At 48.2% G+C, this 70,701-nt stretch overlaps 2 protein-coding genes and 1 long non-coding RNA gene across 6 annotated transcripts in view; 1 reads left to right on the top strand and 2 right to left on the bottom strand.

The window, feature by feature from the left end:
• Nucleotides 1–4,843, top strand: part of ELP4 (elongator acetyltransferase complex subunit 4) — a 155,628-nt gene extending 150,785 nt beyond the window's left edge. For both annotated transcript variants that reach the window (XM_064452816.1, XM_064452817.1), the window contains one exon: nucleotides 4,387–4,843. In XM_064452816.1, the coding sequence (XP_064308886.1) occupies nucleotides 4,387–4,518 (132 nt within the window). In that variant the 3' untranslated portion in view covers nucleotides 4,519–4,843. The remainder of the gene's footprint in view (nucleotides 1–4,386) is intronic.
• Nucleotides 4,844–16,183: 11,340 nt separating this feature from the next.
• PAX6 (paired box 6) lies at nucleotides 16,184–26,104 on the bottom strand. Of its 2 annotated transcripts, none has more exons than XM_064452813.1 (8): nucleotides 26,021–26,104; nucleotides 25,299–25,464; nucleotides 20,758–20,916; nucleotides 19,844–19,926; nucleotides 19,411–19,561; nucleotides 19,173–19,288; nucleotides 16,989–17,139; nucleotides 16,184–16,424 (listed from the first exon to the last, which is right to left on the bottom strand). In XM_064452813.1, the coding sequence occupies exons 2-8, from the start codon at nucleotides 25,411–25,413 to the stop codon at nucleotides 16,339–16,341; spliced, it is 861 nt and encodes a 286-aa protein (XP_064308883.1). In that variant the 5' UTR covers nucleotides 25,414–25,464; nucleotides 26,021–26,104; the 3' UTR covers nucleotides 16,184–16,338. The 2 variants fall into 2 exon arrangements, with proteins under 2 accessions (XP_064308883.1, XP_064308884.1); XM_064452814.1 differs by having other exon boundaries at nucleotides 19,173–19,270.
• A 4,423-nt stretch (nucleotides 26,105–30,527) lies between these two features.
• LOC135313515 (uncharacterized) lies at nucleotides 30,528–41,132 on the bottom strand. Of its 2 annotated transcripts, none has more exons than XR_010373153.1 (4): nucleotides 41,025–41,132; nucleotides 36,753–36,864; nucleotides 34,147–34,289; nucleotides 30,528–30,637 (listed from the first exon to the last, which is right to left on the bottom strand). It is a non-coding gene; the product is annotated as an uncharacterized LOC135313515 (long non-coding RNA). The 2 variants fall into 2 exon arrangements; XR_010373152.1 differs by lacking the exon at nucleotides 30,528–30,637 and adding an exon at nucleotides 31,960–32,091.
• Nucleotides 41,133–70,701: the final 29,569 nt, after the last annotated feature.

Here is a 70,701-nt window from a genome sequence, read left to right as displayed (position 1 = left end):
AGCCTCCTCTTCTCCAGGCTAAACACCCCCAGGTCCGTCAACCTCTATAGGCAGTTTTGTGTTTATCCACACAGTGGAATATTTTAGTGAAAACCTTCAATTATTTAAAAGAACAAATGAAAATATGCAATTTTGTGTCTAGCATTTATGGCAAGGATGTGTTTTTGCTGTCCTCTGAAAATCCACCTGTTTGATCCAGGCACACTCACTACTGTGGATTCAGCTTGACTCTTTTCCAGGGACGTACATGGTTTTTGGACCAGGACGTGAGCCGGTGCCTGTGTCTGCACTCTGGGCAGGGGGCACCAGGGCAGAGGAGAGGGGGAGGAAGGGGGACAGAATGCAGTGCCAGCAGGAGAAAGAAGGACAGATCAAGAACAACAGGTGGGAAGAGGAGGAGGACAAAATAAGGGGTGAGAAAGGCAAGGGGCTGAGGCAAGGGAGGGTGTCCTAGCACTGAATTTGGACCTAGACATGGGAGCAGGGAATGGAATGTGGGCATAAATGGGCAAGAGAAACCCAGGACTGGCAGGAGGAGGAATGAACAGCTTGGAAGCAGAAAGCTGAGACTGGCTGGGGCAGAGGCTGGGGAGTGCAGATAACTGGAGAAGGGGCATTTTTGTGATGAAGACCAGTTGCAGGACGGGAGGCCTGGGCAACGAGGACTGGGATTGCTGATGTGAACAAAATCAGCCTGATTCTTATCAGACTGATAAGAGAAAGAGATTGAAAGGGATGGAGGTCACAGCCTCAGAAATAGCAGAGAAGTCTGTCCACCAGAAAACATTTTGTCCTAAACTGGGACTTTAACTGTGATTGTTTCTCTGTGGTCAGCAAATATCTGTGCAAATGTCTGATCGTTCTGTAATGCTGGTGTTCAGAAAGGATCACAGCCTATTCATGCTATCACTTACTGCCTTAGTTCAAGTGACCGCAATGTCCCTGTTAGTGCCAAAAATAAAGGCCTGTTGTTTAACCTGTGCATGGCTGTATAATGCTGTGCGATGAATTTCCAGTTTGTTTGTGGCTTAAAATTTAGAATATTTTTAATAGTATTAAAATATATAACAGGATTAATATTTGCAGCCCTGGCTATATTTTTAAGCTGCACACAGAAAATATAAGGATTTATATTTTGAAATGCCCATTCAGGCTTTATTCAGAGGTAGCATTTGTGTGTGCTGTGATTCAGATCTTAATGGCAGGATAATATTCAGTTGTTCTCCGAGGACCATAGTGTTGTTTATTGTTCAGAAGACATCTGATCTGAGGATGAATGTGGCATACGCAGTGAAATATGCTTCCTGGAGAACCAGCAATTTGTTGTAGTGTTTGAAAATTGGGATTGTCGAAGGGCAAAGATTGTGGGATGGATGGTCTCATAATTAAGACGATTGAAGGATATCGTGGAAGGTATGATGTGTCTCTGCCTATACCACTGAGCTTCTGTGTGATCATGTTGTTCCAACCCACCATTTTTATTTCCATACTCTTATTTTGTGTGTCTCGCGTTCTGAGTGCCTGACTTGGGGTTCTTGAAGAAATACTAAGGACTCACAGCTGCAAATGAAGTTAGCATTTGATCATGTGAAATGCTGTATACTAAACATTCTGGAAAAGCAAGTCCTAAATGCCTCAGATTATGTTTCTGAAATTAGTAGATACCTTTTGCCATGTGTTTTATGGGCCTCAGTTCCCTATTCCTAAAATGAAGGCAACTTTCCTGCCTTATCTCACAAGAATATTAGAAAAATAGCACAGTTGGTATTTGTGAAGCATTCAAGTGCTATATACTGACATGTGCTATTGAAAAGCCATTCTGTCTTCAGAACAAGGTTTGAATAGTGTACAATAAATACGTTAGAAAAGTTCGGAGTAAACAGTGGCAAGAAAACAAAATACTGAATAGCCAGTCACTAAATGAGCAGTGTGCATCTTCTTCACTGAATAAGATGGGGGAAGAAGATTATATGTGTGTATAATGAAGCACTGTATTATAACAAATACATCTGTAAAAGCCTAATTCAGTCCCGTCATCCAATCCGAGGGTCTTTAATTTTTAATTTTCCTATTTGAGTCTTTGAAAATTTATAAACTTTCTTCTATTTTCTGTTTATAATTTATATTAGTGAACGAGCACCGTGTTGACTAAGAGGCTGTGTAAATACAAAGATTTTTTTTTCATTTGACCACACTTTAAGTCCAGGCCACTGTGGCAGGGTTTACAGTTCTTCCCTATCTGTGATATTAGTTAGTCCCTGCATAAGATGAGTTTGCTGAGTCTTGGTTCTGTTTGCTCTTCATCACCTTGCACTGAATCCCTTTGGCAGACTTGGCAAAAGGGTCAGTAGTTGCAGGAGGAAGACAGCGGTACTACATTTCCCCTAGAGGAAGGCGCCTCTCCCGCTCCCCAGGGTGGGCAGAGAGATGCTAACAGTGAGTGGGAGGTTGAACTAGTTCACTTGTCTTTCCCCTCCCACATACCAGATACCCTGTACCCTGCTGAAAACTGTACAATTTTTTGGAAAGAAAATATGACTGAAATATCCTCCAAGTGCTCCCCTGCACTTCCCAGCTTTTCCTGTCCTTCATTTACCTGTGGTTACAGGCCCCCTCATACAATCCAAGCTGTAGATTGGCTCTTTCCTAGCAAATGTTTTTCTCAGCAGACAAACAAGATAGGCACGTGCCCTAGTTTATATTGTGTTGATGTAGAAATGAGGCAGCATGGACCACAGTTCACATCCACAGCCGTGCTTAACCTTCTTAGGAATAAGGGAGGAACTGTTAGTGAAGGATACCCTACCACATCACTGATTTTAATACAGTGAAATTTAAGAGCTGCAAAATGACTAAGTTGTATATGGGGGGTGGGTTTTGATGCATAAAGTGTGCTTCCCAGGCAAAGTGCTACAAATAAATACACCATTTCTCCTATTTCAACACTGAGGTATGCCATCTCACCCTGGGTGCAGGCCTTCCTACTCCCCATGCGTTACTTTATGCATTTCCTTCCCTTGGAGAGAACAACAACCCAGCACGTGTTCTCCCTGCACTGCCCAGAACCAGGAGTGGCCAGTGGTAGCAAGTGCTTTGAAGCATCTCTCAAGTTACATCTAATTGCACAATGTCAAAGCCATAAATGATTCAAACAGTCGGCCCACTGTAAATACAGATATTTCTTATGCTTTTTAATTGAATTATCTTATCCTACAAAAGTTACAAAGGTATTGAGTAAAAGGCAGCTGTATTTCCGTGTCACCATAAAAGCAAAAACATAGCAAACGCAGAGAATAAGGATAGTCCACAGCCTCCTAATGTAGTTTTGCAGCCATTATTGTTACCCTGTTCCCTTCAGAAGCATGTGCACTTTAAAATAAGAGCCACACAGTTTAGCCTTTGCCTACTAAATCTTTCAAGAAATATGCTCCTTCCATGATACCGGTTTCATAAATTATTGCACTGTGTAGATGCTCAACTGTCTCATCTGAACAGCTTTCAGTACCTCACTGTGTCCAAAAGTGAGCCAGTAATTAACCAAGTAAAGCCTCAGCTTTACCTAATTTTCACCTTAATTTACAAAAGCTAAATGGTAATGTCATGTCATGTCTTTTATATACCTCCAGTGTAAAAGATCCTCAGAGGGAGGGTTGAAATATTTTTGTCATAGTTGAAAACTAAGGTTTATTATGCAAGAACTGTGTTTGTGGACAACTGTGTAACCTGTGTCTCAGTTTCCTCATCTGTAAAATGACTGTAACGTTCCTACAGCTCACAAGGGATGGCAAGGTTTGGTAGCATATGATTGCCTTATACAAATGCAACTACTATCGCTGCATGTTTTTATCAACAGCTATTAGTAGAATATGAAGAAGAAACATTTAGCAGAATAGTGCTGCACCCAGGGTGAACCCCCTTCATCTTTTCACCATCACATCATTTATTTTCAGACTCTGCCACAAAGTACGCATGTTTGGAATAAAACTATACTTATACTGTAATGCCATAGAAATCAAAGGATCTGATGTAGGGGTTGACATATGGGGAAAACACTTGTTTTTAAAGGAAAAATGCCCATAGATATAATTAAATACCTTGAGCAAATTTGGCTTGTGTTTAGAAAAAATTCATGAGGAAAAAATCTATTCCAATTTACAGAATCCAATATATTGAAAACATACAAAACTATTTCCAGGTCAGCCTAAAAGAGTGTCAGGGAAGTGTTTTATTTGTGTGAGAAAACATTGATCAGTCAGGAAGACGACTGCATTTTGAAATATGTTATGGAAAATAAATTCCACTGCAATTATTCTTTTTTTTCCCTCCCTGTTTCTTCCTCTCTCTTTCTTCTCTCTCCCTCTCCCTCCTGAAAATCTCCTGCCACAGCGACTGCATTTGCCTCCAGACTTGTCAGACACAGTGAGCCGCACAAGCAAACAGGATCTGGCAGAATCCGCCAAACTGCTGAGCTCAGGATGTGGTGCTATGGCCATCGGCAAGAAGCACCTGGACTTCTAGTGATTTCTACTTAGCAGTTTCACTCAGTTTTATATGACACTCTAATTATGAGTGTTAATGACTTATATAAATATTTTTCTTAATGATTTGACCCAGCAGTCTATAAAAATACATGTTATCATACGGTGCCCTTTTTTTTTTTTTTGTACTGTTTCTTTGTACTGATTTTGGGCTTGTTTGGATTTTGCTTTTCATTAAAGCTTCTGTTATGTTGGGTCCTGCCATTGTTCTGCTCGACTGGAAACATATAGTATTTTGTTCCTTTCCTTAAAATATGAAAATTAATCTTAGCCTTTCATTTCTATATGGTTTTTTACTACAAAAAGGGATATTTTATCCAGTGGAGTTTTTATATACTTACATTTAATATTTTGTATGAATAATAAGTTAAGTTGGATGGTTTCTTGAAATAAAGGAATGAAAGTAAGCAATTAATTGTCACGTTATTCCAAAAGCAAACTACACAGTTATAGTTTTAAAAACATTAAGTTTAGTAATTGAAATACCATTCTTAAATTTCAGGAAAAAATTACATTAGTTTATTAAATATGTAATAATACATTTAAAATACATAAGATCTTTTTTATTCTGATATGCCAGTAATTAAGAATGGTTGGTTTTTTAATCAGAATATATTATAGATAATTATTTGCCTTATGGGTTACTACATGCATTAAAATGCACTTGGATGGAATTTACTAAGCATACAGAAAAGAATTTATTTCCTTATGTAGTTCAAAACAGTAATCCTAAACAATTGAAGTCAGCACTATGAAATTATGTCAACAGACATAATTCAAGATTGAAATTCAAACCGACAGCTACATTAATGCTAGAAAACCAGAAGAGTGCATTTGAGCTCGGGGAAGGGTGTCACAGCATGCTGGTCTAAAGCAGAGCAGAATATACAAGTAATTCAGGCTTCTGTACCCTCAGATACACAATTTGTGAACTTGTAACTGTTTTGTATGTACCTCTGTGTATATCTCATCAAACAGAAGAGCGGTAAAGCAAAGCTGACCTGTAAATTAAAGTGGTTTGCATTCTTTCTTCTGAGGCTGACTTCCATTTTGAAAGGTAATATCTTCTCCTCCACAGAACTTCTAAGCCACCCGGCTGTAAGATTGCATTACGGTTTCAAAATTTAGTCTTTATAATAGTGTATTACATGGCTGGAGTGAAATTGACTCTTCAAAGGCGGTGTTAATAGGATGCAATAATGGTAACTTATTTTGATGGGTTTGGAACCAAGAGTTGGTTAAGTGGTTTGCTTTTTTTTCTTCTGCAATCCAGGTTCTACTTTATTTTTTTCTTGACAACGCTGTGTAAAACAAAGACATAGCTTTTAAAACTGTCTAACTAATATGATGAATGTCAATCACTTAAAAAACTCCACTGTAGCATAAACACATACTGTATACAGCTTTTATTCTGAATTAGAATAATTGAATCAATGACAGTGATTTGCCAGGATGTCAAATCTATCCATCATATCCTGTCACTACCAGTTTATTTTTTGTGATCAAAATCAAAAAGACTACTATTTTGTCATCAGCTATTTCATTAGTAGTAACAATCAGATTTTCTCTTCTATATTTTTTAGATATGCCTGTTATATTTTTTATTTCTAAAGACACAAATCCTTTTTAACTCTTTTCAAAATAAAGTTTCAGAACTGAACTGTCAGTTTAATAAAGCCAAAAGACATCTACTTTCCTATGCCAATATATTTAAAATATTATCATTGATGTCTCAAACATTTTTTCTCTTTCTGTATTATGTGCAATATTGAATGGAAGTCCTCATTAGGTACTTAAGTGTGCCTTTCAAAAGCATGAAATAATTTAAATACTTAGGATAAAGTGATTTTTAACAAAGATGAAGTTTTACATAGTACGTCTTTTTAATGTAAATAACACAAAACACAGTATTTCTTTGTGAAATATAAAGTCACAAGACATATAAATTGCTGCCAACGTACTTAAATAGGTCATTGACTTAACATACAGGGGAGAAACTATCATTAAAGTCACAGTCAAATTCTAGTTAACATATTAACAGAAAATCGTTAGCGAATAGCATGTGTATTCCAGTATGTACGTGTGTATTTGTGTGTCCTATGCATTTATAAGACTTCAATTTCAAAAACTTTGGTAGGTTAATATTAAAGCAGACATATTTTTAATAATAAAGGGAACTCCTTCTGCAAATCTGGATTAATTTTTCTTCTGAGTCACTAAACATGCTTTGGAAAATAAGTGTTAGAGTATACAGATGTACAGTGTTGTTCACCTAAGGCAAAAACATGGAGCAAAATTTCTCGTCTTTTCTTCCAAAATATCGTATCGGTTACAACAACATATGACAGTGACTTGGCTTATCCAGTAAACTGGTAAGTGAAATAACGCTATGTACGTGCTACCTGATAGTATGTAGGTATATAGTGGTGATTTCATTTGCTGCACCGAAAGCAGTTTTGACTTGGAAAGCAGGACAAATGTTTACATGGTGATTTTCTGTGAATTTTCCCCATAACCACTCTGTGCCTGTCAAGCTCCCGTGTACAAAACATCCTTCGCTTCTTTCTCCTCTTGATTTGAAGACAAATATTTAACTAAGGGGTGCGGCTCAAGTAATCAAAGAATGGGTGCAGCCTTTTTTGACAGGCTGTTGCAATGTGCTACCAGCTTCTTTTTGCATCATCAGAGCCCCCTTGTTGGCTTGGATGGAAAATCTGTGCGATCCTTGTGCTCAGAGGGCTCTTTTCCGCAGAGATGGTGGTACGAGGAGGGAGGGGGTGGGGGGCTGTTGTGATTTTTAAAGCAGAACTTCCTACATTGTCGCAGGCTACAAACTGAAACCACCAAACTCAGCTGGGAAACAATAGATTCATCCCCGTGAAGACATTCCCAATTCAGCACGAGAACCTGATCTTTACAGAATTGTGACACACAGTCAAGAAAGCAGTAATGAAATTTAAAAGGTTGTATCTTTAATATGTCAAATAAGAATGCTTTATATAATTTCTGTTGTGTTGAGGTTTTCAAAATATAAGTATTTGCAACATGAGATGAATATTATGGTAGATTAAGTCTTTTTCAATGTTTGTAAAGAAATTTCAAAAGCAATTTCAAGGATGCAGCTGAATTCAATTTTCTGTAACAGTAGCTACAAGCATCTGAAAATGGGCATTCAGCTACTTCAGCTTTGATCCATATGGTAACACGCCACTGGTTTCAGCTTTAAGTTTAATATAAAATACTGATGGTGTTCCAAACACAGCTTTTGGAAAAGTGCGAAAGCCTAACTTACAAAAATCCTTTACTATGCCGGTATTGGAAAGTGAGCTATTAATCAAGTTTTTCTGAAACCACAAGGTTGTAACACGTCCCTTTAAAAATGTGTGTGTATTACAAGTATTACACACACAAACACACACAACGCACACGTATTAAACCAGTGTTTCTCCAGGATCATCATATATTGGAAATTTAATCCAGTGTTCTTCTTTTGCCTGTGCTGGAGAAATGTTGTCCGTAACTACAGAGCACAACAGAAATAGGAAAGAAGATGCTTTTATGCCTTTAAGAGGTGGTGGAAGCAACTACCATCCCCCACGACATCTCTTGGGGTTTTTCTTTTCTCTTGTGAGCTACCTGAGTGCAAGGCCTACATTTCTTTTTTTAATGACATTGAGCACATGATGGTGCTTATTCAATAATAAATGTACCTGTGTATAAAAAGAATGGAAGTGAATCTTCTTCATCTTGAGAAAAAAGGCAACAATAATGGAAATAAAGGAGTGGAATAATGAAATAATGGAATAAAGGAAAAAGAGAAAAAAATTCCACCACAATTTTTTTCCAGTTTCTGGTCTAATATAAGCAAAAGTTAGGCTCATTTTATTTTCTCAAAAATGGTTCATTAATATAGTGGATGCCTACATCTGTATTTCAACATCTGAATGAACAGACAGATTTTCAGGAGTGTTGAGCATCAGGCATCCCGGAGCATCTGCTGAAAACTTGGCTGCTTATTTAAACTCCGCCTTTAAACAATTTTGAAAGTTATTAGGCACATCGAACTAATTTGCAGACCTTCTGTTCATATCAAAATGAAGACATCTTTTGCGCTTTCTGTATTTTTTTGTACATAGATTTTCTGGTTCTGTAGAGCTTAATCTAGAAGATCTTCCAGAGAAGTCAGTGATGCTTTATACCGGGAGCAAGCTGGCAGGATTAGGTCCAGCGGATCTTTTCGAAAATGTTAGCAGATCTAGAGAATTTGTAGCTGCATATTCCTCTATCTAAAAAAAAAATATTTTCATGTCTTCTGGCATTAAAAGTAAATGTTAGATCCAAACTGTAGCAAGAATAAAAAAAAAAGTCTTCACTCTATGCTGGTAGGGTTTGAGTCTGACCATTCATGCCCGCAGAATGCTCCCAGCACTTACGGCATCAGAGGCACTCTCTTAAAAATTCTTGAAAAAGGCTAATTTTGGTGCACTTTCAGCTATATTTTTGGAGTCAGGTCGGAGCAAAACACACTAAAGAAAGCTCTTGCTGAAATTTATGGGGTAAAACTTAGAGTAGAACAGAAATGAGGTCTGGTTTGGGTTTAGATATGCGATCAGGCAGGTTTCAGTGCCAGTATTTTGAGAAAGCGTATTGTGCAGCAGGAAAGCTGTAAACTTGTTTAAAATATGTTGCTTGAGTGAGACTTTTCTGCAGTACTTAGTATGTATTTATTTATATTATCAAAGTATCTCAGAGCTACTACTCAGAGACCAGGACTGTTTTGTGCAGGGCATCATTCTTGGCCTGGGACTTGCACCGCTGCACAACAGATTTGCCTTCCTGACCTGTTTTAAATCAATAGGACAGGGATTGTCCTAGCAGGACTTGATGCCAGTTCTAGCCCCATCGTCTTCAGCTAGCAGCCATAGCTGGAAACTGCACTCCGGCACTTGAGTCCTGACCAGGGAAGTTTTAATAGCTCCCTTTCCACGCTGAGCACATTCAACATCATTATGGATCCAGCAGATGAACTAGTCAGACAACAGAGGTACATCTGCTATCCGTTGTGTGTAACGAAGCTCCTGCCGCCAGTATGGCCTTGCACTTGGAAAAGCTAAACTAATGAATAAAGCTGAACTCAGTCAAGACCAGATAGCGACTGGCAGGCGGAGGAAAGCGTTTGGAAGAATTCTTCAGCATGGCAAAGTTCCCATTTATGGTGCTTCCCAGTCTACGTCCAGGATAGCTCAGCAATTTTGGAAAATTACTTGAGTGAGAGGGGGTTTGACAGTACCCTCCTGGAGACAGTGGAGTAGCAAGTCCGTCTGCGTGGGAGACAGAGCCTTCCCAGGAGCCACCTCAGAACTGAGGCGTTCTTCCCAACCAGCAAAGGGTTGTAGGTAGGGAGCTGCAAACATACACCACCAATATGCCAGCTTCAGACACATAAATAAAACTTAAGCACAACAAAACACTGGGAAGAGGATGGAAGCACAGGCGGCACCGTAGGCAGGCACAGTTACTTCCTGCCTGACAGAATACAGCAGACAGACACAGGAAAAGAATATATGCAAGGGAGCAGAACAGGGGGTTTGGTTTGCAGTCCTTGCCTATAGAGGGCTCTATGAAGTTTTAAATATGTCCTTGCCCAAACAGGTGTAAATCAACAACAGTTCATGCGGAGCAACTGAATCATAACTTGGAAAATAATCAGAAACTTAGTTTAAGTAAGAATTGAAGGGTTTGAATGCATATTTTGCAAAGTAGCAGTGTTGACTTTAATTCAGAGAACTCAAAGTGGACAACTTGCTTCTTTAAAAGCAAAAAAAAATATAAAATTTAAATGACTGGATTTTTATTTAATCCAGTCTGACAGAGGAAGTTTTAAAAATAAATAAACCTTCCCCTGCAGTATTTGAAACACAAAGCTGCAGACTACGGACTCTGAATATGAATCCGACTTTGCAGAGAGAAATATAAAGGGTAAAACATAAACAGTTACAGGGAGAAATATAGATTTTCTTTACTTGTGATAAGTTAACATATTTATTGTAACAACCTGAGGGTGTTTATCTGCTGTATGCAGTTCCATGTAAATCAGAGTCCTTCTGCTGCCCTATATGTAATTTCTGTGGAATAACTCTTCATAAACTTCTCAAAATCCATTGGCATAGGCCTGACCTGGAGGAGGTTATCTGTGAATCTTCAAACTCCTCTGGTGCAGCTGGAAAAGCTCGTATGTCCCGGGAGAGGAAGAACTGCAATTCGCAACCCTCACCGATTTTAGCAGCTGCAGCGTACGTGAGGTCTCTCAGGTGCCTGGAGGCAATTGCAACCTCTGCTGGAGGATTTCATGCAGCTTACAGCTCCTGTCAGGCACCTGAAGGTAACAAGGATCCTCCTGGGTCACTCACAAAATGTCTGCTCACCATCTGACCCAGCTGCAATTCAACTTTGGAGGTCAGGCTCCAGCGCCTGAGAAACCATAGACCTCTACCAGCCCAGCAGAAATAGTATCATGGTCCTCGGCGGGGTCAAAGCAGCTCCAGCACGCAGCCCACCGGCATCAGACCTGCGGTGGTCTGAAATTCTCGGTGCGTTAAAATCTAGTCATCAGAGGTTCTCAGTGAAACTTAAGGGAAAGTAGGTTTCATTGGGACTTTTCTCTAAAGGGCCATCTTCAAAAGAAACAACAGGGATTCTGGCAGCTGGAGGTTTTATGAAAATCTGACACATGTCAGCTGTACATGTTAAAAGACTGATCAAATGGTTTCATTCCTTTGAGGTTTCATTTCTGCAGCCCCTGTGAAAACACCTTCATCTTCCACACAATCGCTATGGAAAACTAGTAGGATAGTAACCTATCCTAAGTAACGTACGCTAAGTAACTGTCTGCTGATATATTAGGTTTTTCTTTCTTTACATCTAAGAGAATATTAGGGGAGGAATTAATTTAAAACATGTTCTAAAGCAAGGAACTTGCCAACCTGGCTCCTATCCAAACTGTACTATCTTTACTACCACGCATCTTATGTGGATTGCTCCATCCTCTGCTATTTTCTCTAAGAACTACTATACAGATAACGTATGTGAGAGACTTGCCTAACATCATTCTCCAGCAGTAATCCAATGGGAGCTATATTCCATGCTTTGTTTTCCACCCAAAGAGGAAGAACATTTCTTCTGCCTCTACCACGTTGCGCAGGCAGGGGCTTCAGAGGTCCCTGCACACCTCAGCCAGAGACATGCTCCTGCGGCTGCCGGCTCTCCACAGCAAGACGCGTAAATGCTCACCGTCTGAACGAGACCAAACAGCCATCACAGACTCTACTCTCACGTCTATAATTCATATGCCTATTTCTAAGGATGGGGGGATTGTATTTGGGGATTTGTAGGTGCCAATCACACTTCTGATTAGAAACAGGTCTGCAGAAGCTCATTAAGCAAGCAGGTGTCCTGTCAAAGAAGAGGTATTTAAAAAGAAGATGCTGCACCATTCCCAGAGCAGAAGAGCCTTATCAGCTGCACATGGAGCAATGCTCAGCTGCTGATGCTGGGGACAAGAGCAAATGGAAACAAACTGAAGGGAAAAAAAAAATAATTACACATTTTCAGTTTTCCTAGTGCTGTTTATACCATGGAAATGCAGAACAAATTTAAACCTTAGCATAACTCTAAACCTGCACATATCACCCAGAGAAAATGAGATAATACATTTTAGTCAGTAATACCAGAAAAATCAATTAAAATAAAAAAAAAAAAAAAAGCCAGATACCTTTGGCCTTGGAAAGTGAATGAAATAGCACTACCAATGGCTGGAAAGCTGGGGGAGGCAATGGATGTTATCAATCCCAGGTTGCTCTTTGCAACTGTAATCTTGCCCCCAAAGATAAATCCTGTATTAGGCTGCCTAAAGTAAACCAGCCTACAGGGGCGTTTTGCTTACTTTATAAATAAAACCTAGCTAAAATGACGTGGTGAAATCCCCTTTCAGTGTAACAGCCTGGGTGAGAAAGCAGCTCTTTGTGCCTCCTGGAGCAGGGCACACGCTGGCTTGTGCTTACCTTTTAAAAGCAATTAAAACCGGTATCTGCACGGTGCGAGGCAATTCCAACACGTATGTCACCGCATGCATGTTTGCTTCGCCATCAGCATGTATGGCTCGTCATCTGTCTGCTCTGAACAATAACTGTTAGGTTAGCAGCCTTTTCACTTGTAAATGTAAATATTGTATCTAGAACTCAATATTTGAAATACAAAATACAGTGTTATTAAGACAGCGCTCACACATCAATTCTTGTGTGACTATAATTTGTGAAATGCCTTAGGAGGGGCTTATAAATAAAGTAGAAGGTGTTATTATGAAATACATTTTAACCAAATGCACAGAAATGTCTCATTCCTATTGAAATCAATAGCAAAACTCCCACTAATTTCAGAGGTAAAAAGAGGAGACCCTTGGAAATTGCTGTGTTACACCAAGCAATACATTACGGCAGATTTCAGTCTTTGTAAGTAATACAGCTCTAGAAGAAGAAAGGGGATGAAAATGGGTATTAGAGGCTGTTCAGAGCACGCTGAAGGTTTTCATTTCCCACTTATGCAGCTGGTAGCAGTGTCTGGCAAGGCAGCACGTCCCCGCGCAGCCGCACGCAACCCTTTTGCCCGTTTGCAGCGACGCTCCGAGGCCGGTTGGGCGCTGGGGCTGCTCCAGGGCTGGCACCGGTGCTCAGGCGTGGGAGCCCCTGCGCGCTCAGCCCCGCGCCCCGACCCACCCCGGGGAAAAGGCTCTTGACAGGGCTGTGGATGCGACGTGCAGTGCAAGGCTGCCTGTAACCCGCAGAGCCCCCAGCACGCATGGCAGCAGCTCTTCAAGGCAAGCAACGCTCTGGGGACCAAATGCCCTAACTTCTTCCCAATGTGCAGCCATCCAGGGACTTTTCCCCACCGACTGCCTTCCATAGGGCACAATAACAAGCCAGTGAGCCAGAAATGTCTCCTCTCCACTGCGGCTAGCTAGCCTGTCACCAAAATAAGCTCAAGGTTCATCCGTGCATGCAACAGCTTTATAGCATTGTTGCGACTACAGAGGTGCAGGGCTGTGAAAGGCTGCAGCCCTGCAGCGCAGCCTGCCCTGAAGGCGGCTTCAGAAGGGGCGTAGAGGGCTGGTGATGGCTCGATGGAGGCCACCAGCAGCTGGACCGCAGGCGGTGGAGCTGCAAGGCCGGCAAAACCCAGGAAGGGCAGGGAACATCTACGGGGAGCTGCCCCTGCCCACGTATCGGCACCTGCAGAAGCAGCAGCCACAGCACAAAAGCTCTTGGGGGAGGAAGGGATGGGAAGCTCATTTCCGTTCCTGGTTGCGCAGAAGTTGGCATTTAGATAACAAACTACATTAGTAGGTATAAACACGCTAAGGGGCTATATAAATGCTGGGTTTGTACCTGTAATTAATTGTTCCCAGAATCGATTAGCTCTGCGAGAAGGGACCTGCCTATTGTCATGTTTAATGCAATCTATCCATGTCTCATAAATATATAATGTGCATGTGCATGTCCGATAAAAATATATGTATAATTAAAAATAAAATCCGTGTTTCATTAATATTTGCCAATGGATGGCTTGCAGGTAATTAAAACTGCTTAATGCTGATATAACAAATATACTTGCAACTGACCACTATCAATTAAAAAGAAAGTTTTTAATCTAATGTTTTTGCACATTTTTGCTTGCTTTGGGCTCTTGATTTTATTAACTATCATCTCATGCTTTGAGCGAAGCTGCTCTTTGTCCCTAAAGGATTCGGAGTTTACGTGCATTTAATCTCGTCTGCAGTGTCGCGACTACCTCAGCACCACAACTCTGCTACTCCAAGTTTACAGTGACGTGTTATCTGCAGTGACAGATACGCCGAAAGGAAAACATAACCAGCCTAGATAGTATCTGTGTTTTACAAAGGCTGCTTGTGATGCCTGTGCTTTGACTCAAAACTCCCCGCGCACTGGCTTTTTAATCATGAGATCCCTTTTTCAGCACAGCATCGCAAGTAACAACTGCACCACAATGAGCCAGCTTCATAGATATGGGAATGTTTAGATTTCCCTGCCAGTGACTAAAGGCCTTTAGCTTTCACTAGCCAGTCCCAGCTCGCATTGTTGTTGCCTGTTGATTTGTCTTCTCTCATTATTCCTTGACATGCAGCTCTCCACCCACGCCCACACTAACAACCCTCACACAAAGCGCATTGAGGTATTAACCAGGTTACAAGTTCAATGGAAAATTACACTAAGATTGTGCTGTGTGGCAATATAAAGGGATGGTATTCACTCTCCCAAAGAGCCTGTTAAAAACACAGCTGGGTTTGGGTTTTTTTTTTTTCTTTTTAAGCATCCTAACAAAAACAATTTTTAGAAGTCAGGCATGCATATTTGTGCGTCTATACGTACTTTATGTATAATTAAAACAGATAGACACAGGCGTGCATCGCGTCTCCACCCCTGACTGGCATGATGCAAACTCCCCGCTGGAAATTCTGCTGGATTCTGGAGTTCATTTAGAACATCCCCAGAAACCCAAGCTAAATAAACAACCTCCTCCTGCTCTCAGCTGCAATTCAATACGTGAACCTATCTTCTTTTTGTTAGCCCAAATTACAGGCTGGTGGAAGTGCTGAAAGTCTGTAAAAATGTTTCTTAAGAATCCCTCCTTATTGAAAACTGAAAATAAATTCAAAATAAAACTTAATGAGATTAACCTAACACAGTAACAAAATTTGCAACACCACACTATAAGGTTAAAAAGAAAATAGTATAATAAAGGAAATACAAAGGCTTTGGCATGGTTTTTACAATCAACAATGGTTAATTTTGATATGTAGTTGTGAACAACTTCAAAACACTTAAGTTTAAAACTCTTGCAAGCACTTTTAATTGATTAGGAATGAATTCTAGATGCACAAAAATGATTGGACTGTGAACAGTAGTACAACTATATCTAAGAACAATTAACTCTTGCCGACCAAAAAGAAACGTATGATGCATGAAAATGTGTATAAAACATCTATAGAATATTCTTGTCAAATATAAATGAAATTAACTTTATTATAGAAATCATTCTGGGAGATTTCTAGGGAAGACAAATACTTACATTTCGACATAAAACAAATTGGATTATATCGAAGACACAATCTACCTTTTATCTATCAAACTCCTTTCTCCGTCGAAGTTCTCTCTTAACCCCTGTTTGCACATAGCTTCAGCCGTTAACAACCTTTGGAAATACCAACAGATATTTTTCTTACATAAATCTAGTGCGTATTGTTCCAGGTTTAATTATATGCAATGGAATGATACAAACTTGGAACATCAATCCATAATCTATGAACAGATTGGTAGAAGTATTCGATATATCTTGATAAAACTCTTAAATTCGTGGCAAAGCTTGTTGATCATGGCTTCTTTTTTTTTTTTCCTTTTCTTTTTTTTAAACAACTTCATGACCAACACAGATCAAACATCCATCCAGTCTACATTGTTCTTTTTTTTTTTTTTCATTATAACATACAAATGCCCATTTACAAATAATACACCAAAATGAATAAAAGTTTGGATACCAAAATGAAGATTTGTTCCAACTGATATAATGCCTTCAGTGTACAAAGGTCCATGTGAAAGTCTTTTCCATGTGTTACAGCGTAGGGCACAGTTGCAGTACAGAAGTACTCTGAGAGCCATTCTTCCTTTATAAAATACTGCTGAACATCCAACTGTTGTCCATATAGTCATTTACGGAATTAACACATGTTTTACTGTAATCTTGGCCAGTATTGAGACATATCAGGTTCACTGCCAGGAACTTGCACCGGAACTGACACTCCAGGGGAAATGAGACCTGAAAATTGAGGGGGAAATGGATATTTTAGCATTCCTATACACAGCACAACTTTTGCTTTACAGTTTCATAGATTTGTGCTTTTATTACGGTAAGTATTAAACCTTGCCATCTACCAGCCGGCAGAACCAGGTGTGAGGGGGTATATTTTAAAAACCTATGCGCATCTCACTGATTTGTTGTTATAAATAAACTGTCATGCTTTGAGATATATGCCAGAGCCTCGGCTCATTTGTATCAATTGGGAATTCAGCCCAAAACACACTGAACATTTATATTCTTTTTAAATGTGTCTGGCTTGGTCCTGCTTATGCTGACCCTTTTTTACCCTATTTTGCCTTCCTCTACCCCTTTGGCAGCAGCTTAAAAAGCACATTTTCTGCTCTAGCCCAAAAGGTTATACATCTTTGTCTTCTGCTCAGTTTGGCAGCTACTAAACCCAACAGAGAACCCTCTCCCAGTGATGAGGAGAGACTTCTCCCAGCAAATACATGCGAGAAACCCAATGGCCGGAGCAAGGAAGCCATGCTGGCAGAAAGGCGGGGGAAGGATGGGGCCACTCACCTGTGGAAGTGGTGCCAGAGGTGCCCATCGGCTGGCTGTTCATGTGTGTCTGCATGTGAGGAGGGGTGTATGTATCATAGCTCCGTCCATTCACCGATGGACTGGTGGGCAGCATGCAAGAGTAGGAGGAGGTCTGGCTGGGTACCGGGGGCTATGGGAGCAAAGGACAAAACAGCATTAAGTATCAGCCAAGGTAAACACCACATTACTTTCTTCTGGATGGATGTGCCAGCCCTCAGGATCAGCGTGCACGAGGAAAAATGAGCTTCAGTTTCAAATTCAGGGACCCCGGAGTAAATCCCTCTTCAGGAGCTCAACCAAGCAGCCTCTTCCCCGAGGTTTTTGGTCTACAGAAACAATGTAGACAGGCACCGGTACCTTTTCAGACACGCTTGGTGAGCAGATCCCTACATCTAGATGCTAACGAAGGCACTACATACCTAAGCCAAGGAACCAAACCCCTTGTTTGTGCTAATGTAGAAGAAAGATGTCTCCTGCCATTTGCAGCCACAGAGAGACCGAGCAGGACTGGCATCTTACCTTGCATTTGGTGGGGTAACTAAAAACTATTAGCAGCGTAGCTAAAAATTACTCCACTGAGGCACACAGGCTAGTCCTGCATCTGCGAGCATGTTGCACATATACAGAGGTGATATATGTGTTTGGAGTGACCGAGGCTCTGAAGAGCTGCAGTCACCCCAAATCCATGCCAGCAGCATCCCAGGAGACCAGACATCTCCATTTACCTAAACACCAACCCTTAAAACTCCATCTGCTGGGGGCGGGGGGAGGAGGGGGAAGCTGGGGGCAGGGGGTGAGGGATGGCACAGTGCTGGGGAGGGACCAAGCAGGGGCATCTCCCGCTCTAGAGTGCCATGTGAGTGGAGACCAGTGTAGCCCTGACACAAGGAGGCAGCGGGGGAGCAGGAAGCAGGATGAATAATTCCCGCTCCAAGCGGACAAGACTTGACATGTCTGCACATATTTCCTCCATCCACATGCTCCCAACACACACCATCTCCAAAAATACTGACAGCCTTGCTCGCTAAGCACACACGCTGTGTTCCGGGAGAACCAGCAACTCGCCCCATGTCCGCAGGTAGATGCCGACTGTTCGGCTGCCAAATCTCTGGCTCTGTCATCGTGTGGCCATCACGTCGTGGTGACCACATAGGCAGGGCTTTCCAGAGCAGCTCACACATGCTAGGTCCCTGCCCAGGTGCCCAGCAGTGAATCAGGGTCCTCCCGCTTCCCCAAGGGTCCCCTCTCCCGTATCAGCCTTTTGATCTTTAGTCATCTGCTGTCAGCCCGCTGCCGGGAACGGCACCGCCAGCCTCCAACGTCACAGAATAGCGACCTAACCAACGTCATTTCTTTCTGCAGACTTGTGAGACTCTAACTTTATTTGGTTAATTTTGGTTCAGCAATTAGTAACATAGTAATTGCCGCAGCGAAGGAGTCAGGCTTTCTAATCTGCTCGCCTGTCTCCAGCAATGGTCAATGCTGTGTGCCTCAGACAAAGCTGTAAAACTCCCGTAATTGGCCAGCACCTTCCTAGGCCAACCCCACCATTAAAAAAGGAGGAATTTTGCATCTGAAAGGTCTATAGAAACAAACCCCAAAGGAACAGATTTCTTCCTAACCCAGCTGGTGATCAGCTAATGCTTTCAGGCATGAGGATTGACAGCTCTTGCAATTCTGGCTTAGCTGGCATAACCACTGATGCTAATCACATCCTTCCCTCTCTCAGGTGTTCCTAATGTGCTGCTACCACATTACCTACGCCGAGAGGGTCAGATGCCCCCAGCAGTGTACTCGGACAGCAATTTCCACAATACTGCACCAGTGAGTTCCATAGGTTAACCATGGGGGGTTGGGTTTGTTTTGGGGTTTTTTTCCCCAAAAAAAAGGGTTTTCCATCCCAGGTTTGTAATTTTGAGGACCTTTCTTTTAAAAATTGGGAAAAGGGCTTTTCAAAGCACTGAGACTTGCGGTACCCTTTCCTTTGGGATTCTCCCAAAACAGGGCATCTTTGCAGAGGCCAGGGAAGCCTTTGGTGCCAGTTTCCCTGCAGCATGGTTTGGGTCCATAACTCCCCGTCTTGGGGAGGAAGAGCCACTGCACACCCCAGGGACTGCCAAGTCCCAAGGGAGCATCATGCCATGGTGTCGGCGCTGGACTTACTTGCATAGGCAGGTTGTTGGCCATGGTGAAGCTAGGCATGGGCGGCAGCGCGCTGTACGTGTTTGTGAGCGCCGTGTCCGTTCTGCCCAACATGGAACCTGATGTGAAAGAGGAAACTATAATAGAATAGACAGATAGATGAACACATTAGTTTAACCACAATTACAGTCAGCAATACAGCCTCAGAGTCTCATTTTCCCAAGAGGACGGATGAACGTGAGCAGGTCAGTGGCATTACCGGGGGTGGTCGGTTGTGGGATCGGCTGGTAAACGCTTGTGCTGAAACTACTACTGATGGGAATGTGGCTGGGAGTGTTGCTGGCTTGTCTTCGCTGGTTCCTCAGCTTCTCTTCCCTTCTCCACTTGGCCCTTCTGTTAGAAAACCACACCTGCAAATACAGCGTTTGAGGGACATGAGTGACCTTACAAGGACTAGAGGTGCGGGGCCTCCCCCTTGTAACTCAAGGACATGCTGACAGAAAGCTGGCTTGCAGCATAGCAAAGCAACATGTGAAAGCAAACCCCAGCTGCTGTTATTTTCATGGAGGAGGACATGGACAAATACCCACTCATAAATAGGGGCTGCCCTGTGCTTTGAGAAGCCAGGAATAACAAAATTAGAATAGTAGTAGTAAAATAATAATAGTTGTAATCACACAGCAACTCAGTACCTGTATCCTTGCTTCAGGCAGGTCTATTTTAGCAGCTAGTCTCTCCCTTGCAAACACATCAGGATAGTGGGTCCTCTCAAATTCTGCAGAAGGAAATATTATTGTGTTAGTTGCAAAGAGTTAATGTGGCCAACTGTAAAGTCAGAGTCGTTCCTGCACTGCCTATGCTCTGAATGCTCTTAAGAAACATCATTGTAGAGGCAAAGCTGAGCTTTGTGTGTGTGTGTGTGTTAGGAAGAAGGATGCCTTGCCTGCTGGGGGATATTGCTAAGGGGATATAGGGAGGCTTGGGTGCAGTGCTGCATCTTTCAAGAAGCAGTGAGGGCTTCTGCCTCCACTGAGGGGGTCCCCAAGGCAGCTCTGACCCTGTCATCAAGAAGCAAAATGGCACGTCGCTAAATAACAGCGGAAAATAATATCCGCAGCAGGTCAGAGGCGAGGTGCGCCCAGGCCGGTCAGGGAAAAGGGCACCTGCTCCCAGCCCCGGGCGGCAGCAGCACTGCGGATGGGAATAAGCATGGGGGCAGGAACAGAGAGCTGCTGCCAGCCCCAGCTGCCCGCCCTCGCCTTCCCGGCGTACGGCAATGTGGCCCGGCCTGGGACACAGCACAGTCGGCAGGAGGAGATTTATCCCCCGCGAGAGGAGCCCGGGGTGTAACACCGATGTTTCAGTATGATCTGTGCCCTGAGTACGTTCCCTTTGAAAACCTTTTAACAGCCTATCAGTGCATACCACAGCCATCGATGACTATTTGGAGCTCAGTGAATAAAAGAGCATGGAGAGAGCCACAGACTTCGAATACATACGTATATATATGAGGCATGTGAATGCCATGTTTCTGTTCAGCTCTTAATATAGCCAGGGCACATCTTGCTTTTCTCTTCTACTTCAGCCATAGGAAAATGTCACTCACCTTTCTCAAGGGCCTCGATTTGCTCTTGGGTAAAGGATGTCCTATTTCTCTGCAGCTTTCTTTTCAGCTGGAGTCTCATTTGGGCCTCGTCTGAATCTTCTCCATTAGAGCTGATGGAGTTAGTGTTTTCCCCTCCTCCCTCCTGTTGCGGACAGCCATCTGCGGAACGGAGAGTCAGAAAGTGAAGCGCAGGTACCCTTGTTTTAAGATCCCTATCAGAGAAATAACGCGATGGGGAACAGGTTCAGCCATGTTTGCTGACACCCTCCCTTACAAACGTCTCCAGTATCACAGAAACATTGCGCTAATGACATGGGTAACACAGAAACATTTCAGTTTCCAGCGTTATCATAAACATTGGAGATGAGGAATTACAATCGCCCGGTCTTAATTTCATTTTGTTTTTCCTCTGGAATAAAACCCACATGCAAATACTTTCCTCTGAAAGCGATTCTTTCCATGAATCGCTGCTGAGGTGCCATGGCAGTCTTCTCCGTCTGCTGCATTTATTTACCTATTGCTATATTTAAAATAGTGATGTTCAGTATTTCAGATTATCTATAATCAGTAATTCCTATCTAATCAATTAGATGTTGATAGGTTTGCAGAAAATGCTATTAAGAAACCAAACCAAGCTTGTAATCTTTTTTAAAAAATATTTATCCAGTTTTTATTTGAATTCTGCACAGTCAATTTCATTTTAAAGGTTGTGAATTTAGAAGTGCCTGCATTGTTCTGCAGTTTTATTCAACTATTGTATGAGTGTGCATTGCCTTGACACCTATTACTGAGCACAGCTGTAATTATATCATCACCAAGAACAGGCTATAATTGCTGAAAATGGAATTTTATATTTAGATAAAAGGACTGTCCATTCTTTGTAATGTGTTGCACCAGAGAAAAGTAAGATTTCTTTTAAAATTTTAACATGTAATTTTAAAAGAAATAGTAGCGAGTTCACCAACTAGCTAAATACACTATTCTGCAGCTGAACATTTGGCATATCATTTAAGCGGTACATTTTTAATTAGGGCACTTCCACCACTTTTAATGTAATTTCTGTCATTAAACAGGGGAAAGTTTCATTGTGCTCTCCTTTCGGGCAGTCGCAAGGATGCGCCCCGGGCCCGGCTGGCGTTGTGGGGCGCAGAGACACCCCAGGCCGCCGTGGGCAACCGAAGCGGACTCTTCTGTCGAGGCAGGGAAGGCGGTGTCCCTAAATTAGCTCTCCCTTTCCTTTCAAAGCATATTTTTTGAAGCGTTTTGATGTCGCATAAAGGGGGAGATGGGACGAGGGACGCATGGGCTACTTATGCTAATTCCCTTGAAAAGTTACGCCAAAAATAAATAGCGACACTCCCGCTACATCCTTTAAATATTGTGGGAAATCAACTTTAAAGTAATATCATTTATAATCGGGGAACAATAGCCCCGGCCTTCAAAGCTCGGGGGGAATTGTGACAGGATCTGGTGGGACCCTTTCAACCACTTTGAAATGTTTTAAAACCCGAACTTTCTCCCCCATTTAAACACAGGGATTCAGCGGCCGTGGTCACCATATGGGCGGCCGCAGCCCCATTGAGGCGGCCGGCGGCGGGTGAATAGCCGGGGGGGCGGGGGGGGGCTGCCTTTCAGGGCACACAAAGCCGCCGGGCCCGGGGAGAGCCGCCGCGGCGGGGCAGCGCCCGGCCAAGCGCTGGTGGCAGCGCCGGGGGCCGCGCCCGCCCGCTGCGGGGGCCGCCGCTCACCTCCGCCACCGCCCTCATCCATCACTGTCCGCGGGGCCGGCGGGGCACCGGCACCGCACCGCACCGCACCGCACCGCGCGGCACCCCGCGGTCGGGGGGCGAGGGGCAGGAGCCGCCCCGAGGCGGCGGGGATGGCCGCCCGCCCCGTCGGGGCTCGGCAGCCCGCCCGGCCTCCGCCGGGGAGCGGGGGCACCGCCGGGCCGCGCCCGCCCTGCCCTGCCCGGGGCCAGCCCGGACCGGGCGCCCGCCTCGACCACCCACCCCACCCCAGCCAACCCCTCCTGGGTTTTAAACTTTGGAAGCCGCGTTTTTGGCAACCGCGTCTCGGCGCGCTCCCCGCCTCCCCCCGAACCGGGAGCTTTTCACCCAGCTACAGGTTTCACCTAGGTTAAACCCCTTATGATTATTTAAACCCCCGCGCCAGGCAATTAGGCTACCTTCTTTTTAGAAGCCCCCCCTCTTATTTTTTTTTTTTTTAAAAGCCCCTAAAAAAGCGATCTCAATAGGGCTGTTCCACCTTCCAGACCTAATCCGTAAGAAAGCGAGTGAATGTCCGTCCCTATTATCCTATAGCCAGACCATCTGACGCTGGGTATAGGATTTGTTTCCTGGAAGAAAAAAAAAAAAAAAAAAAAGAAAAAGGAAAAAAAAAAAAAAAGACGCTGGGAAATAAAATCATTCCTTAGTTTCTTAGTGTCTTAATCAGTGAGGCGGAAAACAAGCAAAAAAAGATAGCAAACCAATTGCGGCACCTCTCAGCTATAGAGATGGGATCAAAACATTGTAGCATCTGTTGAAAGAGAAAGTGTCTAAATCCTATAGAAGGCTTTAGTCTTATGAGGGGGGGAGGGGGGGAAAGATAAGAAACAGTGTCTCGGTGATCCCTAAAACCACTAAATCACTGGAGAATTTCTCCCGGATAGAGATGTCTCTTTTTGTTCTGTCAGCCCTCATGTATCCATTATTTTATTCACTGCTGCATGGCGTTTATCAGATTGAGACCATATTTGTACCCCTCTGAGACCTAACCTCGCCTTATGCTTTTTGAGTAATGGACTCTTAAAATCCAGTAACATACCCCTGCAAGGGAAAAACATCAGAGGGAGCATGAATATTCCAGAGGAAATCCATTTTATTAATTTTAATTTTGCCATGCGGATGTTCTAAGCGCCTGCCTGCCTCCCCCTCGCCTCTCCTGCCCACGCACACACGCACCCCCGGCCCGGGGCGGCCCGGCCCGGCCCCGCTCCGCACCGCTTGCAATTCGGGAGAGGGCTCCCAGGCTCCCTCCGCCCCGCACGCTCCCGCCCGGGACCCGCGCTCCTCCGCGGACTCTGCGCTGCTCTCCGCGCCACGGGGCGGGCCACCGCAAGCCCCCAGCAGCCCCACCGACCCCACGCACACCGTGCTGGGGCGGCCAAGGGCCGCCTTGGCCCCAGGTGTGCCCGCACCGCGCCGCTCCGCACCCGCGCAGGGCTGGCCCGGGGACACCGCTCTGCGGCAGGAGGGCAGGCGGGGGGCGCCCTCAGTGCCCCCATTTAACGCTTTTTCAAAATAAAAAAATAAAAAAAACCCAAACCCAAAACAAAACAAAACAACCCGGCGGGCCGGAGGTCGGCCGGGCCCTTTGGACCCGCACGGGCGGAACCTGCGCTCCCCTCCGCCGCCGCGGTTCGGCTCTCGGGTGCGGGCCGAGGAGGGCCGGGGAGCCCCGGGGAGCGGCGGGCCGGGCCGGGGCGCTGGCAGCGGGGCGCACGGCCGCAGGTAGGGGCCAGCCGGCGGGGTCCGGCCCCGCTCCCGGGGGGACATCGGGCACACGGAAAATTGGGGGGGGGGGGGGGGGGAAGGCCAAAGTGGGGGTGGGAGGAAGCGAGGGCTCCGCTCTATCTTTCTAGTGTCCTTCATAGATTGTTTTCTTCTCTTAAAACTGACATGTCTAATTGGCAAGCGGTGCCATATCGTGTCCAGAGGTCTCCTGTGGAACATTTCTACAGCTGTCTCCTTCAACTAGACGCTTATTCATGTCGCCTTAATGAGAAACAAAACGATCTCTAATGAGCAATTACATAGCGACAGAATTGTTCCCATAACAAATTCTTGCGTGTGACAGAAACATCCTTTGTACCAGATATTCCGCACACTGTTACCGATTTTTTTTTTCCTTGCGGGGTGAAAACAAAAAGCAGGTTGTTGTATACATACACCTCTTCTAAAGGAGTGACCACAGCCAGGGAGAGAGCCGAGCCTCAACAGAGCCCGCATTCAAAAAGAAGCCATTAACCATCTTAAGTATGTAACGTAACATCCCATTATCCTTCATATTATCCCCTTGTCATTCCTACAACAAATACCTATTAATCTTCAGGATAAACAGTTTCCTATATTTACAAAGTTGTTTCGGGTCCGTGAGGAGGAGCTATAATCAGCCCTACGGAGACAGCTACCGATCCCCCGCCTTGCGAGACCCCCGGGCGGCGAGCGGGAGCCCCAATTACCGGGCTGGCGGGCGAGGTTAAGGATCGGCCCCGACCCCGCCCGGCTGCCGGTACCGCGGCTCGGCCGGCGGCCGCTCGGGCTCCCCCGCCGGGACGGGGACGGGACTCGGAGCCCGCCGGGCCCCGCCACCCGCCTGCCCGGGGAGGCGGCGGCACGGACGCCCTCGGCCGCCCTCCGGAGAAGATCGCCCGCCGCCCTGAGCACGGGGAGAGGGCGAGGGGACCCGCGGCGGAGCCACCTCCGCCGGGCGAGGCCGAGCCGCCCCGGGCCGGGAGCGGCGGCCGGGCTGCGCCTTACCTTGGGCGGGCTGCCCGGGTACCGAGGTGCCGGGGTACCAGCCGGGCCGGGTGCCCCAGGTCCCCGTCTGCCCGTTCAGCATCCTTAGCTTGTCGTACATCCCGTCGGCACCCATCTGTTGCTTTTCGCTAGCCAGGTTGCGTAGGACTCTGTTTATCGACGACACCTGCAAGGCAAAGGACAGGAAAGGCAATGGTAGTGCGGTAGCGCGCTCCCCGCGAGCCACCCGCGCAACCCCCGCGCCCCTCCGCGCCGCGGGCTGCTCGACCTAGGCGCAAGTCAGGGGTTCCCCGAGCGCCGGCTGCGCGCTGCGGCCGTGCCGCCGTGTCCCCGACTCGCTCACTGCCGGTGGTGGTGGTGCAAACAAACAAACAAACCACGGGGCGGGTGGGAAAGAAAAAAAAAAAGAGAGAGAAAAAAAAAAAAAGAAAAAAAAAAGCCCCAAACCCAACCCTGCAAAACCAGAGTGATGGCTTCGACTGATGCTCGCGGTCCTGAGGCGCCAGGCGCAGGGGTGACCCGCATATTTTTATTTATTTTTTTTCCCCTCCTTAAAGGCATTTGTCAGATTCTGTATGAAAAAAATGCGTCTGACCCTGCCACATGCAAATGATGTGAACCTGCTATCCTCTCATCTGATATCAAAACAAAGGAAGCAGAGGCTCGCTACGGCTACCCAGCATTGTACACAGCACACAGGAAGGTTTTTTTCATGAACTTACACTGGGTATATTATCGTTGGTACAGACCCCCTCTGATAGTAATCTGTCTCGAATCTCCCACGCAAAGATGGAGGGGCACTCTCGTTTATACTGCGCTATTTTGCTTACAACTTCTGGAGTCGCTACTCTCGGTTTACTACCTCCGATTGCCCTGGGTCTGATGGAGCCAGTTTCGTAATACCTGCCCAAAATTTTACTCACACATCCATTCGACACCTGGATAGGGAAGCGGACAGAAAATCACATTATTAATAATTTCAAGACAAAAATAAAATTGTTTAAGTATGCATTAAACAATGACAAGCTTACGTTTTGATTGTCCAGCACTTGGACTTTTGCATCTGCATGGGTCTATAACACAAAAATATACCTTAAATGGTATGAGAACTTACTTAGAGAGTCTTTTTTTTTCTTTTAAAAAAAAAAAATACATTCGTGGCCCTATCGTCTACAAATGTGATACTTTCAAAACATTTGGAAAAAAAATCTGGTCAAAACGTAATTCTTTTAGTATTAATGTTAAAATACGCCTTAAATGCGAACAATAGCTAAGCCAGACTAGTCTCCATCGTCCTCACTGCTCTTAACCAGAGAACGTGCGGGGGACAGGGCGAGCGAGGGGTTATCAAGACCTACATTTACAATGTACCCCTGAGCTGCGCCAGATCGCGTTAGTGTCCGTAAAGACAGAATCCGGGCTAAAACAGCGTGGCTTTGAGGGGGGTTGTTTGTTGTTTTGGGTTTTTTTTTGTTTTGTTTTGTTCATTTTTAATCTTTTTTTTTTCCTCGCTTTTTTTGGAAGAAGAAAAAAAAAGGTAAAAATAAAAAAAGCAGTAAGCCACGCCAAATGCATACAAATCTCACAAAATCATAAGTAAATGGGGGAGGGGGGGAAGGAGGAAGGAGAAGAAACTGAAATTATGCCGAGCCGTATAATTCAGTTTATTACAGCGAACTAACTGTAACGGGGGTGCGGGTTATCACCGGACGGAAATAAAGGGAACAAAAAAAAAATGTAAAAGCTTTTATAAAGTAGAGATATATATATACGCGTAGAAAGGTCTATTTGCAGCAACAATCGAGATAAGCTGATGGATCGTTTTATTAGGCTGGAAGGCGGGTGGTGGCGGTGGCGGTGGCGGTGGGTGGGTGGGTGGGTGTGGGGGGGTCGGCAATTAGCGCCCGGGCGGCCAGCGGTGGACAAAGCGGCTCTGGAGCGGAGCGGAGCGGAGCGGTGGGAGGACGGGGGGCGCCGCCGCCTTCACCTGCAGGATCCGGGAGATGTCGCAGGGCCGGGCGCCGCTGTGGGCGAGTTCCACGATCTTCTGCCGCGTGGAGTCGGGCAGCGGCCTCCCGTTGACGAACACCCCGCCGAGCTGGTTCACGCCGCTGTGACCTGCGGGAAGCACAGCGCCCACCATAGCACCCTCCGCTCCCGCCCGCCCCACGCGCGCAGACCCCGCGGAGCCGGCCGGCGCGCCGCTCCTGTCCGCGCCCCGCCGCGCCCCGCCGCGCCGCGCCGCCGCCCCGCTCCGCTCCGCTCCGCCCGCTCAGGGGCCACCGCGCCCGGCCCCTGCCCCGGCGCCGTCCTCGCCCGCCGCTCCCCGGGAGCCCCCGCGGCTCCGAAGGCGCCCACGCCAGCACTCCCCGCCTGCAAAACGCGCGGCAGCGGCGAGCCCCCAAACCCAGCCCAAAAGCCCAGAATATTCCGGGCTGGATCGCCTTGGGTCGCTTCCTCGCTTTGCCCTTTTTTTGTTTGTTTGTTTGTTTGTTTTCCTCCTTTTCCTCCTCACCAAAAAAAAAAAAAAAATACCCCAAACCCCATCGCCAACCAAGCCTGCCTGCATCCGCACAGCCGCAGCTCGCTTCGCCAAAAGCAAGGCGAGAGGCTGCCTCGGCGATGCCCAACCTGAAGCTCCAGGCTTTGGAGGAAGTCTCCCTGGAGAAGCTCTGCTCTACGCGCGCTCCGCTCTCCTCTCTTTGGAGCCTCCTGATAAATTGACTCCAAGAGCCCAGGCTTCTTAGCAATAAATAAGCTCCAAATATAGAAGAGGGGGAAAATATGATGAGCCTCTCTGACATTTGTCTTTAAAATAAAACTAGCTGCACGTCAAGTTTGAGCTTAATTTCTGGAAATAGGCGGAAGTCGCCCCGGATCATGCATGGAAGGCTAATTGAAAAGATCAGTTGGAGCACTTGTGGCAGGCGTGTCACTTTATGACAGTACTCTGCTTTTGAAAATTGCATCGTCACGACAAATAGTAGCATGATAAAACGACCCTTTCTGTCCGCATTTGGATATCACTCAGACTAGATTGAACTCTACTCGCTCTCCCTCGGAGGGAGGCTGCGGTTTGAGGTAGCCGGGGGGCTCTGCGCGGACACAACCGAGGGGGCGCGCTCCCCGCGCAATGGATTCAAAGTGACACCGGGGCTGGGGAATTTGCCGCCCCGGCCCGGCAGCGCACCCGGCGCTGCGCCTTGCGCTTCCCAGCGCGGGGAGAGGAGCCCCGCGTCCCTCCCCGCCTGCGCCCCGGGGGGCGGCACGGCTCCGGGCGCCGGGGGGCGGCCGGGGGGCGCAGTCCCGGACCCCCCCGGGCCCCCCCGGCCCCGCCAATGCATGCGGGGAGCCCATTTCGGGGGGGGGGGGGGGGCTTGGAGGGGGGGCTCGCCGACATAAAAAATGGCAGCGGGGAAAGCAAAATCAAAGTTTCACTTAAAAGGTTAAGCCTTAATCATTATATAATTTCCCTGGAGAGCGGTGTAGATCTCGCCCAGTGGCAATGATTATGCGCCTTGTATTCTATTGCTAGTCATCTAATAGGAAAACATATGGTGTCAATTTGGATGCTCTGCACCATATACACCCAGGAGTTATTAACACAAAGCCTGAAGAGCCCGCCGCGACCTTTAAACAAAATAAAGGCTTCACCCGAATGATATCTTTTCTGCGTTTTGCAGTGGCGATTCCAAACGGCCAAGTGAAGGCATTTCCCCATTACCATAAGCCCTCGGCACGCCACGGCCAAGGGCAGCCGCCGCCGTCCCTGCGAGGCACAGGTAATGCCCTCCCCGGGCTGCCGAGGCTCATTTTTTCCTTCTTCTCATTTCTTTTCTCGTTTTTTTAAAATATGAAAATACACCTCGCAGACAGGCACGCAGCGCCCCCCCCCCCCAACCAAAACAACAACAACAAAAAACCAAGCTCAAAACCAAACCACAACAAAAAACAACAACAAAAAAACCAGCTCCACCCGAGCTTCTCTGAGAAACCCCCAAAACCTGTGGTTTTCCCGGTGCTCTTCACACGGGGCGACAAGTTATTAACCGGTCTACCGGGGCCGCGCAACTCGGCCTGCGCTCCCTGCCGCCGCTACACACACAAAAGAAGCGCAGCCCCCGCGCAGGAGCGCCGCGGGGTTGCGCGACCTCGTAAAATCGCGACGGCCGTGATTTTGCGAGGTCGCGCAACCCCGCGGCGCTCCGGCATGGAGCCCATCCCGCGGAAGATCCGCGCCCCGAGAAGATGGGGGCCTGCTCCGGGCTAGCTGGGACCTGACCCCCGGTGTCCCCCCACCCCGATCTCCGCGCAGCCCCTTCCGCCGGCGCGCAGGGAGAGGCCACTCCTCACCACCCGCGGGTCCGCGCGTTACCGCATTGTGCCTTTCCCCTCTGAAAGGCGCGCAGGCCCATCGGCGAGGTCTTAAACAACATCAGCAACAACAACAAAAGACAAGAATAAATATTAATAATCCACAAAAGGCAGCGGAATCGGGAAGCAAATAAAACCAGGAGGTGGTGGGGAACTGCACCTAGCACGGGGGTGGATTTTCCCTGCCCAGCTCCCACTGCGGAGCGGGTGGGGACACACGCCAGGGCCTGGGCCACGAAGCGGGCAAGCCCCGGTGGACCGGGAGCCGTGACAGCGCTCCCGGTCCCTCCACGCCGCCTACGGCGGTACCCGCGCCCCGACGGGGCGGGCGATGCTCCCGGCCGCACAGGGGCCACCGCGCCCGGCGGAGTCACCTCCCACCCCACCCGCACCCCCCGGCCCGAAGCAAGCCCCCGGCCCCGGGCTGCCTGCCCGCTCCTGCGCGCCCGCGGCTGCCCCGCCTGCTCTCCGCGGCCGCGAAGGGGCGCGGAGTCACTTACTGTTCTGCATGTTGGGCTGATAGAGCAGTATCCAACGGGGGTCGCCTATAGCAGTCTATCAGTGACAAAATAGGCGTTAATCAGGGGACGTAGCGCACACGGTCAAGCTGCAGAGGCTAATATCTCCCGGGTTTACTTAGTTATCCTTAGACGACTTCCCCCGATTAGTTTAAGGATTTGGGGGGCTTTAATACCTCAAGGTAAAAATGTACATACGTATCCCTAACACGCGGAAAAAAAAATTAAGAAAAGCAACCCGCCAAGTGGTTTCTCGTTTTAATTGCATGCAGGTGGCGTATTGCCTCGTCGTTAGTGCCCTTGCTGAGGTAGTGTATTAAGTGGAGCGACAACAATCACAAAGAGTCCGAAGTCATGTTTTTAAACTTGCCTGAAAGCGGGGTGGACTGTCCTCTCATACAATTTAGGGACTCGCACATCTGCGTGTCACTAGTTAAAGTCTTCCCTCTAGGACAAAGCAGAAGAAGTACATTAAAAAGTGCGGAGCGGCGCCGGGGAGGTGAGGTGAGGTGTGCGGGGCCGTGCGGGCCGGGGGGAGCCGAGCGGCGCGGAGCAACGCGGGGCGGGCGGCGCTGCGCGGGGGCTGTGCGGGCACCGGCGGCGGGGGAGGGGGGGCCTGGGGGACCCTCCGCCGGCTGCCCTGCGTGCTGGGAACGGGGCTCCATTTTTACCTCCGGGTATTTCCTCCGGTTATTTATTTTTCCCTCCCCTTTCCCCGCTGCACTAGCAACTTTCTCTCCCTCAAACTCCCCGTCTTGTGATTAACTTCTTTTTTGGTCTTTAGATCTTCCCCTTTTTCACTGTACTGTGACACACGCTGTCTACCTCGCCTCACTGCTTTAAAAAGTAAGAACAGGAGGGGGTGAGAACTGTTAAACAAAGCCTACAGAAAGCGAACAATGGCCTCCATTCTGCTCCTCTACCCAAACCCCGAGTGCAGAAACCCAGGCTCCTTAACCGGCCGCGCAGCTTCCCAACTCAACGGACCAACAACCCTCCAACTTACAAAGAGCAGAGAAACAAGCCCCTTCTCCCTTCATTAGTGCCTGCCTTGACCCAGCGCCTGGACAGTCCCCAGCGCCTTTTTTCTACACCAGTACCACCACCACCCCCCCGCTCCCTCTCCCCTTCCCCTGCTCCCTCTCCCCTTCCCCTGCTCCCTCTCGCCACCTTCCCTCCCTCCCTCTCTCCCCCCACCTCACGCCAGGCCACTTATTTATTTATTTATGCGTCCCCATGTATTTATTTGAAATCGTCGCGGGTGAAAATGGAAAAGTAATTTCTCGTTATAAATATCTGGCGGTAATTGTGTTACTGGTGCGAGTTGTTAGGGGTTGTAAAAAGATACAACAGCTCAGTGGGGTGCTCAATTGGGGAGGGACAATTACAATAAAGAGCCCATTCAAGGGGGTTGCTAAAAAAAAGGAGGTAAAATAATGAAATAGTCGCAGCCTTCATTTTCTCTCCTTTTTTTTCGCCTAAAAATACTCATTCTCTTTCTTTTGCGCCTATAATGAATATTAATTTTACTCTTCCTGCATATGATGGAGAATTCAAAGAGGCACGTTTCCCCATTCAGGACTAGCCATGGTATAATTTATTAAGTAGCTTTTAGCAATCTTAAATCCATAAAAATAAACATCAAACAAGTACTTTCTCGCAGCGTGAAGACTTTAACTGGTAAATATTTACTGCTCTTTGGAGAGCTACCTGATTAGCAGCAGAGCAAGCTACACTGTACTTCAATGGAGACGTGGCGATATCTCCTTCAGCTGGACTGAACGTGAAGCCATCCCTTTAATACACCAAACACGTCTGCATAGACACACACCGAACGGGAAACCCACTCCTTCAGACACAGTTTCCTCACATATTTCACGCACAACTCATAAACGTGGGGCCTACGGGGTTAAAGAAGCCATCAGAAAGCCACCATTAAACTTCCAGCCCGCACGGACCTCAGAAATGACAATGAGTGGATTTAAAATGGGGGGGGGGGAAGGGGGGAGGGGGGGAAGAGAGAAGGAGGGGGAAGAAAAAAAAAAAGCCACGAAACAAAACTAAACCAAACCCCAAACACAGCCGAAAGCGTTTTACATTAGAGGGCGAGGGCAGCCAAGCGCTTCAGCAAGGTAAGAGGAGGTGTGGGGCAAGGGAGCTGCGGTTCTGCCCAGCAGCTCCCAGCGCCTCCCGCGGCCGGCCCGGCAGCCCCCGGCGGGGCACGGCCGACCCGCACCCCCAGCAACACGGCCGCCAAATCCCCTTCTCCTGCCGTAACCCGAATTCGCTGATCCCCTGCAGGGACCCGCACCCCGGCCGCCTCCCCAGCCGGGTAGGGAATGCAATTCGCCGTGTCCTAATAGGCCTGGCCTAATCTGCAAGTCGGTTTTTAATCTCGAAATCTTGATATAATCTGATGGCGGATAGCATTTTTCCCCCCTCTCCCCGTGACACCGTAATTAGACCTTCAGATGACAAAGTTTAGCGTTCTCGGGGCAAATGAGAAAAAGATAAAAACGAATCGGTTTGCCGTTAGGCGTTGGTAAAGGTCAGCAGCTGTAAACATTTATTGTCAAGGGCCACTTTTATTATTTTATGTTCCTAAGATGGAGAAGATGCAGTCACTTTTCTTCTCCAGGACGTTGTTGTCGTTTTCCAAAACAGCCTTTGCCAGGTACCTTTAATCTTTCGAGAAAGTTTGTTTTTAAACTTTCCAGAAATGATTCCTGCTCTGTGCGTCCATGTAACACCTCCGTGCAAAGCGTTACAAGGTTAAATTCAAATCCAGATTTTTTTTTTTCCAATTGCACTTGCGAGCGGAAAAGGAATCAAGTTTATTGTTGCACTTCCAGGAGCAAATCCTTTTTTTTTTTTTTTTTTCCGCGGCGAAGAGTTTGCAACTTCTTTGTTTTTTTTTTTTTTTTTTTTAAAAAAAGCCTTGCTATATTGGGAGATTGCAGGGCAGGGGAATCAAAGGGATGAGTATGTGGCTCTTGCAGAAATAAGCGAGATAGGTTTTTTTTTAAAGAAAAAAATATTTTTTAAGCATATCGATTTAAAAAGGCACCGAAAATATTTCCCCACACAGGGACCACGGCGCGCCCGGGTGCCGAGGAGGGACGGGGCGGTGCGAGGCGCCCGGCAGGGCCCGGGGTGCGGGCAGCTCCGCGCCCCCGGCGCTTCTCCCGCTGCCGGAGCTGGGAAAGTTGCCGGCACTAGGGACAAGTTGGGAAGATCCCCGGGTGGCTGATTAAAGCTGACAGCCCTTCAGCTCCGCTCAGCTCCCCGCCTGTACCGCGCCTGGGAGCTGACTTGGCCTAGGATGTCATTTATTGGCTTGGTTGGGTTGGTTTTTTTTTTTCCCCTCACGCAACTCTCCCGGCCGCTCGCTCCCTCTTTTCCCCCCACCATCACGGGTGATCCTTCCCTAATCGAGACCGCGGGAACACAAAGCACAAGCCGCGGACGGGGCCGGCCCCGAGGCGACGAGGCGCCGCTTCCCTCCCTCCCACGCGGTGTGGCGTGGGGCCGCAGCCCGGGACGGGTCGGGGCCGTGCCGGAGGCGGCCACCCGAGGCGACAGCCACAGCCCCGACCCGTCCCGGGCTCCGGCCCCGCCGCCCCTACGAGCTGGGCTACCGGCAGCATCGGCAACACACACGCACCGGCGCCCGTGGTCTCCCTGCCCAGCAAACGCTGCGTGGGAATTACTGCTGCTCGTGTTGGCACTGGTTTCCGAGTCAGATGCTTTAGCTTTTCCAGAGGACACGGGCTTATGTGAAAGGCAGAAAGTTTGTGAGCTCCTGGGCTGGAAAGTTCCCTGGGAAGCTCTCCGGAATGCAAATGGGAATATGAGCGAGAGAGAGAGAGAGAAAGAGAGGAGGAGAGACCGAGAGCCCTGCCTAAATATTAAAATGCAAGGAGGGAGAAGTTGGGAGAAGAAATGAGCAGACTCACCTTTATGAGGCATCCTGTCTTGTTGTCAAAGCTCCTGTCAATAGTTTAAGAGCGCACTGATTTGAAATGATGGTGCTTTAAAAAGAGTTGCCAGCAAAATAGTTTTTCTCCACTGAAGCTGCTGGTTGTGTGATCTTGAATTCCTGGGAAGGAGACAGAGATTGACAATAAAATGGGCTGTCAGTGACTGGAGAGCGAGAGATAAAAGAGTGTGCGAGTGAAGTGGGGAGAGAGAGACAGAGCACACCTATGCTGATTGGTGATGGTTCAAGTGTATTAATGTATGTGTGCCTTGGTCTCTGCCTCGCCTCCACTGCTCTTCACTGGCCCATTAGCAAAGCCTGACCTCTGTCATCATCTTCCAGCAAAACACTTCCTCCCTGCGCCTTAACCAGAGCGGGAAATGCGGCCGAGCCGGGGCTGGCTTTTCAAACCCACTAATCACTCCGCAACATGCAAATGCTCCCCTCGCTCCCACACAAAATATTGCTTTATGCAAAGCGACGCCAGCGCCTCCCCGCCGCCGATTGGCCGCCCGCCGCCCGGCACGGCTCAATTGGCCCAGCCCTTTGAATATGAATGTGCTGGGCCCGGCGCCCCGCGCCCGCCCGGCCCGGGGCTCCGCCGGCCCCGCGCCCCCGCTCCGAGCCGGGCCCCGGCACCGGCGCCTCTGCAGGTCGGGCTGGGGAAAGGGGGCCGGGGGAGGCGGTGGTGGGTGTGGGGTGTGGGGGGTGGGTGGCGTGGCGAAGGTCAATTTGCATTTAAACAGTTCGCTCCCGTCCGACAATGGAGATAAGGGGAAAATAACATTCAAATGGTAAAGACATAAATATTTGGGAGACAGGGGCTTTGTCAGCGGTGAATCGCCCGCAGGTCCCCGAGGCCGGCAGCCCCCCCTTCCGCGCTGCCAGCTCCGGGGAGCGGGAGGCTCTGCCCGGCCGGCGAAGAGCAGAGCAAATACACCATTTACTTTGTGTATTGAGGGCTCTTGTGAAAGGCCCTGAAGAGTCCTTTACCAAACACTCACAAACTTCTCCCACGTGCCATTTGTTGACTAAGGGCTGCTGGGCTGGGTTTTTTTGGTTTGGTTTTGTTTTGTTCTGTTTTTTTTTTTTAAGGCACGACGGAGGACCTGGGGAGGGGAGGGGGGGCCCGCAGGCTGCAGCGGGGGCGGGCAGCGCCCAGGCGCTGGGCACCGCTTTGTGCCCAGCCGCCGAAGGGGCTTCCCCCCCACCCCCCGCCTTTTGCAAAGGGAGCCCCTTCACTGGCTGCCAGAAACTCGAGGGGGAAAGTAAGTAAATGACTTTGCTGCTCTGACCACACACCACAAGTACATTTGTTGAATGCCGGACTATTAAGACACACCTCAGTAAACTCTAAAGCAACCCCTCAGCGCATGCATTTAAGGTTACACTGGGAGCACCAGTCCGAGCTCAGGGTGTCCCAATCGGTTATGGCGAGTGGTCCGGGGGGAGGGGAGGGGGGGGTCTGCGCAGAGGGGGTGTGTGTGGATGGCTTGGGGGAAAGAAAGGGAAGAAGGGACAGGAAAAAGAAATTCCAAGAGCCACCGCGGAAAGTGGAGAGTATGAACGCGCAAAGCATAAAATGAAGTCGTAGCCGTATACACTTGACTTCTCTTGACATGTGAAAAGTGCTAAAAGTCAAAGCTCATCAATAAAGTATCTTGAAATTGAATAAGAGCCCTGACAACCATTGCATTCTTAAATAAAGTACAATGAGGAGACAAACGACTCTGCCAAGGAGTTTGCATGTGAGTGAAAGGGCGCCTCAATGGGAGCGGGATAATGGGCTGCCCGGCCGTCATGCACTGTCATCCCCGGTCCCGCCGAGAAGCTGCCACAGCTCCCTAATAGCACAAAATGGGCTCTTAAGAGACTGCTGCCTTCCCCTCCGCCGCTTGCTTCCCTTCCCCCGGTGCCGGGGCGCAGCGATGGCCGCCCCCGCTCCGCGCCCGGCGGGGAGGCCCCGGGAGGCAGGGGCTGAGGCGGGCAGCCTCTCCCGGGCCCTCCCCTGAAGCCGGGACCGGGCCGAGCAAAGTCCTTCCTCGGAGGCTGCGGGGAAGGGAGAGCCGCCGGCGCTCCGGCCCGGGGAGCCGGCCCGAGCGGGGCTGCGGCTCCGGGCCGGCCTCACCTGCAGCGGTGAGGGGTCGGGGGCCTCCCCTCCGGGCCACTCTCGGCTCCTGCCGCCTCGCCCGGGCCTAAGCCAGCCTGCGGGTTTGGTGGGTTTGGGGTTTGGGTTTTTTCTCCCCCTCCGACTCATGCATATTTATAGAAACGGAGCCGAACATCGCGATGGACATTTGGGCGCGATGGGATCTCCCCTGAAGGTAAGGCAGGGCAGGAGCGGGGGAGCCCGGCTGCGGGGCACCCCAAGGGGGACTCTGTCAAAACCAGGGGCTCGGGCAGGACCCCCGGCCCCCCGGCAGCGCCCTGCTCCCCGCGCCCGCCTCATCTCCTCCTCCCCCAAAACTTTCTCAACTATCAGCTGCCACTAAGTTAACCTTCCCGTGGCCAAACATCATTTCAGGGGCGCCGGAGAGAGGAGACCTTTCCGAACGACAAAAAGAACCGAAAGAAAGTACGCACCGCTGTGCCGCTGGCCCGCCCGCGGGCCGGGTCCCGCCGCCGTCCCGGAGCAGCCTGCCGCCTGCCCTCCTAGTTGCCGGTGGCCGAGGCCGGGCGCCCCGCCGCACGCATCCTGCAGGCGAGAGAAAGGGGCTGCAGTTTGTCAGCTCGCACAAATCTCGGAGGCTCCGAAGGGATTTTAAAAGCTGGGATCTATATTTTTTTTTTTTTTCCTGGAGTGAAGTCAGTCGTGTCCGTGGGCTTTGCTTTGTTGGTTTTTGTTTGTTTGGGGTTTGGTGGTGGTGGGGTTTTTTTCCTCTTGCCTTTTTTTTTTTTCTGGCCTTTTCTCGTCGCACTCCCTCTCTATGAAATGAATGAATTATTTTTAATCTCGTCCATGGGGCGTTAAAGGGGGAAAAGAGAGAAACCACTTTGTCCAAAATCGCAGGCAAATATCATTTCTACAAGCTCTCAATTAGCCATCCCTTGGATTAGCACCTTCTTACGCCTCCTCGCCAGAATAAAGCAGCCGTAATCTTGTTGCTATTTTCCCCTCGGGCGCAGCGGGCTTTGTGTTCCCTCCCCCCAAAAAAACTTTCAACGCCCCCCCCCCCCCCAGCCGAAAAAAATAATACCGGAGAGGGGAGGGGAGGGGAGGGAGGGGAGGAGAGGGGAGGGAGGGCAGGGGTGAAGCCGGTGACGTCACGCGGGGGGGGGCGGGGGGCGCCGGCGGAGCGGGAGCCCCGAGCGAAAGTTGAGAGGAAGAAAGAGCAGCGGGGCGGGCCGCCGCGCGTGTCCGCGCGGGCGGAGTGGGTGCGCGCGCGTGTGCGCGCAGCGGCGCGGTGCTGCGCTGCAGCGGGGCCGCCCGCCCCGTCGTACCGTGCAGCGCCGCGTCCCGCGGGACCGGGGCCGTGTCCGGCCCGGCGCGGAGCCCCGCGGGGTCCGGCCCGGCTCCGTGCCGCCATTTTACCTCCGCCCGCGGCGGCGGGCGCGGAGGAGCTGCGTGAGCACGGCCCCACGGCCGCCCCCGGCCCGGTTACTCCCCGCCCGGCCCCCGAGGAGCGGGCGGCCCGCCCGGCCCCGGCCGCCGCGCCCTCCCCGACGCCCCCCTCGCCCACAACCCCGGCGTCCCCCGGCAGCGGTGCCCGGCCGGGGGAAGCAGGACTTGCCGGCACCGCCGTGCCTGGATACCTCCTGAGGAAATGCGTGCTTTGCTTTTTCTTTTTCCCTTTTTTTTTCTTTTCACCTAGCAGCTTTCCAGCCGCCGCTCGCCCTTCCAAGAAGGCTGCCGCCTTCCCCGCCCGCCCGGCCTGTTTTTCCTTTTCCTTCTCTCTCTCTTTTTTTTTTTATTCTCCTGTTTTTTAGGAAAGTGCTTTTTCGACTCTTACAGATGCTCCTCGCGCCTTTTTAATCAGGCGAGAGGAGAAGCACTGCTCTGAGGTGCTTGGCGTTCCCCTTTGCCAAAAGCCCTGCCCTCCTGCAAGCGCAGACCGCCCCCCCTTCCCACGGGTGAGGGCTGCGCCGGCGGCACCCGCTCCGGCGCAGGGTGCGCCGTGGGACCCCGCGGCCGTGGGACCTCGCCGCCCAGGCCGTTGCTTTCGGCATGGACTTAGACACTCTTTGAAGATTCCTACTTTAAAATCCGCACAGGATTACTATAACTAGCATTTTTCTGCATCTGTTTTTATTTCCCCCCCTCCCCCCCCCCCTTATTTTAACTATTCCAAACAAAAAGAAAAAAAAATGGGCATAATAAAAAAAAGGTTTTTTAAAAAAAGGTAAGTAACTATCAGATATGGCAAGGATTATTTATTTTGATTTATTTTTCCTAATTAAAATAATTTTCACTTTTTTTTTTTTAACGTGATCTCGTGCCTGGGCATTGATTTGTGTAAAGCAGCAGCGTTTGCTTCCCTTTCGTATTTTGTTAGGTGTTGAAAGCAGAAAGTGCTGAGTTAGATACTCCGGTATCGTCTCGTTGTATTAATATCTGGGCTGCAAACTACCTTTTTTAATACCCAGAAAAATGCTTAAAGTCCTCTTGTCCACTTCGGTCTAAAACTGAAGAGATACACAAATCCTGACGTCTTAGACTACAATGCTTTTGCCTTCAGGACACTTAATGCCTATTTGTATATGTAGAGACAGTGTTTGAAAACTATAATGCACAGGACACTGAGTTAAGTGGAGCTTTTCTAGTTTATAAACAATCTGCAAAAAGTTTGAAATCGATTTAACCTCTTTTATGTTGGCCTTTTGCATAAGGCACAGCTTTGTGCGGGGGGATTAAAAAAAGAAAAAGGGCTTTCTGGACCCTGCCGAAGTCGCTCTGAAACTGGAAGACGAATATACATCTTGCTGTACGCGAAAGCCTTTGATTAGATATATGTGAAAAGTGTCATGCAACCGGACCCGCTCGAAAAGCCTTCAGAAAAGAAGAGGGGGGTGGTGGAAGCTTAGCGCATCCTGACGGGCTTTTTAAATGCTATTGATTGGAACAAGCTGTTCAAAACCCCAGTAACAGTTAATCTGCCTGTTAATCAAGCCACTAAGGAGCTCAATGCGAGTTTTATTAGCAACTGGAGAACACAGGCAGCAGAAAGGATCAAAAGCCTACACCCTTGATATTTGTAAAACCAGCCTTTCCCAAAAATGTATTTTCAATTACAGAGTAATTCGGAGCTTATCAGGGCTCGCTCGCAGCCCCACGCAGATGGTTCCGCAGGCGCTGCCAACGCCACGAAACCGAGTGAAGCCGCATCGCATCGCGCTTGCCCGGCCGAGGTGCGGGGTTTAAAAATAACGGGGCTAATGGGGGGGTCCGGCTCTCGCCTCTCCCCCACCCCGGGCTCTCCTGGCCTCCTGAATGAGCAGCAAAACCTAAATTTGGCAAACCACGAGGAAATGAAACTCCTCGGATTCACGTCCACCGTGCTTTCAGGCGGAGGGGTGGAGGGCTCTTTTTCTTTTAGCTGGCGTATTTGATTTACCGCGGCAAGTTTGCAGGGGACGTTTCCCCCCGCCCATTCTTTTGGTGGAGCCGGTCATTTAATTTCTAAAAAAAAAAAAAAATAATAAAAAAATAAAATTTAAATCGCAAGATTTATAATTTGGAGAGCCGGAAAGTTGAATTTCGATTAATGTAATGACCAGAAATATTATTATATCAGCTAAAATCAACATTTGATCTTGTCATTTTTAATGCAAGCCGAGTGCTTTATATGTCAGCGAGATATGCATATAAAAGACTATCTGGTCAGAGGTAATTATGTCACAGCTTTTTCTCGGCATGACAGCTGGATAAACACCATCTCCAATAAACATCTCTAATTAGGGAGGAGGATCTGCGATAGATGGTGTTTGATTTATTACTGAAGGAGAATGTCCATTTACCGGTATATTATACACGGGGAGCGTTCCCGCTAACGCACCATAAGGACTATTTGGAGATGCTCGAGGACAGGTAAGCGATGTTTTAGGTTTTACGCTGTTATTTTGTTTCGCGTTATTTCCGCGCAAGAACGACTTTTCTAGGGTCTCTCTCTCCCCTGCTGACGCTCTGATTTAGCAGAGGCACCTAGGGCTGGGAAGGAAAAAGCCTGAATTTGGGGGGTGAGAGGAGGGTCGCCTCTTGGCCACAGGACCATCCACAGCCCGAGCAGGGCGATCAAGCCTCCGTGGCGACCTGCGAGCCCTCGGCGTTAGCAGCCCCAGACGACAGCCCGCCTCCCCTCCCCGCAGCCCCGCCACCCTCCCGCCTTCCCGCGCCCCTCCGCGGGGGCGTGCGGGCCCGCCGCGCCCGACCCTCCGCGCCCCGCTCCCGCCCCCTCCAGCCGGCCCAGAGCCCGAGCCGGCCGCGCCAGGGCCCGGGGGGTGCGGAGCGGGGTCCCCCGACGGGCGCGGTAACTGCAGCTGCCCCCGCCACCCGAGACGGGTAACCGCGAGGGAGCAGGGGCCCCCGACGGTCACGGGGCGGGGGGAAGGGCAGGGGGCTGCACCGCCCGCGCGGGGAGGGGGTGAGGGGGAAATTTGGGAAGCGGCTCGCACCGCCAGCCGCCCCCTCCGTCCCGGCGCGCCCCCTCCGACGGGTGGGCAGCGGCCGGGGCCGCTCCCTCCCTCCCACCCCCACCTGTTGTGCGGGGCTCCAGCCCGCTCCCCTCGCCTTCCCCACGCGGGCTGGGGGCGCCCGGCTGCCCGGGGTCGGGGTGCCCTCCCCCCATCGGGCCGGCGGCAGGGAGCGGCCCCAAGTCGGGGCGAGCGGCCGGGGGCGAGGGGGGCGTGCGGGGACGTTACCTGTCAGCGGGCGCTGGGGGCCCGGGCGCGGCAGTCCCGCCGCCGGGAGGAGGTACCTGGCGGCTCCGGTCGCCAATTTCCACGCAAGAACCTGCCACACAGTTTAAATGTCAATGACAGCAAAAGAGGGGTGCTGCCTTTGCACTAACTTTCCCTTAATATCCACGCCAGCGCCTCCCCCATTGGCTGGGCCGCCCCGGTGACGTCACGGCGGACAGTAGTTAGCTAATGAGACATTTTAGGCGACACGAGCGCGGACGGCGCGAGCCCGGACACCGCCCGGCCCGGCCCGGCCCGGCCTGGCCTGGCATGGCATGGCACGGCATGGCCCGGCCCGGCCCCACCCGGGGCGTGCTCCGGGACCGGGGCTCCCCCGGGCAGCGGCGAGGCTCTCCCCTCCTCCCGCTGGCTGCCGGCTAAACGGGGGCTGCGGCCCGACGGCTCGGCCCAGCCGCAGCGCTGCTCGCAGCCGCGGCTGTACCTGGCCTCCCAGGCTGAGGTTTAGGCTGAGGTTTGGCTCCTTCCCCTGTGAAACGCCCTCCGAGGGGGGACACTCGTAAAAAGAAACCCCCAAAACCCGGCCCAGCCCTGCGTCTCCTCGGAAAGGCCATGGCCGTTCCAGCCCGCCCGCAGCTGTCCTGAGGGAGCGGGGTGCTGGCCCCTGCGAGGCGGAGGGGGCAGGCCGAGGAGAGCCCGGGACACGCGTGGGCCGCCCCAGCAGTCCTCCTGCGCCGTGACAGCCCCTGCGGGTGAGCCGGGCCCGGTGGTTCCCCCCCCCGGTCTCCCCGCTCTCCCATTCCGCCCCCTCTCCCATTAGAGAGGGAGGGAGAGAGGACGTTATTTGCACATACTTGTCATGGTAAATAATTTATCAGCAAAGAGCCCCCCCTCCTCCCCCCGATAGTTTTATTGAACTGCACTTAAATGTTTCATGAAGCTGCCGCCTGCCTGGGATGAGGCAGATACATTAGGTGGGGGCTCTAACGGCGGGTGGAGAGGGATGGCTTTGCGGGGTGCCGCAGGGCTGCTCCCCCGGCCCCGGCCGCTGCTCTGCTCCTGTGGGCCACGGGGGTCCCGGCTCGGATCCCGGTGCCCCCAGCTCGGCGTGGCCGCCTCAGTCCCGCGCCTTGGCGGGTAGCGACAGCCCCGGGGGGGCGGCCCCGGCGGCGGGGGCCCGGCGGCGCTGCCAGGAAGGGGTTTCGCGGCGCGTTTGGAGCCGCTGCCATTAAGGGGCTTGCAGCTCCCTGCAACCCGGCAGGGTCCTCCAGGGAAGCGTTGGAAACACCACGGCTCCCGCCTGCTTATCTGGCTGTCAATAAAAGGAGATGGCTCCTAAAGCAGGGCCAGGTGCTGCCTCCCCTGCTCTCCAGCGCGCCGCTCTCCAGAAACTGCTCAGGCGTGAAGCCAAGTCTGCTTGGCCAGGCCTCGGCGGAGGCAGGCAAACAGTCCCCTCGCCAGCGCCAGAGCGCTCTCTGTTTGCCTTTTTATCTCCTCAAAAAAAAAAAAAAAAAAAAAGAGGGAGAGAGGGAAGCGAGGCAGGAAGGTGGGGAGCCGGGAGCAGAGTCCGTGTTTGGCCGTGAGATCGCCGCAGAGGCTAAAAAAAGGAAATATATAAAATAAAATAAAATAATGATGCTAATAAAGGATGGAGGGGGGGAAGCTGCCAAGCGCTGCGCTCGGAGGCCGGCGGCACCCCGGGGGCGGCGGGGCAGGGCCGGGCTGCCTCTCCCCGCCGGCCGCTGCCTCGGGAAGCTCCGCGGCGGGGCCGCCGGGACAGGCCCCGTCTCGTCCCTCGGACCCCCGGGGCTGGGGTGTCCGGGGCGCAGCGGGACCCCCCGCCGGGCGGGCAGTTCCCGGAGACCCTCGCCCCGCCGGGGACGGAGTGGCTCAGGCGGGAGCTGTGCCGGGGAACATGGGGCGGGGGGGGGGGGAGGGAGGAAGCTCCCCCACCTCCGTGTGTGTCCCCGTTATTTTTTTTCCTCCCGATACCGTCGGGTCCGCAGCCTCCACCTGGGCCGCGGAGGAGGGAGGTGGCTCCGCGGCGTAGCGCGGAGCGAAGCCCCGTGGGCACGGAGGGGAGCCGGGCTCGGTGCGGGTGCCGCCGCGTCGGGCAGGGGCAGGAGCGGGGGCATGGCAACGTGTTACAAATTTATAAGCATTATACATATTTGATTTACACCACGATACGAAGTTGTGGTTTGGTAGTGTTGTTGTTTTTTTTTTTTTCCCGAGGATGCCCCAAACCCCCGTGTTCGCATAGATTGAGCAATTCTCAACACACACTGTAATAATGAGCTTTAATTCTCTATCCAAGCAGAACTTGAGCAATAATAATAAGCACATCAGAACAATTTGTTTACTGTGGCATTGCACAGGCTACAGGGTCCAAGACTAGCTACAATAAACGGTAAAAACCAAAGGAAACTCTCTAGAACAGGAAAAATATTGCAATAGAACCGTGGTTTTGGCTTTCAAGGAAAGAGGCACTTGACTAGCATTTTAGCCGGGATATTTTGCCCTTGTCCAAGGTATGTGTTTTTAAATACTTTCTTTTTATTTCCCCCACACGTTTCTTTGCTTGTCTAACATTTCTCTTTTGTCCCCAGGACTGCGTTTAAACCTTGGTGCAGAAATGTAATTTTGCTCTTGTTTTGTTTTGTTGGTTTGTTGTGTTTTTTGTTTTTTTCTTTTTTTTTTTTAATCCTCTCGTCCTGTCGGTTCATCCCTCTCGCAGTTTGATAGAAAGTGAATAGCTCCATCTCTTCGAATAAAAAATACCTGAGTTATTCTTGAAAAGGCTTTCCGTGTGTTGCCATATGCAGGTCTGCGAGCTTTCCGCCCGCGGTGTGGATGGCAGCCTGCGAGGCTCTCCTGCAACCTGGTAAACGGTTGCACCCAGGCTTGTCCCGCTGGCCCGGAGCGGGCTGAGCCGGCGGGCGCGGGCGCCCCGGCTGGGGAGCCCCGGCGAGCCGGGGACTTGTAACAAGCGGGATTAGCGGGCGGGAGTGTGTGTGCGGGGGCTTTAATTTAAGATGCTGCGAGAAACTTCGGTGAACTGAAGCGTCCTAAAGACAGAAATTTAGCTGAAAGATAACGTTTCCCCTCGCGAAGATTCCCGCTGTAGCCGACTGTATATAATAAGACTATTATTTTCAATGCCGTAACCTTGTTTTCTCATCCAAAGAAAAAAAAAAAGAGTCAAGATTTTTAAAAAGTATGTCTTGCTTAAAAAAGAAGCGTACAGCTATAAATAATTTCTTTATACCTTAACTTTGTACCTGGGCTTTCTGTCTCTTTTTTTCCTCCCCACCCCCACCCCCACCCCCTCCGAGGACTCCTAATGCTATTAATTTGTCTAAAACTTTATTCTGGGCTGTCTTGAATTATTTCCCTTCTCTATCTTTTAAAACATTTTCATAATAAGCGTGACTCCGGACAATGTTTGATTTGTTTTTCTCCCCTCATCCCGGTTTAGACTGAGACATTAGCTGAATTCCCTGAGGGTGATTGGATGCAATTCGCTGAAAGTCGACAGGCACGTCCTGGATGTTAGAAATTCACTTTTCCTCAACGTGACAAGGCTGAGTTCGATCTACAATTGTATTTGAAAGGGCAATGAGCGGAAAGATCTCCCATCATTAAAGCCTCCCTCTTCTTTAGCAAAATAACAAGATACTTCATTTGCACACAAACACTCAGGGAAAAAAAAAATCCCCAAGCCCCAGCCGACCCGCGATAACTCTTTAATAAATCGCTATCTCTGCATAATTTGGGAGTGGGGACGACATATCAAAAGGTATCGAAGGTCCCCCAAAGCGCCCATGTGATCAAGTTGACTTTTTACTTTAAATCTTGAATAAGATGTGAGTTGTAACAAGGGGATTTGCACTTACTCCATGACCCTTGTAATTGGATTAAATATAGACTGAGACGTACAAAAACATACCAAGATTGACACCTGCCAACTGGACTTCCTTATGATTGATTGTGATGCTTCGTGCTGGCAACAATAATGAAATAAATTGTATGGATAAAACAGCACATTTGTCATTTCCGTGCCATAAGAGAGGAAGGCAGCGTGTTAGGCAAGCTGTTATCTGACAGGCACGAACAGCAGACACAACTAAAGAGCTAAACAAGGATTCCAGACATTGACAAGACAAATTATAACTTGTCACAACCTTTTTAAATTCAGAAGTTTTCAATTAACATATATATTGCTGTTACATATAAGATCGGGTGGACTTAAAACATAAACAGGCAGGGACGGAGGGCGTCGGGGGGCCGCGGGGGGCTGCGGCGCCGGCGCTGCCCCGGCTGCCGGCGCTCACCGCAGCCGCCGCGGCCCCGGGGACGAAGCCCCGCAGCCGCCCCGGGAGCCGCCCCTGCCCCCGGGGAGAGCTCTCCCGGGGCCGGCGGGGCCGGGGGGACGAGGCGGCGGGGACCGCTCCGGGCCGCCTTTGTCCGCGGCCGCGGCGCGGAGGCCCGGCGCAGGTAGCGCATCACCTCGCGGCGTGCCGGCTCCCCGGCGATAAACCGCCGCCCGCTCAGCCCGGGCTGCAAAGCGCGGTCGACGGAGTGTCCCGTCGGTAATTGATTTGGATTTATGGCTCCCGGCGGCGGCTGGCGGCGGGGGGGCGGGGGCGGCGCAGGCGGGGTGCCGCACTCCTCCGCGCCCGGCCGCACCCGCGCAGCGCGGTCGGGCCCCCCGCCTCCCCCGCCCGCCGGGGCTGCAGGGCCCCTCCGGGAGCGGGACGGGAGGCGGCCCCCGTGGGACCCCCCCGAGGGACCCGCGCCCGGCACCAGCCCCGCTCCTCCGAGGGCGGCCCTGGCCTTCGCCTCCCCACGGCCACTCGTGACCGGGCTCTCCCTAGCCCGGCCCCGGGGGCCCAGCGGGGAAAACCCGCCGTCCTGCCGAAAAGGGGGACCTCCCCTGCGAGGGTCATCGTGGCAGAAGGACTTGCGTTCGGACTGGGGTTCCCGGGGTGCCCAAGGGGCAGCGAGCCCTGCCGGGGGCCGGGGCCGGCGAGGGGGGGCCGGAGCCGGGTTTGCGCCATCTGGCCCCCGCCGGGTCATTCCCGGGTAAGCTGCGGCGGCAGGCGGGAGCGGGCGCACCGGCCCCGACCCCCCCGCCCCAGCCCGCTCCTGCCGCGACCCCCCAAAGTGCCAAAGACAGCGCCGAGGTTTCCGAGCGGGACGGGGTGCGCTCGGCCCGAGGAGGTGCCGACCTGCGCCGGGCCGGCCCGGCGAGCCTCCGCCGGGAGCCCAAGGGAAGCCTGGCTCCCCCTGAAAACTGTCGGGTCCCGCTCGAGGGGCAACTCCAGCGCTTCAGAAGTATTTTTCATCCTTTTTTCTTTTGTCTGAGCGGATTTCTGCTGGGCCCGAGGTGACGAGTGGTCAAGTGCAGGGCTGCAGCAACGCCGCTCTCCCGGCCGGCGCCGAGGGCAGAGCGGAAGGACCCTCCCCCCAAAAACCCCGAGTCCCAACTTGGGAAAAAAATAACTAATATTCCAAGGCGACCTTTCCATTTGCTGTAATTACTGCCAAACTCATTCCTCTAAATTAAATGCTGCAAGTGATTTGAATCCTTGTAAAGCAAAACCCAAGTTCCATCGAATTAGTTGTAGCCTGCCTGCTTTCCCCAGTGACTGCATCTATTAACATTATAATCTCAAACACCATTTTTTATGTAACACTATTGTTAGTAAATCAACTCCTCAGGTCCACAGAGACGCTGACCCCTGGCAATTCAGTGAAAGTGTAATTATCTCCCCGAATCTTGGACAGATTTAAGAGATTACATTTCAACTAAATCTATATCAATGCTAATTTTTTCCAGACTCCAGGTGCTAGGCACTCCGAAATGGTGTTTCTGCCCAGCAGAATGGGTTACAAAGAGGAGAGGGCTTGCTGTGTAGAGGGCCAAAAGAAATGAAGCCCCACATAAAATTACACCTATTTTTTTGCTACAAAACCTGGTTCTTGTATGGCAAAGTTAAACAAAGCAGCTATGCTAAATTAGCGTTAAATAAAGGCTAGTTTAATGCTCGGTTACAGTCAACTGGTGTATATTTGATGGCTAATTGTCTATCAAAATTAAAAAGAAAAGAACAAATGATTCGTTATAAGAAGGTGTTAAAAGCTTCGACAAAAGGACATTTCACAAATATAATATCTGTGGATGGCGAATTGTCCTTTTGAAGCTTTTTTAATGTAATAAAGGCCTGGGACTCCCTAGATATGAATAATGGTGTGAAACGCGCTCTTTTATTCGGAAAGAGCCTCTTTTAAACCAGGCGCTTTAGTAAAACTGCAAGGACAATATTCCGGGAGGAACGGGGACCCGCGTTGCTGTGATTTCCGACGGCCACTTAAATAAATAATGCCTCGGCAGTAAAAAGGCATTTAAATGTTATTTGGTTTGCGCTTAAAGAGACCTAAGCACCTACCCGGTGGAGAGCAAGCTCTCACTTGCAAATCAACCGATATCAGCAGGGAGAAAACAGTATTTGTAGGGCTGCGGGGACGGGGACGGATCCTGCCCCGGGTGCCCGGCGCCGGGCGCGGTGCGGGGCCGCTCGCCCCGCATTTATTTCTTTATCAGAGTAATGGGCCAGGAGATATTCGGGGGAGGGAGGGGGGAGAGGGAGAGGGCGAGCGGCAAAAATAAGAGGGAAAAAAACCCGGTAAACCGCACCAAAAACCTGTTGTGCGAAGTTAATCCAAGAGGCTGGCGGGGGAGCGGGCGCTGGGGCAGGGTCAGCCCCGCCGCTCCGCGGGCGCGGAGCCTTGAGCGGCCGGGCCGCGCGGGGAGGGAGCGGCTCCGCGCCCCCGCGGAGGGCGTGTGGGAGAGCCGGAATATGCAAAAAAGCCCCGGCTAAATCATGCAGCAAGAACGACAAACCGTCTGGAAAATGGACCCACGGAGCAGCAAGAATGTATTTTTTTATCTTTGACAACTTGTGTCCTAAAGAAACTATCTTGAAGATAATTGAAATGATTACAATTCATTGCTGCCTTACTTTGAGTAGGAACAGTCAAATAATGAAATCTTAGTAATACAGCAAAAATTTAATTTACACTACATCACTGCTCGAGGTTTCCCTTTTTTCCCCTCTTTTTTTATGCCCAGCTTCCCCTAGAAATTTTGTGCTCACACCTAATTCTGTACTTCGTTGCATTATTCATATTTTTCGGGGTGATTTCCCATCCCCTCCCGCCCTTTCTCCTTTAGTAATGGTCTTCTCTGAAACTTCCAGCGGCGGGTGTGTGTGTGTGGGGTGGGGCTCTGGAAGGAGAATATCCCAAAGAGAAAGGAGGGACCCCAAAACTAACCCCAGCGAGGCCGAGGCGGCTGCCGCAGCCGGGAGGCAGAGATGACCCTGTCCCGCGCCTTGAGCAGGGGTTTCGGCTAACCTGGCCTCCGGCGGTCGTGGGAGGGTGGTTAGCCTAAACCTCTGCTCAGGCTGCGATAAGCAAGGGCTGGGCAGGCAAGGACCCCCCCATCAGGGTCTGTCCCACCCGGGGCAGCGGTCATAATTAATTTTTGGAAGCTGTTCTGGAGCTCAGTCCCTCCTATAATACTAATACTAATACTAATACTAATACTAATACTAATACTAATACTAATACTAATACTAATACTAACAATAATCATCATCATCATCATCATATCATCATCATCATCGTCGTTGTCGTCGTCATCATCGTCATCATCATCACCATCATCATAATCATCATCATCATCACCACTATCAATATAACTTATTACTGTTACTGTTACTATTACTATTAATTACTATTTTTGCCAGGAAAATGTTTCCTGGAAGCCGTAGGGTGCCCCCAGTGATGGGGGAGTTGGCTGGGGTGCTTTTTGCCAGAGCTTTGGGTGGAGGAGGGCAGCAGGGCTCTCCCACCCTGGCAAATGCAATGGAGGCAGGGTGACTCTCTGCCCCAAGGTTCTCCTGGCCCCCCCAGCCCCCACAAGCCTCCCTTGCAGTTATCGGCCGTGGCGCTGCCCAGAATGCTCAAGTCCCTTTTCGGCCTCTCGCCTCGCAGATTGTGTGGGAGGCAGCCTGCCTTTTAATCCAAGTCAGAAATGGACCAGGATACATCCTCAATGAAACTAACTGTTTCTAAAAAAAAAAAGACCATCTGGTAATTGTCTTCCTTTAGATCTTCCCTTAATTATGCTTTTAATTAAAGATGGTTCAAGGCATTGGACCACATGAAGGGCAGTAATTACAAATTACATTACAAACCCAACAGATGTAGCTCTATCTGCTGGGAAAAAGGTACCGGAATAAAATTTGACTAAACTTTAGGATAAATTAATCCGCTGCCTTGAGAACAGAAGCACATTTTTTATTATGCAGACTCTAGCCAGGATTTAAGTTCTCTGTCATGATTGTTTTCATATTTCTTTGACATCTATTGATTTGGAGGCAGCTGCAAGGCTTTGTCACAAGAGAGAAGAGCAGTCACAATATATTAGCTTGATGGCATAACTCGAATATGAGTAGGAAGGATAGAAACATGACAGGGAGCCACGTGACCGAGTGATGGGTCTCCAACAAAATAAAGAAATTAATTTTTAATAAAAAGCTTTAAAAATATCACAGCTAGCGTAACAGTGAGAGGAACAAGAGAACTTGTTAATTATCAAGATTTGGAGCCTCTGAAATTTACCCCCAAAGACTAGAAGGGGACAGGCTTTTAATTTCCAGTTAAGACTTGTGCATTGAGCAAAGTCACAAGGAGCAAAGCCCCTGCAAAGAGCGCGCTTGGCTGGAGCCCACCCTGCCCCGGGAGCCAGCCCCAGCCTGGGGACGCCAGGTCACCCGGTCACCACGGCAGGGCTCCCCTTCCCTACCATGAGCTGGAAATGAGCATCTTGTTTTGCCCATGATCCGCTCGGAGGCAAAACTCTGAAACCCCAAGTGGAGTTAATGTAAAGCCCCCTCGGTGAGTGGATGCAAAGCAATGCAGACCCGATAGCCTCTGTAATGAGGGAAGGCAGTGTAGGCTCAAAGATTTCCAGAGGGAATATCGCCCCACTAATCTGTGGTCACTGATGGCTCCGGATAAGCTACTTATAATGCATATTGCAGGGCTGCAGGAATAGAGGCGTATGAACTCTCTTAAAATGACCTGGTTTGCAGAGGCTGGCTGGCACATGGGGAGGAGATCAAGAAATTATGGGCATAAAGGTTTACAAAACCCAGTTTTGCTTCAGTGGATAAAGACATCATTGATGATCAAGGGTCTGTTTTTAAGAAAGTCTGCATCCAGTTAAAAGTATGCGCCTCTCCCGCATTTTGCCAAAATCCTGTGCTAAACATATAACTGGGAGCTCAAAGTATTTGAGCAGGTTTGGGCAAGGTAGCAGAATTTCCCCGTCTGGGGGAGGCTGTTTGTTGAAAGCAGTCATTGAAGTCAAGCTGGAGAGCAGGGACAGTGAGGATTCACATGTCAGACACTCCATCAGACCATTAAAAAGAAATTAAGTTGGGATGTTTTGTCTTCCCCTCTCCCATCTCCACCTCTGTGGGAAAATCACAACAAAAATCCAGCCAGCGCCTTAACGTGGCGGGTGAGGCTGTCTCCCCTTCAAGCCGCAACACAGTCTGCAATGCCTTCGGCATCTCTTGAAGGTGAAATTGGACACAGGAGACTTTGGGTGCGAGGTTGCTCAGAGTTCCCCCATTTTGCCTGCAAACACTTGCACCTGCACCCCCTGAGATCTCTGTGGGAGCAGTGCACGGGCACCCTGAGTGCTCAGACTAAATGCATGCATGGTCGTACCATGGCTCTGGCTTCCCTCTCACACACGTAGACACAAACGGTGATGCTCTTTCATCCTTTCTCAGGCATGATTTCCAGCATGCCTCTGCTTAGCTGAGCACGACGGGACCTGGCCCAGCTGCTTTCAGCCCCAGAAGACGCCGCAGCACAAACCAAAGACAGATTAACGCACACGCACACCCCTTGCACCCGACCTCGGCTATACATTCACACTTTCACACACCCTCTGTTAGTAGTGTCACATCTTTTTCCTTCTGAGGAGCGCTAACCCCTGTGAGCGTCTAACCCGTTTTCATACCAATTTCTGGATCTCATCTTGTGTGCGGTGGAGAAACATGAACAGCTCCTTGTGGCTTCTCGGGCTCTCGTGTCAGGAAGGTAGTTATGTGGTCAGACCTCCTCAAATGTTTCTTAATCAGCTGACTCTGGGTGTCCAGTAATAGTGTAATTTATGATTGCCAAGTGTCGGTAGGTATGGTTACACAGATACAATGTGTGATACATTACATTACATGCAAGCTCTCATTTAATTTTAAAATAAGCAAACATAACAGACCTCTATTTGTTAAAATTTTAGCCCTGTATTTTGTGATCATTTCCTGCTTTCTGAAAGCGATGCCAATGACAAAATTCCATATCAGAAATGCAGAATAATTTCAGGTTCAAAAATTATGTTACTGTGAAAATTATAGATGTTATCCAGGAAAACCTATGTGTATAATACATCTAGTCACTACAAGATTACAGATCTTCCTGAAAAGCTCATACTGCTTTGTATGTTTGTCTTTTGTATGTCTTAGCAAACAAAAACTTTTGCCCCAAATTGCCATAGTGCTTGTAAATCAGATTCGGTATAGAATGTTTACTTAAATATATTGATATTCTATATTTATATATTATGTATAGTCTGTATTTATATTCTACATAGAATATAAATATATTTAAATAAATCCATATATAGAATACATTTGTATTATATATGGAATATATAGAAATTGAATCTAGATTTCTATAATACTTAATTTCTTTGTGCTTTGATTGCTCTGCCTACGGTCCCATGTGTCACCATTCAGAAATGATGCAACGTGCTACCGGACAAATGTTTCTTTGTGAAATATTTTAAAGACCACAGATGTTTTACTGCTCTGCTGGGTAAATCTCAGACCCTTTTTGGTGACGTGGTCTGTACTTGTTTACATAGCAAGTAAGCAGGTGACGTGCTTTTCTTTGAGTTGCAAGACTCACCAGGTATAAGGTTAAAGCCATATATACGGCTCTGGCTTTTACAGGTCTGATCCAAAGCTTGCTGACGTGCTGGACAAATTCCCAGGTCCACATGATATGGTCACTAGGCTGAAATCACAGCCTGCGCAGTGCACAGTGGTGTTTATATCAATAATTGAGTACCACAGGTTTTATTTCTATTCTTTCATGATCAATACCAAGCACATTTTTTTTCTGTTATTGTCTAAAATTGAGCTTTTTCTTGAAAAATGAGACTTCTTATAGCTCTTTAGTGTGGAGAATGTACAGCCTTATATGTGTATTACCTGGTTCCGGGGATCTGCCCAGTAGGTTGGGTAGGGATTGAAAGCAGACAGTAAATGAAGTATGTGGAAGAGCCTGCGTCTTTAACAGCATATCTCACAGCCGCGATCGCTATTCACGTGTGAATCGTATTTCATGCAGTAATGATGTTGCATAAACTAGCAGTTTCAGAGGCGCAGAGTAGATGTAATAATGTCAGCCTTTTCTGGCGTGGAAGAGCATGTTCTTCGGAGTTTCCCTGAGCCGATGTTGTCTGCGGAGGGTCATGAGTTGGGAACGTCCGCATGATTCACAGCAGCAAAACCCAGCTCTGCAGGTCTACCTAAGTGACCAGAAAATCCTTCTGTCAGGCTGTCATACACTTTGTGAAGCTGTGTTTTTAAACATGTGTATAGATGGAATATTGTAATTTTTCTCCAGTTTTAAAGATGGATTGTCTCTATAACACGTCATCGAGGTGAACAAAGAGTGAGAAAATACTCTCTCTAAGCAGAACAGAAGCAAATTTAACACTTCCAAAAGACACTGACAATTATTTTCCTGGGCATAATGATGCCATGTTTTTAAGGTGTAATATTTTGGAGTTCCGTCCCTGTTAGACGTTTGTGTTAGGCGTTGTAATCGGGGTATATCTTGCTCAGTGGTAGCAACTTCCTCTGTAGTGGGTTAGATATTGCACGCTTTACATGGAGACTGAAAAACTGCCCCTTCTGCACCTCTGCCAGCATGTTTGTTCCAGTTAGGTTTGGGAACAGATTACAATTTCAGTAAAGAAAGAATATATGTTGATATATTCTTCTTAGAGTAAGTGGGGAAAATATGAAGCTGCTGTGGTGTTTGGAATGATAGGAAGAGCCCCTGGGGACAATATCCAGGGCATTTGTGGGAATTCCTAGTGATTCCAGGGTATATTTATTACATGGCTTTTCAGTGTAATAACCAAATATCTTGTCTGTGTGTATATTAGATCTTAGAGATTAGATGATATATGAACATTTCTTCATATTTTGTTACTTCTTCTGATTAATTTGAAATTGAAAAGTTTGAGATGTTATTAGGAACTTTTCCTTTCTTTCTTTAGCAAATTATTCAGTTGTCCTTGGCCAGTGAGTTGCAAACCATTTCTTGTAAACATTTGCATTACATTCAGTTACGTAAAACATTGTGTAAGGGTGTATCTTTGGAAGACTCTGTGTGTGTGTGTGTATGTGTGCATGCACAAACCTATAGACATGGCCCCTCAATTTTCTGGGTCTCTCAGAAGGAGAATATCTCTGTTACAAGGACACATTTATCTGTATACGACCTGTTATGGGGCAAGTATGTCGAAAGGATAACACTACACTTGCGAACTCTGGCTAAAGACACAGCAGGACAGTATTTTTTCTGTATGTCCATCCTTACAAACAAGATTTACTGATTTGCACTGAGAGTCAAATGCTTCCTTCACATCACCTCCTCACCAAACCACACCAGGAATGGTACCTACGCTTGTACAATACAAGCAGATCCCAAAACAAGGCAAATAGGTGGCAAAGCAGGAACTTTCACAAATATTAAAAAGGTTCTTTTTATTGTCTTAAACAAGAAAACGATGTTGGTCTGCCTGTGCTGTATCTGGCTGTTAATTACTGGTGTGCACCACAGTTGGGTTTTGAAGGGCCCACACGTGGTCCTGAGCTTCCTCAGCTGGGCAGCAGCAGAGCACTCTCTGCTTACATTAACTTTTACATGGTTTCCTCAATGAAATCAGAAATCCAAAAGCATCCAATCCCATCCCCATCACCCAGGGACAATGTATAGATTTGTCACAGTCCTCGGAGGACTGAGAATCCTGAAATCAATGACTGGATTACACTGATCTGTATTTGCAGATGTCTCATCTGCAATAGATACATTATTGATAGGTTGCTTCATTTTACCGAAGCATTTCAGATCACTGTGTGGGAAGGTACAGTGGAATGGTAATTACCTCTTCTGGTGTGAGAAATACTTCTTAAGGAAGCTGAAGCCATGGCATTTGATGTGGCTGTAAATTGCTGCTACCTCCTGCAACATGTCTGAGAGTACATTTGATCACGACATCGCTGTACTACGTAAGTTTTTGCAATAACAACAAAATATTTCTGAATCAAGCACTGGGATGGAGAGACCCATACAAGCATATGAATACGTTGACAGGGAGACAGAGCCTTTCCTGGAGCCGTAAATTTCAAATAATTGATGCTGCTGTTTTACTACTGATTTCTCCTGGTACACACTCCCAGTTAATACTAAATAGTGGGATGTGAAAAATCCCATGAACAGTGAAATCAGTGGGACTATTAGGACATTTAAAAAAAATCAGGACTGTAATATTTTATGTTATACTTTATGAGCAGTAGGATTTTACATAACCAGTAATAGTGGGGTTTTTGGGAGTAAGAGGATTGTGGCCTGGGTATAAATTACATTTTAGAACTGAAATCGCTAAGTACAAAGAGTTAGAGGATACAGAGCAGCGAGCGAATGCTGCATGCATCAGAGATCCGTATCGATCTAAATAATATGTGATTAATACTAACCACACCTGGCAGAAGTGTGCATCACACCCCAAAGCCAGTTTTACACCTAGATGAGAAAAACAGAAACTAAAGCTGCATGGAGGAAAGTTTAGTCTCTTTGAGGCCAATGGAAGTTTAGCCTTTGCCCTCCCCTTTCCCTGCCTGCTGCTCGGTGGCTTACTGCAGACATCGCTTACTTGATCCACAATGTGCAGGTAAAAGGAAAGAGATATGACTCAGATATTGCAAATTTTGCAGATTCTGCACTTGGATGTCCAGGTTTTCCAGACAAGAATGGGTTTTTCTAAGGGTTTTTCATGAAGTGCCAGTATCCTGTGTGATTTCTCTCTGAGTCACATTCCAAATCCCCGTATTTAAACAAAAATCTCTCTTTCACTGTCATATTTTGACTACCAGGCATAACATCCTCACATGGTTGTTTCAAAATCTGCTGTACAGTTTGGGCACAAACAAGCAGCTTGCGTTCGTGAATAAGCATCTGTCCCAGGCTTTTAAATTCATGGGGGTGCAATGGAGACTCAGGCACATCAGTAGGTGTTGAAATTCTTAGATAATAAGGAATTTACAGCAGCTTTATGGTTGGATATTTTTTCTTGTCTTCAGCCATGGCATTAGCAATGTTTATTGCACGTAGCCATATTCTTTGCATATTTGGAGGAGTAAATTAAGCATCTATGTTACACTTGTATCTCTTGGAGCCTATGCCTAAAACAAGATAAAAAAAGGATCTAAAATCAAGAGTGTGTTACATTTTCCCTAAAAATATTATCCAAAGAATGAAGCTGATACAAATAGTGTGCTTTATAGTAAATAGGTATAACAAAATTCATTACTTTTAGATACCACTCTAGCCATTTCAGTTTGAATCAAACCAAACCACTGAAAAAAGCTGTGGTAAGGGGAGGAACCATCAGTGAGGAAGAAGACATTAAGAGAGAGGAACGTCTAATGAAAGGAAACCCAATATTGACAGATTATGTAGAGCAGAAGGAGATGGGTTAGAAAAACACAGTCAAACACAGACAGAAATATGCTGTTTAGCAGGAGGGGGCAGCTACATAAGCCAGCTCCAATGTGAGCGATTTGGCCTTCCCCTAACATATAAGGCAAGCTATCTTCAACACAGAAAAACTTTCTGGAGCCCTGAATCCTCAGATGGAAAGGGAACAAACTCAGAGCCTGCAGTGAGCTCTGAGCTGCGTATAGCCCACCTGCCTGCACTTTGGGCTGGCACTTCTTCACGGGTCTCGCAGATCCAGTTAGGTTTGGTTTGGACATGAGGTGCTGCCCGCAAATAGCCTGAGAGCGTCAGCCCAGCCAGGCTTTAAGACAGTTTCTTTGTAATTTGCCCCTGAGACAGACTGTGTTTGCTGGAGTGTGGCGATGGTCCTTGGGGGTGCTTCTACAGACCCTGCTCCTAAAAATCTTCTGCATGTGCTTTTGCAAGGGATTTCACTGGGGTTCTGAGCTTCCTCACTATATGCAGAGTTAAGGCTCCACCTGAATCTCTGCAGGCTCAGGGATCTGTATCTTAATTATAAAGTGGAATACATGGATGTAAGTGATTTTTGGTTAAGGAAGATCTTCATATATCACATCTAGTGAATGCATGGTTCTGGTAACAGCAGAGCAAAGTAGCCCTTGCATTACAGAGCTTAGAAATGAATTGGACTCAGTTAGGTTCGATATGCTGTTTTGCAAATTACTTTTGTCTCATGTTATGTGAAAAAAATTTATTTTACTGATATGACATACTGCAAAGTAATAAAGACTCTCCCAGTATCTGGTGCTTACTTAATACTCGTAATTTATGTTGATTGTGTGCACTCTGTTTTTAACCACTATTCAGCCATCTATAAATCAATCACCTAAGCAAATTCATTGAGAAAACTGCAGAAATGCATTTTTGAGCACAAATCTCTCACTCAGTAAAATGCTGAAGTTTTGCTAAGTGGATTTTACCTCCAGGAATAAAACATTGCATGCATTAATTTTGTGCATTTTTAATTATATTATATTGCCCAGCAAAGCATATCTGCAAATATCTTCATGAATATAGAGAGCTGGTATCGTGGCAGAGCAGGTCTGCGCCTGTGTCTTAAGGGGTCACTGAAAACTAGATGTGCAAGTCCCCACATGGCAGCATAAGCCCGCTGAATATTAACAGCAGTTTATATAGGCTGCTTCAGTGCAGATCAGATGTAGCAAAAAAGCCCTCCAGCTTGCACATAAGCTGTAAAAATACAGAAAAATATTACACAGACAGCAACTGCTTTTGAAACATTAACGTCATGGTCACAGTCATGTACTCATTTTGGAAGGCTCTTCAGCAACAGGGTCATAATATGGATTAAAAGCCAGAAAAATGCAGTGTTAAATAGTGCGGCTGTACTCTCCCAAGCACGAACTAAGGCATTAAATACCAGGAAAACACACTGTTACACTCAAAGCTTTCTTTTATCAAGGCAAGAAGGTGTTCATTGATGCTCAGTGTCCAGGACCTGCCTGAAACCCTTGTGCCTGATTTTCAGAAGCTTTGTACCCCTGCGCCAGGATGGGGAGAGGCTCTGGGTCAGGCCCTGCATCTATGCTCTTGCAAACTGTTAAGCATTGGCAATTTTCATTTGCTGTAAAAGCAAATATATTATATATATATTTATAATGTAACAGAATAAAGGAAAGCCCAGATGCCGTTTCAAAATTGTAAAGTGATATCCTGAGTTATTTTATCTCATATCTGCAAAGTATTATCAAAATATCAGCTGCATAGTACAATGGGAAAGGGAAAATATCAGCCTTGGAATGTCTTATACGCATTAATGATTTCCTCTGGCAACAAGAAAACCTACTCACACCTCCAACTTTAGGAAGAGCAAATATACTCACAGAAATCCCCACTAGTTTCTGCCCTGAAGCCAGCTTCTTAACTTTAGGATCACTTTTATTTAAGTTTCTTACACTTCAGCAAAATGCAGCAGAGCTTGACAAATTCATTTTGCTAGGGAAAGTCTGCTACGACTTGTTTCCTTTCTGGTTTTGAAATGGGGACGCAGTGGAAAGCATTCCAAAAGAAAAAAAAAAAAAGATTTTTTTTCACCACAGTTAAGATAAATTTTACAAGGACTGTAGCACACCATGCTGCACACCGGGAGATACTGGTGTTGGTTAATAAGCAGAGTTGTTAAAAATCCTTGTATACATTTCAGGTGCAGTTCAGCTATTTGGGCTTACAGATTTTACCTTCTTAGGCAAACAAAATTATTTTATTTTGTAAATAAGTTTTTTTTTTTTAATGCAAAGGTAAAATTAGTTTTTGAGTAGCAAGAAATTATTATTAGAAACTAACAAATTCTGTCAGGACCTTGGAATTATAAGTATGCACTGAACTGGATTGCTCATTTTATTCTCCAGTGTCTTTGACTTCACTAAGTAGGTCAGACCAGCAGCGAGTACAGATGTCGTAAGATAAAGTTAAAAATCCAAGCAAAAATATGGAAAACATGTGATCCCCAAACCCTGCAACTCAATGAATACTTAAAAACCCTCAAACCCATTCTTGGGTAAGAAACGATATCTGCAGAAGTTCTAAGTAAAATTTTTTTTCTAAAGAAATAATTCAGAGACAGTTGTTGGTGGCAGAGACCATATAAAGAGCAATGGGATTATATAGGGGTTCATTAGGTCTGTGCTTATTTCATACAGGGGGCTGTCTGCAGACAGAGGGATGGATCAGGCAGGATGGACACATGTCCTTACAAGTCCCTGTCCTGAACCCCAGGACTGCGCTCGAGCAGCAGAAGCCATCTCAGCCATCACTGGAAAAAGGCATCTGGGGCTTGTTTCTGGTTTAGGCTACCAAATGCTATGAGGAGCTTCACGGAAAATGACTTATGGCATCCGTGCTGCACAAAAATATCCCAAATATATATACTGTGCCTGCCCTCAGGGGTTAGGGATTGTGGTAGCTGAAACAGGGGCTGGAGTGCAAGACAGCGCTGGGGATGTGCCCAGCCTGGGGGAGTGCAGAGTTTTCACCCCAGCCTCGTGGTGCTGCCAGCACTGCGGGGACAGGGTGTGACTGGGGTAGGTGAGTCCTGAGATGTGACTTGGGTTGGCATGTCCAGAGATGTGACCAGGGATGACATGTGCTGTGATGTGACCCAGGCTGGCGTGTGCTGTGACGCAGTTGAGAGCAGCAACTGCCCAGGGGCAGGGTGGGGGCCAGGAGGGGGCAAGGGTGACCTGAGTCACAAGGGTGCCACTGTGTCACCTCGGTCTGCCAGCCCCAGCAGGCTCGCAGGTGCAGCCTGGGCACTGCCCTCTCCATGGGAGGTCCTGGGCACCACAGGGCACCTCTGCAAGGCAGCATTCGAGCAGGCAGCATCGCCCCAGCTACCTGGAGATGCCCCTGTCTAGGGGACAAGTGGGTGGCATCAGGAATTGATATGCACAAATAATTCGAAAGGAGACTTAGACCATGAAGGAACTGATTCAAACCTGCAGAAGGTCTGGGCAGGGAGAAACAGGCCCAGGTGAGCATTGCCCTGTGGACACAATGCTGCTTAGACTGGCCGCAGCAGCTGCTCCCCCACCCTCTGAAATGGTTAGGCAGTGTCCTTTCTTAAAATTGCGGAAAGACTATAAAACCAGCACATTTAGTGGTTCCCTCTGTCTCCTACTTTTTGAGGTTTCCTCCCCAGTCAGGTGGATTGGACAAAAAGTCCAGTCTGAACAAAATCTGAACAAAACCTGAAAATCTGAACAAAACCAAAATCTGAACAAATCTCTGAACAAAAACTGAAGTGCTCACAGATGAGCCTGACCCTGGGAGCAGGACCCCCAGCAGCAGTAAGTTCCACCCAGCTCCTGAAAACCTGTCAGGGCCGGTGACGCTGGCAGCTCGGGAAGAGCCTGGCGTTTGCTCTGAGCACTACTCTGTGCCGGGAGCATCCCGGTGCTTCAGGGGGTGTTTCCTCCAACTTTCACCTTCCCATGCTGGAGGCAGATGCGGGGTGTGGGAAGATGCTGATGTGGGATGTTGATGTGTAGCGAGGGAGCTGGGATGCATCCTGCCCACGTAGTGCCACACGCTGAGGCTGGCCGCTGCTCCCTGAGGCCAGAGGAGGCCCTCCGGGAGGATGCCCTGGACTGGGACTGACTCTGCAATGTAGACCTGCAATGTCACGGCCACCAGCAGCAGTGGGGAGGCTGCAGGCAGCAGTGAGCCTTTCCCAGTGCCTGGCTGTGCCCGATCCTCTGCCGTGAGCCTGGTTTCAGCTGTCACTGTGGTGGGAGCAGGCGTGAGTCCAGGACGCCTGGGCTGTCACCCCGGTTCGCTCTCACTGCAGTGCTCGCTGCCGCCTGCCAAGCGAGCAGCATAGGGGAGACAGTGGATAATGTGCTGTATTGTGTTCTCCCAGCACCTTTTTCTCTTCCACAAACTAACCATTGTGTGCATTTTATCGTGATTAAACTCCAGATGAACATCAAAGAGAAAAGAGTTCATCAAAACAGGAATGAAACAAAAGGCTTTTAAAGCGCAGTTGTTCTGCACCAAGCAATGCTTTTCAAAGGCAGAAAAGTTCATGTTAAATATAGACTACCTTACTGGCACTGCTTTAATGGCGAGAGCACCCAAGCAGCCCTCAGTACCATCCGGCAGCTGTACTTGTTGCTGGAGCTATTATAGCAAATCCCTCTCCATTTTCGAGGGTCTGTCATGCGTGGGTGCCGGAGCTGGCTGAGGCCACTGGTGTACAGGGAACAGCCAGAAACAGCCTGGGAAAGCACATGCTTTATTCATACAAGTGAGTGGCGCTTTTCTGCTCAAAATATAAATAGTGAATGTTTTTTTTCTAATTAAGTGCTCTCTAATGACAGTTGGGAGACTTTGCTTTTCCCCAGGTATAAACACTGGGAACTTAAATAACTGGTAATAGTTTTGCAATTTACAATCATGTTTATAAGCTATAAACTGTGTAAAATGTACTGGCCGCTAGAGAATTTTAAAATCTGGTTGCAGCTCATGAACCAGGTCTTTCTCTTTTTTACTAAAAACCAAAAATTGAACTAGTTGGAGGTGGGGCGAAGGAAGGGCTGGTTATGTGATTAGCACTTCTTGCCCAGGGAAGGCAGAGCAGGTCTCCTTAGAAAGAAGTCCATTAGCTAAGGTCACGTTCTAAGAACGAGCCCGAGGTCTGATCCAAAGTCCCTGGCGTCTGGGACCAAAAACAGTCGGTGATTTCAACAGGATTTTAAACTCACAAATAAATATTTATTACTTACTTGGCTACTTACAGCTTTCCCTTAAATTGGAAAACTGGAATACTTTTTTTGTTAAGACAAGTTGATGTCTTCTCATTTCCCATTCTAGTAATTGCTCCGGTGAGAGAAAGCGCAACAAAGTGGTGCAGAAGGTAAGAAAAGTTTTAGCCCCCAGTGAAGGGGATTAATTAAACTCATAATCTTGGAGTCAGTAAAGGATTTTTTTTCTAATATCCATGGAGAAATAGATTGTTTATGGATTTAGAGAGCTAGTTCACAGAAAAAAAAAAAAAAAAGCCAGATGCCCCCTATTTACCAGCCCTGCAATCATCAAGCATGCCAAACTCCCATTGAGGTGGTGCTCCTTTTGTGCCAGAGAGACAGCTTTGTGGGACAGCGATCCCACAAAGCGATTTTCATTCTCAACTCTAGGTAGAAAGTTTGTTACCATGGGTTTACACAGGGATCCATTTATTCACCCCAAAAGTAGAAGCTTGAGGGTGATGGTCTGTAAAGTATGTTTTGTCGAGGGGTACAGGCCACTTTCTCTGTTAAACCTGTAAAGCGAAAGGTTTTGTAGGCAGACCGAGTACATTTGTTTACCTAAAACAACAACCCTGTTATTCGTAGCCAGAAAAACTGAAGGTAACAAATACAAATAAAAATCAGAGAGGGAAAAAAGCCTCTTAAAGTCTTGCAATATCAAAGCCAGCCATGCCCTCTCCACTAGCTTATTTTTAAAAGCGACCCATGCAGGGAATATATGTGCCAAAGAAATCCACGGGCTGAGGGTATTACAAGGTGTGATCCAGACAAAGAGGATATTTTTTTGTAAGTCCATGTAAAGCTGAATGCAAAGATAATCCACAGCTCCAGAAAGCCTGCAGGTTGCTACAAAAAACTCAAGAAAGCCTCTGCAAGAAGGGGTAAACAATTAACACAAATTTTAAATCAATGCGCTGTCACCTTAATAGCCAGTGAAGTCAGCTAAGACGGGTGTAATATGATGAGACAGTTTAATTCTTGTTATGACATTAGCTGCAGACTTTTGCAACAGCTGAAAATGCTGGAGTGAGAAGAGTTTCCAATTATCACTGAGCTATGATACACAACTCTGGATTAGACCGAGGCATGAACGAGGGCTCCTCAGCCTGACAAGCAACATGCAACAAAAGCCGCAGAAGTTTCTGAAATCCAATGAAGATATTTTCCCTTCTCTCCTCTTGCTGATATGCTGCTGAAAAGGTTTATTTCAGATAAAATAAGGCCTTTTTTAAGAGCCTAGCAGTGAAACCAGCTCCCGAGCTGTGTGTGATACAGTATTATATATCATAAATCCGTACATCCAGGAGGTGAACTGAACCAATCTGAAGCGATTCTGTTTTCCCAGCATTAAGCTTCAAAAAATGAAAAGTCACCCAGGCTTGAAGCGCAGATAGACAAGTAATAAGCCATGACAGCACTTCACGGGAATCCACAGGAATAGGCAAGTAGGTCTGGGTGTCAGCCATATAAATATGATCATCAGACCCAAAGCTCCGAATAATACCGCCAAGTGTGAGCATGTCAATATTAAAGGCAAGTGGGCTGTGAACAGGAGCCCGAGGCAGTGGCAAGTTTAGCTGATGGCCTGCCGGCCAGGGAGGCTGCACTCCTTCCCGAGAGGGGCTAAGCCGGTCTGAAAATGCAGATCCCTGAGCTGGGAATGAGCTGTAGTTCACATGCGGGAGGGAAGGCTCTCCTCGTAACATGGAGCTGTGCTCACTGGCAGGGGATTGTTTTTCATGTTTTGGGGTGGTTTTGCCCCAGTTTTATTTAGTAGCTTGCTTTGAACCTTTTATTTTTTTGTAAACCTCACAAGGATGACAATCCTTCTGGACCCTGCGTATGGAGCAGGATTTATTACGCCAAACCACGCACCTCCCTCACAGTTTCTTTCAGCCTCTTAGGGGCATTTGCAAACATAGGAAGTAGCTGGGAGGTTTGAAATAGTGACTCTTTAATCCAAAGGTGGCCCATTTTGTATTGCTTATGTCACGTCGCTCTGTCTTTGTTAATATTCCTTTCGGAAAAATGGGTCATGGTTTCCTTTTCAGATTGTACAGAGAGAAATCATTTTGCCAGGCCTCCCCCTGTACAGTACTTCTGGGTTTCCTCCATGTTATTTCCTGCAGCTGAGAATACAGGGTCTAGAATGGAAAAAACTAGTCTGGTAGGAAGGTAATAAGAAGGTAACTGGGGAAAGCCCCACTCTGAGCTGGAAAAGTTCTTTGGTTAAAAAAAAAATGTTATAATTCACTAAAATGCCTTTTCCACTATCGTGAAAGCCCTGTGAGTGTTCCACATTCACTGATTATATCCCAGAAGTCTTCCTCCGCCCCCAGCTGGGTAATCCCTTTGCTGAAAAATAAGTCATCTCTCTCTAAAATGCCTTTCCCCACTCCTTTAAAAGCCCCGTGGGTGTTCACAGAAGTCACCCCGGGTGGCCCCGACCACAGAGAGCAGCGAGGGTCCTGCTGCCTGGGGTGCTGCAGGGTGCTGTCTGACAGCAGGCAAGGGAGAAGAGGATTTCCCAGAGGGAGAAAAGCTGAAACTCCACTCAGCACCCACCCCTCCACCCCCAAATCCTAGCAGGGGAGACCTGTCTGAAGTCAGTCTTTGTTTTTTCTTTTTCAGCAGCCTTTATTTGGCAACTCATTTTTAGAAAGGTTGACCCGAAAAAGTCGCTGTGTCATGCAGTACCTTATTCTGCATGATAAGGTAAGATAATTTCTCATTAAAATGGTTGGCTTTTGACCTCCTACTCTTCCTGGTGAATGAATAAATAAATAAATATGCTTGAATATGTTCTGGAAATGCTCTCTTTGCTATTTGCAAAACAGAAAGGAAAGCTTTGGGTCTGGCATGTGCTGCCCTCCCAGACACTCCAGGGGCCAAGGGGCAGCTGCGGGGTGACTGAGGGGTGGCTGAGGGGTGGTCAAGGGGCATCCATCCCCTTGCAGGTGCCCCTTGTCCTGCAAAACATGCCTTACCTGCTTGGCTCTGCCCTGAGCCCCTTTGCACGCAGTTTCACTACCCTGGTGTAGCCTGCAAAACTCTCAGTTCAGGGTGTCGCTTGCTGTGTGCCCCTCTCCCAAAAATTCACCTCCAGCTTTTTTATTCTGCGATGCCAAACCCCTGGAGTGAAAAGGGGCTTTCATGCCTTTATATGGAATTCAAACCTGTATTAGGCCTCAAAAGATGTTTTTATCAAAAAATCTCGACAGCTGCCAGCTTCCCTGAATCCCAAACTATCATTACACATTTAGTCTTAGACAGGGGATTTTTCTGGATCTTTCCTCCTGACCCAATGATAAAGCCAAGTTGGTTTGAGATTGAAGATTCATTTATCTCTCCTTGGCAATTATCTCTATTACTGTCCACAATCCTTCCCAATCTTTTTAAACAACATCCTGCTATTAAAGCCACTTGGCAAGCATTTAAAGCCCTGGGATAAGTTAACCATGCACAAAATATCCCACTTGGGGAAGGATCCAGCTATAAAAATAAATGGTTTACGTTCCGAAGGCCATGGTTCAGGATGGGTATTCTTTGTTTGTGAAGAGAGGTCATCATTGCTGACAATAAAATTATGTAGGACCTGATCCTCCCCCACTGAGCTCAATAGCAAAATCCCTCCTCATTTCAATGGTGTTTTCCGGGGTCAGTCGCCAGGAAAGCCGACATTCCACAAAGTTGCTGAAAATCTATAATTGGATATATTAAGAGGGCTTTCAAAGAGATGTCAGATTCGGAGGCTTAGTGTAAACCATGCTGCAAAGGGGATAATTCTGAATAACTGAATCAATAAAGCTTTTTTTTTAATGTTACTTTTCTACTTGATCTCTGATGGCGGAAAAGCTAAGTTCTGGAGACTCACCATCAGTACGGAGGAGGTGCCGGGGGCCTGACTGGAGGGTGAGCCACTGCCCAGTGAGAAAGATCCTGCCAAGAGGCCAGGTGTAAGCTGCCAAAGTGAGGGATGTAATCCTGCAAAGTGTTTGATCCAGTGGGTTTGCTTACACTATGGAGGTAACTCGTGCATGTAAGTACTGGAATACTTAGCCCTTGTTTTCATGGGGTTGCTGGTCCCCTGTCACAACACATCTCTTTGGGAGATATGATTGAGAGTTTTGATTAATTTTGCCATGCCTTACATGTCTATATTTAGTAAAATGAAGCCTAGTTTGTATCTTTGGAACAAGATATGGATTTATCTCCCAAACGCATTTTTTTAAACTCACCGGCTGTACTTCAAAGTGTTCTTTAACGCCACTTTGAAAATGCTCACTGGTAGCTCTTTAGGAACTGGAAATCTTCCATTTCTACTTACATGGTGCTTTTCTGGCTGTCGAGCATCATTTTCACTTTGGTTCTCACGCAGAGAAAGGGCCACTTGGCATGGAGCAGCTGTGCTAGGCAGGGCGGGCGCAGGGGTGGTGATGGGCACCGATGTGCACGAGGGTCTCTCCCACCACAGAACCGCAGGGCAGGGACACAGGCATGAGGTTTGCACCAGGTTGTTTCACCCTTGCAGCAGCACGATTTATAAATGTGTGCAGGTCATGTCCCCTCTAGCGTCCCCATGCCACGTGCCCCAGTCTTGTGGGTGGTAACGGGGAGGGTCCCGCAGGTGACGCTGCCATCACTGCCTTTGGGACCTGCCACAGGTCCCCCCTGTGGTTCAGGCAGGTCCCCCATGTGTTTCAACTACACTTTCCCATTCTTTCTTTTTCCCTACCATGTTGGTGAAACAGCCCTCCATGGGGCCACAGTCACAAAGCTTGCTCCTCATTCCTAGAGAGCTTGTTTTTTTTCCCCCTTTCCTTTTCAGTGAAAGCTGAAATTCAGCAGAAACTGATGAGACCACCATGGAGAAATGCTGGTTCACTGCACTGGCTAGTACCAGCTTGATCTGGCTCCGGCTCTGGGATGTGCAGCCTACAGACACAGTAATGAAAAGAAATATTCTGAAAAGGATGAGTCAGCTGGAGGCCAGTGGGGAGAGCGTGCGGGATCTGACTGGAATTTAAAAAGTTATGAGGCTACATGTTGTTCTGAGCCCTGCCAGCGGAGAAACGCATACACGTGAAATGCTTTGTCATCTGGCATAAGTATGTTACTTTGCTGATTAGCTGGTAAACTCTTTTCAAATGTTTTTAGACAATAGTAAGTTCATGAAGTATAAAAACTTCCTGCTGACACCAACAACAAGGATCTGCTTTATGTGTTATTCCGAGCTGTCTTCCCCAGACCCCACCAGACTACTGAATAGCCATGAAATTTTTCTCTTACTACATATTAGATGACTTACCCATTAAAACAGCTGAGGTAGCTTCACACCTTCACTTCTGTGCTATAAGCACATCTACACTGATGTGAGCTGTGGGTACACTCGCACTCATAGTGCAAAATGTATTTCTGCACTTTATTTTTGTACATTTGCACCGATCAGGACAGCAGCAGTTCAGTGTGAAGCTTCTTCGCTCACTGCTCCAGCCAGGTACTAACATGTCCATCCTGCCTTCTTTGGAAAGCAGTGCCCAGCATTCAATGCTTCAGAGGATTATCTGCAAGTCAGACAACAACTTTCAAAAACTGGAGGTTTTGGCTGTAATGTTCTTTAAATAAATGACATAAGATTTTCATATTTATTGGGTGAAAAGATATGCTTTCCATTCCCTTTGTATAAAGAGCTGATCCATCCATTCCCGCTTCCTGAAGCTGGTCAAACTGGTGGGGAGAGTCTGTGCTCATTTCTGGAGCGTCGCCAAGAAGGGGGTCAGGAAGGAAATGCCACTGACACCGGCTGTGACTGGCCACCCTTTGCAATTGCGCTATGCCTGCCTCTCCTACTTTCCTTCATCTTTCTTTTCAATGAACCTTGCCATTTACCTTGTCATAAACTGCATAACTGCTCATAAGAAAGATGGTTACCTGCCAGCGAGTGCAAGGCATAACTAATTGGTACCTCTCAAAGAAGTAGGTCTCTTTCTCATGTGTGGATGAATGAGACATCAGTTCGATCAGACTAAATCAGAACAGGTAACTTCTCAAAGTTATTCCCTGTGATCTTTTGTGGAAAGCAGGGAAGTATCAACAGTGTTTTATCGCTCTCGACATGGTGTGAGAGGTTATTCCCCAGCTGCCTGGGATGGTTAGCAAAGGGCCCAAAGTGGGCTCAGAGCCATTAGCAGTTTTCGCCATGGGCTTGTAGAGGACCTTTATGCTGGGAAAAGAGACACTGGTGAGTTTTAGACAAGGCAACCCAATCTCAACCCCAGGAAAGTGGTGGAGCAAATAATCATACAACTGTTCGTAAACACCCAGAGCGGTAGCTACCGATGGGGATTTGTCAAGAACACTCCAGTAAACCACTCCAGTTATTTTCTGTAACAGAGGAAGTCCTGTCATGCAGACAGAAGCAGTGGCTGTACCTTTGGCTCCAGGTTTCTCTCACTTTAGGAAGGCAGAGTTTCACATAATTTTTTCTTGAGCAAGGTTGGGCAGCATGGTTTGGATAAAGCTAGTGTAAGAGATGCTGCAAAACCACAGCAGCAGCAGCAAGACAGTAGTGGCTGATTCACTGTCAGTTCAGACCAGCAGTGAGGTGGGCTCAAGGACACTCAGCCTTGCAACCAGCCAGTGCTAAATTGTCATTCCTGCCCTGGATAGTGGGACTGATGTTACCTACTTAGAGTCTCAGATGAACTGAAGCAAAGAGGACCAGCGGTCTGTGGAGCGGTGGGATAGCATTCAGGAGGACCATGTTGGGCTGGAAGAAGCAAGGGGCAATGCAGGAGGAACAAGGGTGCTGCATCCCGGGATGGGGTGAAGCACAGCCAAACAGACACCATGCTCCCATTTGGACACTGTGCTTCAGGAGCAACAGGGATGACTGGGGAGCTTTCAGAGGTGAGGAGTGAAAATTATGAAAGACCTGGAAAATATGACTTATGAGGAACAAATAAATGACCTGGGGCTGCTGAACTTAAAAGAGGAGAAGGTGCTGAGGAGGAAGAGATTATAACAGCCTTCAAGTATGCTTGAGATGGTCACAAAGGGGAAGAGAAGGACTTGCTCTCTGTGTTCCTCCTGGGCAGGGCAGGAGCAAATAGGCTTAGTGTGCAGCAAAGAGATTCAGTTCAAACCTAAAGCAAGTCTTCCCTGACAGTAAAGCCAATAAGACACCAGGACAGGCTGTTGGGGTGAGCCATGGGAGCTGCAGAGACCCAGTGGGTCTTGTCTAGGGCCAGTGGGATGGTCCAGATGACCCACTGAGGTCACTTCCTGTCTTTTTTTTTTTTGTTAATACTGCCATGAAACAGTCCTACAGACTTCATCAGGCTACCTCCTGGAATAAAATTTCCTCCATGGGCTTGTTTCTCTGCCACAGCTCACCTGTGTGATCCTTCACTCCGGTGCGAAGTGGGTGTGAAATGCTGCCGCTTGGATTTGTCGCTGTCGTACACCTCTTCTCCAAAGTGCAAATAACTCCCCAGGCTGCGAGCTGGGGGGACGAGCTCACGGTAAGCGATGGGCTCTGATTGATGAATTTTCACAGCAGGTGAGAGCAGCAGGAGACACACATATTACAGATTTCATGTACAGACAGTAGCACTCGGGAAGACAAATTGAGTGAATACCCCAAGATGTGGCTGCTGGGTCAGAAACCAGCCCCCAGCATTACCCAGTGGCAGACAAACGCCTGCCCTCAGCCCCAGCATGGGGCTCTGAGGTGGCCCTTGCCCTGTCTGTCCCTGCTGAGGTGGAGGAGGGGACACCACTCCCATGGCTGGCTCCCAATTTTTCTCATTACCTGCTCTAAGCTTCTCTCAAAGATAAGAGGTTCTTGTGCAAAGCCGCTTATTTCGTCCCAGCAAACAAGAAAATAAGTCTGGATGCGAAAGGCTGGTAGGATTTTGACAAGATGCATGTAGAAGTTGGGCGACTAGTCTTAATTAGGCCATCTTTGTTTACATTTGATGTTTATCAGCTAATTGGCATGGCAAGGTGTGAGTCACACAGCTTCCCTCTGGCATGAAATCAGTTCACAGGAGAAAAACTGGGAGAACAAATGATCCCAATTATAAGAAAACCCACTGTGCTAATTACCATCCCACGGACGATGGAGCCTCCCACCCATGGCCTCGCACAGCCGCCGGCCCTGCCATCTCCCCTGCATGGCCCCCGTGCCGCTACACTCCTCTTGCCTGTGTGCCCAGCCCCTCGCTCCGCCTGGGGACCCGCCACATCCCGCCTCTGTCACCGCAGGAGCACAGGTGATGCTTTCTCTGATGGTCATTTGGTGCCACTCAGCATTTCTCAGCGACTAAGGCTGCTGCCTAGGCCACTGCCCTTCTTTTTCCCCTCTTTTTTTTTTTTTTTTGTTTTAGCTTGGTGGAGACCATGTCCGGCAGCAGCTCACAGGGAATGTCTTGTGCTCCCAATGTTGTGATGGCCATCTAATCAAAGCCTGGATGTTTTCTGCGGTGGAGCTAGTCTGGAACCTCTCTGCTTAGGCTAATTAAAACCAACATTCAGACCTTGCCTTGACTCTTTCCTCCCTCCCACCTTTCAAAAATATTTTTAGACCATCCGTAAGTTGGCCAGTTTCCTGCTCTACCCTCCTTCTACTGCCTTGGGACTTGATTTTGATGCATACGCTCACACATACTTCTATGTATGTATGTACATAAGTAGGTACTGTAAATCTCCATCCTTCTCCCTCTGTCTCCCTCTTTCTCCATCCTTCAGGGTGATGCGTTGCCCCTATACCCTTTCAGGCCTTTCCCCTATACACTAAGGGTCCAATGCGCAGGAATGTTTCTTGGCTGCCCTTGAGTTGAATGATGATCCTGGAGGCTTGGAAAAGCCACAAAGCTCAATGCTCTCCGTCTCCCTGTGTCTCTCTTGTCTTCCCTTCTTAGTAGGGGTAACAGATGGCTGAGGCTTTCACCAACAGTCCCGAACACATTGTCACTCCCAACTGAAAGTGAAATATCCAGTGGCATTTAAATTAAATAGACTCTAATGCTTCAGTAATATTAATTACGGTTTCATTCATCCCTGGCCTAATAAATCAACACATAAAGATAGGATGATCCTGTGGCTGGCAGCAAAGCAGGGCTATTCTGCCCTTTGTAAGGTTATGCACACAAAGCCCCCATTCTTATAGGGACATGATGGCCCCCACAAACATCTGTGCTCAGCACTGCTTGAGGAGAAGCCAAAGTGGTAACATTTAAACTTTTCTTGTCCAATTTGTCCACGCAACAGGGCTCAATTCAGCAAGAACTTGCAAGTTAAAATTATAAAACCGGTGTTAAGCAGGCAAAAACTTTTCAGCGGTTCGGCTGGGGGGCCCAGATTTATTCTGGCAGTGCCGGCTGAAGCCAAGGGCAGGGCGTCCATTCTCACCACTGAATTTGTTACCCCAGCTTCAACCTTTAAAATAG

This window comes from Phalacrocorax carbo, chromosome 5 (assembly GCF_963921805.1).
Source record: "Phalacrocorax carbo chromosome 5, bPhaCar2.1, whole genome shotgun sequence".
Lineage (NCBI taxonomy): Eukaryota > Metazoa > Chordata > Aves > Suliformes > Phalacrocoracidae > Phalacrocorax > Phalacrocorax carbo.
This window is presented reverse-complemented; position numbering and strand designations above follow the sequence as displayed.

Bases quoted from the DNA above. Each gene is read 5' to 3' on its own strand.
- PAX6 (XM_064452813.1), bottom strand. From the start codon at position 25,413: ATGGGTGCCGACGGGATGTACGACAAGCTAAGGATGCTGAACGGGCAG. The intron at 19,927-20,757 runs GTGAGTGACATT...TTCCTTCTGCAG, and splicing joins AATCGAGGCCCTTGAGAAAG to AATTTGAGAGGACCCACTAT. The intron at 19,289-19,410 runs GTAATGCCACTG...ATTCTATTATAG, and splicing joins CCCACAACCGACCACCCCCG to TTTCCTCTTTCACATCAGGT.